Source organism: Penicillium subrubescens (genome assembly GCF_028828155.1).
Source record: "Penicillium subrubescens strain IBT 31985 chromosome Unknown utg000014l_segment0_segment0, whole genome shotgun sequence".
NCBI classification, from domain to species: Eukaryota; Fungi; Ascomycota; class Eurotiomycetes; order Eurotiales; family Aspergillaceae; genus Penicillium; species Penicillium subrubescens.
Genome location: NW_026643164.1, coordinates 1 through 61,625, shown reverse-complemented (window position 1 = coordinate 61,625; position 61,625 = coordinate 1). Strand labels below are relative to the sequence as shown.

At 47.4% G+C, this 61,625-nt stretch overlaps 15 protein-coding genes across 15 annotated transcripts; 9 read left to right on the top strand and 6 right to left on the bottom strand.

Moving 5' to 3' along the window:
* Positions 1-10,817: 10,817 nt before the first annotated feature.
* N7473_013263 (uncharacterized protein) lies at positions 10,818-11,646 on the top strand (the record flags this gene model as incomplete). Its single annotated transcript, XM_057159202.1, has 3 exons — positions 10,818-11,143; positions 11,201-11,389; positions 11,445-11,646. 3 exons carry the CDS (start codon positions 10,818-10,820, stop codon positions 11,644-11,646), a joined length of 717 nt encoding a protein of 238 aa, XP_057001938.1.
* A 1,465-nt stretch (positions 11,647-13,111) lies between these two features.
* On the top strand, positions 13,112-13,871 carry N7473_013262 (uncharacterized protein; the record flags this gene model as incomplete). The annotated part of the gene is given in 4 exon segments (XM_057159201.1): positions 13,112-13,214; positions 13,229-13,316; positions 13,472-13,622; positions 13,647-13,871. The coding sequence occupies 4 exon segments, from the start codon at positions 13,112-13,114 to the stop codon at positions 13,869-13,871; spliced, it is 567 nt and encodes a 188-aa protein (XP_057001937.1).
* Positions 13,872-17,662: 3,791 nt separating this feature from the next.
* N7473_013261 (fungal specific transcription factor domain-containing protein) lies at positions 17,663-18,352 on the bottom strand (the record flags this gene model as incomplete). Its single annotated transcript, XM_057159200.1, has 1 exon — positions 17,663-18,352. The coding sequence occupies one exon, from the start codon at positions 18,350-18,352 to the stop codon at positions 17,663-17,665; it is 690 nt and encodes a 229-aa protein (XP_057001936.1).
* A 3,766-nt stretch (positions 18,353-22,118) lies between these two features.
* On the top strand, positions 22,119-24,254 carry N7473_013260 (uncharacterized protein; the record flags this gene model as incomplete). Its single annotated transcript, XM_057159199.1, has 1 exon — positions 22,119-24,254. The coding sequence occupies one exon, from the start codon at positions 22,119-22,121 to the stop codon at positions 24,252-24,254; it is 2,136 nt and encodes a 711-aa protein (XP_057001935.1).
* Positions 24,255-25,338: 1,084 nt separating this feature from the next.
* On the bottom strand, positions 25,339-25,883 carry N7473_013259 (uncharacterized protein; the record flags this gene model as incomplete). Its single annotated transcript, XM_057159198.1, is given in 4 exon segments — positions 25,339-25,446; positions 25,471-25,532; positions 25,561-25,829; positions 25,849-25,883. The coding sequence occupies 4 exon segments, from the start codon at positions 25,881-25,883 to the stop codon at positions 25,339-25,341; spliced, it is 474 nt and encodes a 157-aa protein (XP_057001934.1).
* A 2,592-nt stretch (positions 25,884-28,475) lies between these two features.
* Positions 28,476-31,368, bottom strand: N7473_013258 (uncharacterized protein; the record flags this gene model as incomplete). Its single annotated transcript, XM_057159197.1, has 11 exons — positions 28,476-29,262; positions 29,315-29,553; positions 29,609-29,906; positions 29,958-30,173; positions 30,234-30,302; positions 30,356-30,534; positions 30,591-30,698; positions 30,757-30,833; positions 30,884-30,991; positions 31,048-31,140; positions 31,200-31,368. 11 exons carry the CDS (start codon positions 31,366-31,368, stop codon positions 28,476-28,478), a joined length of 2,343 nt encoding a protein of 780 aa, XP_057001933.1.
* A 1,284-nt stretch (positions 31,369-32,652) lies between these two features.
* N7473_013257 (uncharacterized protein) lies at positions 32,653-34,386 on the top strand (the record flags this gene model as incomplete). The annotated part of the gene is made up of 2 exons (XM_057159196.1): positions 32,653-33,007; positions 33,083-34,386. The coding sequence occupies 2 exons, from the start codon at positions 32,653-32,655 to the stop codon at positions 34,384-34,386; spliced, it is 1,659 nt and encodes a 552-aa protein (XP_057001932.1).
* Positions 34,387-35,762: 1,376 nt separating this feature from the next.
* Positions 35,763-36,483, bottom strand: N7473_013256 (zinc finger BED domain-containing protein; the record flags this gene model as incomplete). Its single annotated transcript, XM_057159195.1, is given in 4 exon segments — positions 35,763-35,897; positions 36,003-36,167; positions 36,227-36,320; positions 36,335-36,483. The coding sequence occupies 4 exon segments, from the start codon at positions 36,481-36,483 to the stop codon at positions 35,763-35,765; spliced, it is 543 nt and encodes a 180-aa protein (XP_057001931.1).
* Positions 36,484-37,930: 1,447 nt separating this feature from the next.
* N7473_013255 (fumarylacetoacetate hydrolase family protein) lies at positions 37,931-39,067 on the top strand (the record flags this gene model as incomplete). The annotated part of the gene is made up of 4 exons (XM_057159194.1): positions 37,931-38,242; positions 38,296-38,409; positions 38,476-38,803; positions 38,892-39,067. The coding sequence occupies 4 exons, from the start codon at positions 37,931-37,933 to the stop codon at positions 39,065-39,067; spliced, it is 930 nt and encodes a 309-aa protein (XP_057001930.1).
* Positions 39,068-41,091: 2,024 nt separating this feature from the next.
* Positions 41,092-41,679, top strand: N7473_013254 (1-acyl dihydroxyacetone phosphate reductase; the record flags this gene model as incomplete). The annotated part of the gene is made up of 3 exons (XM_057159193.1): positions 41,092-41,155; positions 41,227-41,576; positions 41,632-41,679. The coding sequence occupies 3 exons, from the start codon at positions 41,092-41,094 to the stop codon at positions 41,677-41,679; spliced, it is 462 nt and encodes a 153-aa protein (XP_057001929.1).
* A 2,376-nt stretch (positions 41,680-44,055) lies between these two features.
* Positions 44,056-46,224, top strand: N7473_013253 (fungal specific transcription factor domain-containing protein; the record flags this gene model as incomplete). Its single annotated transcript, XM_057159192.1, has 5 exons — positions 44,056-44,142; positions 44,212-44,225; positions 44,285-44,383; positions 44,726-45,945; positions 46,013-46,224. 5 exons carry the CDS (start codon positions 44,056-44,058, stop codon positions 46,222-46,224), a joined length of 1,632 nt encoding a protein of 543 aa, XP_057001928.1.
* Positions 46,225-46,698: 474 nt separating this feature from the next.
* On the top strand, positions 46,699-47,205 carry N7473_013252 (uncharacterized protein; the record flags this gene model as incomplete). Its single annotated transcript, XM_057159191.1, has 1 exon — positions 46,699-47,205. The coding sequence occupies one exon, from the start codon at positions 46,699-46,701 to the stop codon at positions 47,203-47,205; it is 507 nt and encodes a 168-aa protein (XP_057001927.1).
* A 1,304-nt stretch (positions 47,206-48,509) lies between these two features.
* N7473_013251 (putative monooxygenase) lies at positions 48,510-50,446 on the top strand (the record flags this gene model as incomplete). The annotated part of the gene is made up of 3 exons (XM_057159190.1): positions 48,510-48,642; positions 48,713-48,838; positions 48,924-50,446. The coding sequence occupies 3 exons, from the start codon at positions 48,510-48,512 to the stop codon at positions 50,444-50,446; spliced, it is 1,782 nt and encodes a 593-aa protein (XP_057001926.1).
* Positions 50,447-54,191: 3,745 nt separating this feature from the next.
* Positions 54,192-55,222, bottom strand: N7473_013250 (SDR family oxidoreductase; the record flags this gene model as incomplete). The annotated part of the gene is made up of 3 exons (XM_057159189.1): positions 54,192-54,320; positions 54,385-54,672; positions 54,722-55,222. 3 exons carry the CDS (start codon positions 55,220-55,222, stop codon positions 54,192-54,194), a joined length of 918 nt encoding a protein of 305 aa, XP_057001925.1.
* A 3,165-nt stretch (positions 55,223-58,387) lies between these two features.
* N7473_013249 (uncharacterized protein) lies at positions 58,388-58,594 on the bottom strand (the record flags this gene model as incomplete). Its single annotated transcript, XM_057159188.1, has 1 exon — positions 58,388-58,594. The coding sequence occupies one exon, from the start codon at positions 58,592-58,594 to the stop codon at positions 58,388-58,390; it is 207 nt and encodes a 68-aa protein (XP_057001924.1).
* Between the last annotated feature and the right edge of the window lie 3,031 nt (positions 58,595-61,625).

Here is a 61,625-nt window from a genome sequence, read left to right as displayed (position 1 = left end):
CGAAACAGCTGCGAGTTGAATAGATTAAATCAGCCGAAATACTAGCTGATAGACTTACTGTCGGATTTACGGGGTCAGCATAAATCCTTCGGCGTGCACAAGCAAGCGAGTGTGCACGATTGGTCAAATCAGTATACGATTGGCGAAGAATCGTATAGGTCAGGTCAGGTCGTACGATTCGGCTCAGAATCGGAAGTTAACTTATGATAGAAGAATGCTCCAACTTCATCACAATCATTAAACTTGATTCAACTAGCTATGGAAAACAGGCAATATTTATAACTTCATGAAATCAAGGCAATACGTCAGACTAGAATCTCATAGAAATCAGAAGAAATAGAGTGTTGAAGCTCTTTCGTCATGTGTGCAATCTGTTGATGTCAATCGTTGAAGATCGTCGTCACGTGGACGTTCCGTCGCATTCTGTCAAGTTCGATAGCTCTCATGGGCTTATGCACCCACTTATGTCGACACACCCCCTCAGCTCTCAATGTGAGGTCAAAGTGAGAGCTGAATGAGAGATATCAGAAGGAAGGGGATTTCTCTGCAGGTAAGATCTCCATGCCTAGCTGTTGAACAAAGGCAGCATGTTTTTCTGCAGATAAGCGCTTCGTGAGGCCGTCGGCTATCATTTCGGCCGATTTGACCCATTCAATTCGCAATCGTCTAGCTTGGACTTCCTGGCGAATCCAAAGCTGGTGGATATCAACATGACGAAGTTTGGTCTGAAATGTTGATTTCTCGCGCGTGAGCAAATCAACTGTCTGCTGATTATCGCATTCGATTACATCCAATTGGTCAGTTTCGAATTGGATGAAGGAAAAGAGGCGTTTGATCCAGTATAGCTGCTTAGCCGCGTGGCTAATAGCTAGCAATTCGGCTTCTGTGGTCGATGTGGTGATAGTCTTCTGCTTGCGCGATTTCCATTCAATTGGGCCACCAAATAAGCAGAAGATAAATCCTTCAGAGCTCTTTCGGTCAGGATTGTCAGCAAAGCTTGCATCTGAGGCGGCAGTGAAGATAGAAGCTCTCATTTCGCTGTCAAAGCAGAGCGAAAGGTATCTCGTCGCATAGAGATACAATATCAGATAGTCGACAGCTGCTAAATGCTTCTCATTGCAGCGAGTAAGCGATTTAGCTAGCAATTGGTTGGCGAATGCAGTATCTGGTCGGGTCCAAACAGCAGGGAAAAGGGTAGATCCACACTTTTGTTGATATAGCTTGACAATTTTCGGGTCAATTGGTTCTGTCAGAATTGGATCAAGCTTTTGTGTGGCTGGAAGTGGTAGTATCGGGGCTTTCTGGCTGTTTAGCAGGTTGAATCTAGCAGTTATCTTTTCAATGTAGGCTGCTTGATTTAGCCAGGTCTTTCGTTTTGATCGATCACGTACGATTCGAATACCAATAAACTGTGTCAGTTCGCCGCAATCCTTCATTTCGAATCGTTCTGAGAGTAGTCTTTTGATTTGCTGAGCGTGCGAACTCTCACTTTTGTGATAGGCAGCAAGGAAATCGTCGACGAATACCATAATAATCATACGATTATCGGTATAAAGGGCAGGGTCATCAGGGCAAGGTTTGAATCCAAGTGAGAGCAGCATCTCTTTAATATCATCTTCCCATCGCTTACCAGCGATTCGTAGGCCATATACTGCTTTATGCAAGCGTAAAACCATCGATTTCCTGCCTAATCCTGGGGGATATCGGCAGTAAACTTCTTCCTTTAGCGAGCTGTTTAGGAAGGCGTTGACAGCATCCATCTGAAAGGTCTCAAGGTCAAATCGTGTGATAATCGCGATAAGCGTGCGAAACGTTCTAGCCGCGAGTGTGCTAGTGCGAGCGTCTTGGTCGTCAGGAACTTGTGTGTCTCCACGCACACATAAACGGGCTTTGAAGCGTGTGAGATAGCCTGATTCGTCTGATTTATAAGCGAATACCCATCGCATTGGAATAAACTGGTGGCGGGGGCAGTCTGATTGGTCAATTCCTTTGCAATTCGTCTGATGTGCGTGGGTGACTAGATGTGCGCTTATTGGTTCAAATGCACGCATATCTATAAGCTTGTTGAATTCAATCTGCATAGCTTGACGAAATTGGCTCTCAAAAGGGTGGCTAGTTAGCTGATTGTAGCCGGATGGTGCAGGTGGAATGGAGGATATCAGAATTTTTGGCTGCTTTTGTATGCTTTGGTCTAGCAGGAAGGCCTGCATAAACGCTGTGAGGTTGATATGAGGGCGCTTAGCTTCACCATGGTCTTGGCTAGCATCTGAATCAGAACGTGGGCGTTTAGTCGATATCAGTGGTTCGTAACCGGAAGGGTCGAAATTGGTGTTATCAATAAGCACGAAAGGCTGCATCTGGCTAGATTGGCCAGTATCTTCAGTATTAGAAGGGTCTGATTGGTCAGATTGGTCAAATTCGTCTGCTTTTGGATCCAGTGGAGGGGTAGGCGGTTGGTCTCTAAGGATTTCGTTATGATCGTCAGGATCAGAAGTGAGCTGAAAGTGAGGCGAAAATGAAGTTTCGGAAGGCTGAGAGGGTGCAGCAGGATCTAAATTAGCCGTTGTACTAGGGCTTCCACCCCCTAGATCATACTGCATCGTCTGTTGGGAGGCAATTGGTATATCGATATCGTCAAGGATCTTGAGCGTTTCTTCATCATCAAGAGTGGTAATCGGCTGCGATAGATTGCTATCTTCATAGATGCGAATCTTCTGATTAGGCAATAAGGAATCGTAGAATTCGTCTTCGTTGAATTGCACGTCCCGTGCACGAATCACTCGGCGATTAGAGGGTATCCAAATTCGCCAAATATTGTGTGCTTCATAGCCTACTAGGTAGCCGATAGCCGCGCGTGGCGCTAGCTTAGCTAGTCTAGGAAGCTTGTTGATGCGCACGTACGCTTTGCATCCGAAGATTCGTATATTCGAAAGGTCAGGTTTGGCTTGTAGCCAATGTGGTGCATTATCGCCTAGATAGGCTGCGAGTGCTTCATGTGGCGATTGCCAGTTGATTGATCGGTGTGGTATGCGATTTTGAATATAAACAGCTGTCTTAGCTGCTTCAGGCCATAGATAGCTTGGTAGATTTGCATCAATCGTTATCTGCCTAGCCATCTTTGATATCAATGCACTATATCGTTCGGCGTAGCCATTTTGGTCAGGCTGATAGGGCGGAGTAGTCTCTAGCTTGATTCCGCGAGCGGTTGCTTGCTGGTTGAAGAAGTCGGATAGTGTCTTTTCGTCATCTGAATGCACTGTAAGGACGCTTAGGTTGAATTGGTTTCGTACGAAGTCGATTTGGTCAGACAGCGATTGTGTTGAATCGGTTTTCGAAGGAAGGTCTTGCGCTAGCTGATATTTAGTCACTGGATCGACCGAATGTGATAGGTAGGAAGTTTTCGTGAGCGATTGCTCGAAGTGAATAAGGTCCCAGTGCAGCGATTCGAACGGTCGATTATATCGCATCGGTAATCGAGAGATTTGACGTGGTGAATTAGCCAGTTTGCATGCTTCGCAATGGCTGATAGGCGAGGATATATCTTTGACAGTGATATTTGATGAGTGCTCTGGTAGTCGTGCTATAACGTCGTGGCTGATATGGCCTAATCGTCGGTGCTATTGGTCGATGGTTCCATCCAGCGGCTTCTTCGTGTGTGAAGATAGGGCAATCTTGTCGAATTGGCTAGCAATATCATCATCAAGTGAATCGGAAGTGAGAGATAGCTGAGAGATAGGTGAAGGAAGGGAAACGTGATTGGCAGAGTGTCCGGTAGTAGACATTTCGTCCCATTTGATCAAATAAATGCCTGATTTCGCATTCAATCGGCATATTGGCGTGCCATCCTTCTCCTCTAGCGTGTAGTCTTTGCCATTCAGATAGATTCCAGCGCTTGCAGCTCTTTCTGCAGAGATTAGGTTGATATGGAATCCAGGGCAATATGCGACGTGCTTCAAGGGAAAACTGGTTCCATCAAGAGATTGTGTTGGCTTCAAGATAAGCTCTCCATATCCGAGGATAGTGGTCTCAGTATTTCCTACCATGACGGAGGAAACGACTGGCCTATAGTTTGATAGTAGATCTCTGTTGTTCGTGACATGGATAGATGCTCCAGTATCATAGCACCAGGTGTCATTTTTCTTAGCTGGGATCCAAATCGTGCTCATGGCTTTCCCATCATCGGCTCGGAAGAGGTCTTCAGCTTGCTGTTTCGGGATATAGGCAGAGAAAGCATCCCTAGTCGTCGTTTCTTCATCTGGTGGAGCTTGCTCTAGCTCGCGCTTGTGTGTATGCTTCTGGTTGCCCGATTTAGCTGGCTTTTGGTGTCTTTTGACCGCAAGGTCGTACGCAGTCTTAAATGCAGGTGATGATTCGCAAATCCTTTGGAAGGTCTGTTGAATTTCTTCGTCTGGCTGCCAGCCCTTAGGCCTAGCGCGTGGATTGATGTATGGGCATCTGTTGAAATCGTGGTTGCCGTCATTAGGTGGACCCTGGCAAGGGCAGGTGCCCTTTCGGCGTGGTTTCGGTGGCTTTTCGTTACTATCATCGTCGTCATCAGGATTTCGGCCCTGATAGGTCGTGTGAGCAATCTGCCGTTTGCTTCCGCTAGTAGACGGCGGGGCTGATCGATATTGGTCGATAAATTGATTGACTAGCTCTGTCAAAGTAGGCTGCTTTATCCCCTGAAGGATAGTGTTATGCCAGAACGTGTAGAAGCTTTGATCGCAAGGTTGAATAGCCTCTAGGAAGTCATAAATTGGTGATAAGGGATCTTGGAACTGGGCAATATTGGCCTGTTCGCCGTCGGCTTGGCAAATCACCCATTTCTGGCACCATGTGGCTAGGTTGGAAGGCTTGGTAGGCGGCGTTTGGCGCTTCAATGCATCCCAATCGCGTAGGATTTGGCGGTTCTTCGATTGGCTTGATAGAGCGAACGTAGCACGAAGCTTTATGATGGCTTCACGTGGGGATAGGCCGTTGACGATTTGCCTTCCCTCAGGCGTAAGTGATGAGCGAATGCCTTGCTTTAGCAATTCGATTGCGCGCATATAGCGAAGGTAGTCTGATTTCGACGACTCATACTCGCTTAGCAGAATCTTGTAGATTGATAGCTGATCAGGTGTAAGATCAATCAGGCGCGTAGGTTGTTCGTCTGAAGTGAACGTATTCGATGGTCGTTTAACCACATCAGATATCTGTGGCTTTATCGGCTCCTGCGGAGGTGTAGCAGGCTGTTCGTCAGGATTGGTGTATTTCCACACACCATTCGATAGTGCATAGTCTTGCACAGCAGTATACCAAGGGATCCAGTGCGCGTGGCACTTCAAAGGGTAGTTAAGCCAGGTGGCTTGAATATTGGTCGAATCCATCACTTATAAAGCGAAAGTGATAGACAGGTGAGACGAAAGTAAGAGATAGATAAGGCGAAAGTAGTCGAAAGATCAGAGAAGAGTGAATCCGAAAGCTTTAGCAACAGGCTGCAGCGATCGGGCTCATAACTGTCGGATTTACGGGGTCAGCATAAATCCTTCGGCGTGCACAAGCAAGCGAGTGTGCACGATTGGTCAAATCAGTATACGATTGGCGAAGAATCGTATAGGTCAGGTCAGGTCGTACGATTCGGCTCAGAATCGGAAGTTAACTTATGATAGAAGAATGCTCCAACTTCATCACAATCATTAAACTTGATTCAACTAGCTATGGAAAACAGGCAATATTTATAACTTCATGAAATCAAGGCAATACGTCAGACTAGAATCTCATAGAAATCAGAAGAAATAGAGTGTTGAAGCTCTTTCGTCATGTGTGCAATCTGTTGATGTCAATCGTTGAAGATCGTCGTCACGTGGACGTTCCGTCGCATTCTGTCAAGTTCGATAGCTCTCATGGGCTTATGCACCCACTTATGTCGACACTTACTAAGCGCTTTCCCGCCGAAAAATATACCGTTTTCGTTTAATAGCTAGGTATAGAAATCCTCCCTTTTCACTAGAAGGATCCCTTTATCCCTTCTTTCTCTGTTCTATCTCATTCAGCTCTCACTTTGACTTTATTCTGCCCTTATATCGAGAGCTAAGGGGGTGTGTCAATATATATGTGTGTGCGTATCCCGCAATAAGCGAGCGTATGCATACATACGCGCGCTAATACAATCGGATACATAAATCTGTATCCCTATACACCGCTTTATAATATACAATACTAATTATCAACTACTGTATCAAATAGAAAAAGCAACGAGTTTCCTAACACTCTTGTATACCCCTATATTATTTCGGATTTTCATGACTCTTTTCCTGTGACATTCTGCTATATACCCAAAGTTATAAATACTGCCTGTTTCCCTAGTTAAATTGAATAAGTTTGACACCATTTCCACTCACGATTAGAGCTTAAGGCAATTCTGATTAAACTGTGTTGACCTTCCACTGTTCAACCTGTTCGCTGCCGACCTACCTCTATTGCACTCTCGTCTCTCTTCCATAATCGTGGTATTCGATCGACTGTGCGCCTACAAGCACACTACACCAGGGTTTATACACACGGCCTAAATCTGACACAAGATATTATTAGCCCTTGACAATTTTAAAAATGGCCGCATCAAATCTATTCGTGCAGCAGCAAAGCTATACGAAATTCCACGCAGTACCCTACAAACGCGTGTATGTGGTGTAGTCTCTATCGCAGAGAGACGTAACCCTAACCATAAATTGACTCAATTAGAAGAGGATTCGCTTGTTGAATAGATTATCTCTATAGATTCGCGTAGAGCAGCGCCTAGGCTAGCTACTGTAGCTGAAATAGCTAATATTCTACTCGCTGCGCGTGGTAGCTACCCTCCGCCTATAGTTAGGAAGAATTAGCTATCAACCTTTATAAATCGGCGCGAAGAGATTCAAACACGTTTCTCTCGGCGATATGACTACCAGCGCGCTCTTAACGAGGATCTAAAGGATATAAAAGAGTGGTTTTTGATGGTGTAACGCGCGATTGATAAGAACGGTATCCAACTAGAGGATATCTACAACTGCTATAAGACTGGCTTTGTAATAGGGCTTATTTTATCGCAAAAGGTGGTTACACGAGCAGAATACTACGGTCGGCGATCAATTCTACAGCCGGGTAATCGCGAATAGGTCACTGCGATCGAAACGATATACGCTAACGGCTATTCGCTGCCGCCCTGTATTATATTCAAAGGCTAAGTTTATATTGCTGGTTGGTTTGAATTAAAGCTCTCGAGGGATTAGCGAATCGAAGTATCGAGTAATAGCTAGACTACCGATAATATCGGCCTTCGCTGGCTATAAAAGATCTTTATTCTATACACTACTTCGTACGTACGAGGGCGATTTCGTCTATTAATCCTCGACGGGTATAGTTGCTACCTTATACCTTAATTCGGTCGAATATACGCTGAAAACGATATTACACCACTCTGTATACCTTTACATTTATCGTATCTACTACAACCGCTTAATATTAGGTGCTTTGCTATACTAAAGCGTACGTATAGTCGCTTCGTGAGCGATTTAACCCGAACGGGCTATAATTATATCGATAAGCTTAATTTTCTAGCAGACTATCCTTACGTACGGCTAGAAGCTTTTTAACCGAATATTATTCAAAGCAGCTTTGCAGCTACTAGTATCGTACTAGTTAATGCTGATAGAGTGCTTTCTAAGCTAAATATTTCTCTCCGAACGCCTTTACCACTATTAAGCCGACTAAGCAGCAGATCTAGCCAATTCACACCAAAAACGCCTCGAACAGTAAAGCAGCTAGAAAAGCAGGCTAAAATGATAAAGGATCTAATAGATCAGCGGTCAAAAAGCCCTCTAAGCCCGTTAAAATTAGTGGTTGATCAGATTCTTAAGGGCTACTATAAAGCATTACACAACACTGCTTTATTAGTGAAGGAGAACGCTGATCTACGCGGAGCGAATGAAAAGAAACGCCAAAAGTGCACTCGATCGACTAGACGGATTACACACGAAGGGGGCCTATCAATCGAAGAGGGTCTATAGCTAGCTCAGCAGCTAATTCAGCTAGTAGAAGCTCATGAGGTAGTATCGCTTAAGGAGGTCGATCTGCCTAATCAGCCGATTCAACCGGTCAGGAGGGCTCCGCCTACCTGCAGTGGATGTGGCCGAATTGGCCATAGGATTACTTCATGTAAAAATCGTATTATCTAGTTAAAATAATGGGTGTTAGTTGAGATAGTCAATTTTGAAATTTTCTAATGGGGTTAGGTGGCCATGGTGACCGGGAATTACGTTACTCAAAAAGCCATATGACCCATGACCCTCACAACCGAAGGCTCTTTAGTTGTTTAAGTTTATCCACATGATGATCATTCATGTAACGGGTAATACACGTAGTTACTCACAATGAAGATTTTAGAAAATATGTTAGGTTAAGAGAATTCTTATTATTCACGTAGCCAGTTATATTTCTAGCTTCATTAAGTTTAGTAGCTGTACATTTCATGAACGGAGAGCCGGGATTCTCTAGCTTCTTACCGTCAGTGCGCTAACGTTCCTGTGCCCACCGGGTTCATAGACCAGATCGAGATTATCCCGACAAGGATGTGTGAAAAGAGGAAAATAATGAAATTTGCAGGACAAAGGTCTCCTAAATAGCTAAGCGTAGAAGGCATGAGTATATATAGAATGCGAGTTTAGTATACGGCTAGAGAGGTCTGACTGTGTGGTATTAGGATACTGCCTGTCAGGTTCGCTGTATGAGACAAGAGTTCTAACAGCGCCCACGGCACTGCTGGCACAGGAAGCGAAGAGAGAGAGGGAGACTGAGTCAATTGGTCTATCTAGGAACAGGAAAACGAGCCTGCTTCATGCAGGGCCAAAGAGGACGACAAACCCTGCAAACCCTATCGAGGTCAAAGGGATCGAGTCATCAAGTTCCTTATTTTTATTGAGCAAATCCAAGGTTTTAGTCCACAATCTTACTTCCAATTCCGGACTGTACGCCCATGCTGTAAAGATATACTCTATAAGTCAGGATAGAGGCCTGTCAATCAGGTAGGAGAAAGGAACCAAGTCAATTGTTCAGAAAGGTCAAAGACTGTTTCTTGCGGAGCGTGAAGCCTCCTCATGGAGAGTTGATTTATATACAGGCTCGTCGTCCAAAACAGGAAGGAGATTCATCATAGAACATGGGGGGAAGCGGGGCAGAACGTGTGGCCTCTACAGGGAGCTCCCCTGCATGAGATCACTGGGTACTGATACCGAGGCGCCAGCGGATAGCTGCCGGAAGGCCGCCGATCTGTTAGCTATGAGCCTGAGGCACCCAAGTGTGAATAACCTCATGTCAGGTGTATCATAACATGAACTGTATTAGGTAGCCAGGATAGTTAGCAGGCTAACTAAGCCCTATCCTATGGGGGTGATTGGGATTTAGCGTATCCTAATCATTTTGTATAGCTAGTAATAATAACTAGTCACATAGCTAGCCGTAATGGCTATTTGTGATATTTATTCGTGGTGACCACTGGAGATAGCCCTGTTACTGAAGATCACCGAGCTGATAGCGATTATTCTTAATCGTTACTTGTGATGATGTTATCCGTAATGGTCTAGCCATAGGTGTAGGTACCAATATGTGAATGTTACGATACATGCCTGGGTCACATGATCATACACTTAGGCCAAAAAGACCACTATATCCGCGATCAGCGGATATGACCCAGGAGCCAATATATATAGTAGCGCACTGTAATATTGGTATTGTGTAACAGTGAAGCTTTGCCTACCCGTGTCTGTAATTATTCTGCAACAGCAGTGGCTACCTATACTTCTTGTAGAGAGATACACCCTGTAGTCAATGCATATGGTCAGGAAATGAGGGAAAAGGATCTTGAGAGACTAGGTGCATAATAATACCTTACCGGTATCATAAGGCGGTCTTCTATTTTATTATTAGGCGGGTACCCGCGGGAGTCAGTTCCATGGTTAGTACTTTGCAGGTAAATTGTGAGCACTGTGCAGTTATTCCTCATGTCTCTCCCATCACACGAGCTTGCCTATCATAGCCATAACTGGCACCTATCACTAAAAGACAAATATTTAGTTCATCAAACGGCCCGACTCGAGGTTGTCGAGGGTGTCGAGGATTAAACCCGTGCCAGGCTAACGTCCCCCAGCATGAAGCAGGCCTAAATATACGAGCAAAGGTCCTAGAGCATATTGCGTTGTCTCTTTGCGAAAGAAGATCCTGGCGCAATCATTTTTAGATTCAGACATGTCGGGTAAATTGATGGAGCATCTTTTTGGCCGAGGATGTCACCTCACTAATGGGAGTCTTCAGAGTGTCTCAGCAGCGCGGTACAGCTGGTGGACAATGGCCGGCTGACTCTCAAAAAACGAGCATGTGTTACTACTAATCTACTAATTCCCGGGCTGTCCAATCTGCGTCATCATAACCCCAGTTTTCACCAAGACTTAATTAAAGCCATATTTACCCCACGGGGTTACCTCGTCGGGAAAATACCCTGCTTGGCTATTACACGTGGTATTTGTGGACTCAGGCTATCAAGGAATGCAGATCATACCCAAGATTATCGGTAAAGCCCCATCCATCTACGGGTCGTTTGAGAGTTGCAGATACGTAGTTGATGGCTGCAAAACAACCAATAGGATCATTTACATCCCGATCATACTCATGTATTCCAGCTTCCCATGCTTTGCTCCTCTTGACCTGACCCTGAAAAGCATAAATATCGACCTTGGGACTTGCTTCATTGTCCAGTTTTACTGCCTTCCAGCCCTGCAATTTGCCAAAGGTGACGTTGATCCGCAATGGGTTGGTTTCACCGTTTCATCTCTACCTCTCTTATCCTCCTGAGTGGGCTTGGCCGCTCTGTCCATGGCGCCACCTCCAGCACTTACTACTTCAAGCACTTCAGTACTTCTGGTAGTATCAACCCATGGTACAACAACGACAACTCGTGGGGGGTGTCTGCCCCAGGCGGCACCGGATTTGTCGTGATGGTTACTGGGGAGGACTGGGGCACTTGGTCGCCAGTTCACACTCTGCCTAAGAAGATCAATGATCTCAACCCGGGACATAAAACCTGGTTTAGCCAGACTTCTGCTCCTGCAGCGGGCCACGGATATGACGCTTGGTAAGCTATTGTTTTCTTGGAAATTAGTTCGAGGACTTATTCAATTGATCGAAATAGTTACGATATCTTCATTGACCCAAGTTATGCGCCAACTAACCGCAATGGGAAATATGAGATCATGATTTGGGTAGCCTATCAGCTCCCTAATACTCCTCTATCCGATCACTATGATTCTAAGGGTGTTGCGGTTCCGTGGGCACAAAATGTGAACCTTGGAGGCAAGGCATGGGATGTTTACTTATACCAGTGCGTTATGCTACATTCATATCAGCCTTTGACACTACTGATACATAGTTGATAGTTGGCCTACCGGCGATCTGACTATGAGTTACGTCGATCCTACTAACTCCGGTTGGTTCTCGGGCAGTTTATCGCCATTCTTCGAGCATGGCATTAGCAATGGATGGTATAGCGGGGAAGACTACTTGACTAGCGTTATGGCAGGTTGGGAATTCCAGCAGGGTGAATACTCGGCTAGTTCGTGGGGAGCGGTTGGATTCTGATGTGGGACGATGGATAGGAAGTAGTTGGCTGCGAATATGTAGTTTGTTAAGTTGTCTTTCCCTGTGAATGTTTTGGAAACCGCTTGTCTTAAACGTGATTGCGGTTACGAAGAATTGACTAAAACTCATATTCCAACTTTCAAGTGCTGCCAGTCACCAAAGGCTATGGGGCATTTGCTTTTGTAGCGACTCCCCATCCAACGGTAAATCTACAACTTCAGGGTCTAGTAGCCCTTATATTCGTACTGGAAGATATTCAATTCAGATATCAAACGCTAAGCCCAGGACTAGGTGAATTTACTCGCACTGAATATAATAATAAAGGCTCCGGTTGCCTGATTTCGACCGTTGGCCCCTTTTCCCGGGGGCCGTATTATAATAGGTCTCGAATCGTTAGGCGTTTTTAAATCATTTTGAATTACTTGAAGCATTGTAAATATTTGAGATCGTCTTGTATATTTGAGTGAACCTGTTTTACTTGGTACCTTCATATACATACTTCCAATCTGAAAGTGTTACATTAGCCTCGGATTATTGTGAGAGGTGTGAGACCGCAAGCAGAGTTTGGAGACCTCCTAAGCCTCTTCGAAAGAGCTTTCTGTTTCAAATATCCGTCCTGTGCCATGGCGTTGGACAGTCGGCAGCCAAGGACTATCTACCAACCCGGTTGCCAGAATGCAAAAATTAGACATAATCTATTCACCCAGGGCAACAAGGCAAAGTTTTCTCTACTCTCAACGACCATTTCCGAGCACATATTATACAATAGATATTTCGAGTCAACCTAAGGCCTTTCCCATCTCCAGACAACAGTGAAGTGACTTGACCTAGAATGAGAAGTGAGATTATTAAGCTTTGCCAAAGTTGAAATACTCGAGTTCGTTCGAATAATGCGAATACTCTGCTTGGTCCGCACCTACGGAGGGCTGTCTGCTTTGAGTAGAGATGAGCGGGCGGCTTCCGGGAGTTTATGGATGGTCCGCCTTGGAACCACGGACTGACGTGGTTCAATACGTTGAGAGATGAAGTGTTCGAATGCTGCATTAAGGCGTCCATGGATTGGGCCAAGTTAGACGTAACCAGGATGTACACATGTACACCCCACTAACCTGGCTTGTGGTAAGACCATCTCAAACGAGTGTAATTAAGGAATAGACCTTCAATCAATTAATTAGCCCCAGATACTTAGTTCCACCTGTTCTCCGCGCCTCGTGTTTACCAGAACTCAGAGATCGGATATTCACTGTGGATATCATCCGAGAGTCTTAGCCGTGCACCACAAAGCTATAAATGTGAGCAACCCTTCGATTTTCTGTGCCGTTCTGCTTGCAAGCCGAGCAATTTATTCCCAACACGTGCAGTGTCTGAAATTCACTCCCAAGCACCATGCGCATTTTTCAATATGTCCTAGCCTCGCAACTTACCCCTTCGCCTGTGCAGCTTCTGCATTATCTGAGAGGGAGTGATGTCTGAGAGGGAGTCATGCGGGCTATGGGATACAATTCAGGCAGACCCTATACCATTTACCAAAACCTGTGGGGTACTAAAGCCGCTACATCTGGATGGCAGTGATCTGGCTTAGATTATCTGTCCGGAGACCTCGTTTCATGGAACACTGTGTGGGACTGGCAGGGAGGTCTAGTCATCATCAAGTCTTACGCCAATGTTGAGTTGAAATTCAGCGCAAGACAATTGGGTTCAATTTCAAGCATCCCCACAACCTGGCGATGAGGGTAAGAATGTCCACTTCCCCCCGTTCTTTTTATTTGTCCTAATTTTTTTTTTGCAACTTTCGTGTCTCACGTACTTACTATTATTTTGACAGTTATACCCGCTCAAATATCGTTGCCGACGTGGCATATAATATCTTTACCAGCAACTCCCCCGATGGCCCAGGGGCATATGAGATCATGATCTGGGTTGCTGCCCTCGGTGGCGCAGGCCCAATCAGCAGCACAGGCAAGCCTGTTGCCACAGTCCAGATTGCTAGAACCACCTAGGACCTCTCCAAGGGGCCGAATTCCCCCTGGAAAGATTTCCGTTTTGTGGCTCAAACCGAGCAGACTTCTTTTAATTCTGATCTTCTCGACTCCTTTGAATATTTGATCCACAACCAGGGAATGCCTTCGACATGGTATTTGAGCCAGATCGCTGCTGGTACTGAGCCGTTCTCGGGTTCCAACGCCCAGTTGACGACCTCAGACTACGTTCTCAGTATTCACTGAGCCAGTATGGATGTTTTGACTGCGGGGGCTGTTCATATGGCCCAACCTTGCTTTGGTTATACTACTCCATTTTCAACTATCTTTCTCCTCCTGTATCCCTCTTTTGTCAGGCAGAATAATATCACGTCTTAGTGGCGATTCTTTGCCCGGCAGGCAGCTATGCTCGGTGAATTATCGCCTCCAGTTGCACCTCAATTCTACGGAACAATAGTGTAGATTCCCCAGGATATTGCAAGGAGCACAAGGGAGCTCCGTCCTCGTCTGTACTTGCTGCTCTTGGTTCCGAGCTTCTACGCTCAAGGCTACTGTGGCAGCCCTGGAGAGAGGGCTTGTGTATTACGGGGCTTCATGGCATACCCACCCGGAGAAGCTACGCAAAGCGGGCCAGAGTAAGAGACAGGGCACGACTGTGGCTAGACTGTGGTGATGTGAAAGGCTGAATGTACAAATTCAAGGAGCAAGGAAACCAAACGCAAGGAGGCAAAAATAGTTGTTGCTCGGTTCGCCAGTTTGGGGATTTATTTAACACGTTTCGACGGACTTCAAGTGCGGCAGGGAATAGTTAGCGGCCAGGCCGGCACATGCTGAGTAAGCCGATAAAGTACCATACGATATATTTACCGCCTTGCTTTCCACTTTATACCTCATAGGCAAGGTAAGGCTTGAATTTCCCCCAAAGCCTACCAGGCCTACTGGTGATGCACGCCTTAAGCCTCATCCACCTCAGAACCGAAAGCATATACCTCCAGCAGGGGTCGCAAGACTGGCGATTTGAACACGGAAGCATGGGTTGGAGCAGGAGGATTAATCGCAAGGAGCACGCCGGGCCGATCGCGAGGAGTTGGAGAGGAACGCTTGTAGAATATCGGGTTGTGCTGTAGAATATGATCAATATCAGTTGCTCGGTTTGAAGGGGGTTGGCCACAATATTAAGCTCGTTAATCGACCAATCAGAGTGCTTCAATCAAGAAGGAATCATCAGATATCATTGGATGAATATCAGGAGGGGATGGTCTACGCTGGCTACGCTGCGATCGATTGTCAAAAGGTCGAAGTCTACATAGAGACGGTGGCCAGAATTCTACTTACTCAGCATGTGACGGCCTGGCCGCTATTCCGTGCCGCACTTCAAGGACCTATTATAGCTTAGACTGGAGAAAATAAAGATGGAGTTATGGGGCTAAAACGGCTAAAATCAATGGGGTAAAGAGAAGTGTGGACCTGGAGGTACAGATGACAAGCAACGCCTATTACCCCAGATCTTCGTTCGTCCGACTCCGGTGGAGAAGGTATTGAGGAAAGGCTCCTATGCCCGGACATGCAACATGTTCCAATCGGTGTGGGAGGACCGAGTTGTATAATAGGCAATAGTTGGTATAGTGTATTGTGGAGAAAGCGAACAATCTCGGGCATTAGCCGAGCTGCTCTGACGACTACGATTTAGAGTTGTCAATTATCAATGTAGCGCTCGTGTTGCGGGTTTGAAGAGATCTAAATGGACTGAGTACTCGGCCTCGAGGCCGCTGAATTACTTCCATTGGCTGGACAGTCCCGCTTTACATCCACATCTACGGAGATTGAACCCCGCTCCGCATTTAATCGTCCTCATACTCCCCGCAATTCAACGGGTAAATAAAGGATAAAGTCGTCGGCCCCGTTCTAGGTATGGAACTATATCGTTCTGTATAAGTCGATGTGGCTCCTTGGAAACTTAGCAAGATTACGTGCAACAATCTTTGCTTATTCTGGCGGGAGGAGATGTCCCGACAGTATGGTATGGAACTTGGAAGGAACATTATTTAAAGGGTAACCCTGTTAGCACAACCTCAAAACCCTGGCGGCACGACCTTTTGCCTGATTTCTGCCTGACTTTTGCCAAGCCTTACATACCATACGATTACTAATTTAACCACCCTCTTTCGTCTTATACACACACACATCCTTTCTTTCTTCTCTTCTATCTTCTCCTACTAGGCCTATCACATGACCTCCTACTACTATAATCATATGACCTTAAATATATTCAGGCAATGCACCGGGGGGATACACGATTTTTTTCGCACCCCCCTAAGTACCCGAAATCTTGATATTTTTCGGTCGGATCTTTTACATCTTTTAATCTGATAGCTGGTTCTACCTAAATGTCATATAATATCCTAGAATTATCACGTGGAAGACCCTTAACCTATAGGGTTAGGTTAAGCCTGGATTTTTTTGATGGGGGATGCCAAGGCTAAGGCCTGCGGGTAGGCTAAAGGATATGTGTGTGTAAGAAGAAAGAGGGTGGTTGAATTGGTATTGTAAGGCATGAAAGGCTTGGCAAAAGTCAGGCAGAAATCAGGCAGAAATCAGGCAAAAAGGTCGTGCCGCCAGGGATTTGAGGTCGTGCCAACAGAGTTACCCTATTTTATTAGTTAACTCTTCTTTTAAAAGTATACTAAAATTATAATACTAACTGTTTTCTGTGCGTTTTTAGGTATATTTATCGAATTCTTAAAGCCATTTAAATATAATATCTGTCAGCATATAAAGAATGAGAAATACATCGGACCCTGAACAGCGCGAACATATATATCTAAGAAAGCTGAATATGCCGCCTATAGTGCACTGTTGGCCTATTAGATATATCATGTGACCGTTCCGTCCTTCGATCAACTATCCTAGTCCGACAATATCTGAATTAATATAGCTAGATATGAGATAGTGGACACTTGGCGAACCAATCAGCTGCGGGGGCGTAAATAACTGGACAATTTTCCTCGACAGTATTTGTACTCTAGATATTTGGATTGTTGGCTAATATGGGATGCGTGTAGGCGGAGATCTAGCGGGTTTGGAAGGCGCTCATTGGAGTTGATCGGACAATGATCAGCATTTTACCATCTTCTCCCAACTCCTGAAAAGCAGCTAAGTATCTGAAAACCACCTTAGCTGAATTGAGCGGCATTACCCTTCGCAGATTGGACAGTGGCCTGCTGCACAGTGCGGGGTGGTGGTAATTGGGCGGCTTTGGCATTCTCTCATTGGAGTGGATCGGATGAAGAATGGTGGCATTTACTATCGTCTTGTGTACTGTACTTCTGCGGACATCAAGTATCCGAAACTAATTTAGCTGGTCTCTCCATCCATCAAGTTCTACAGCTCCTCATTTTCGGGATTTGCTGAGCACGGTTGCAGAAAGTACTGTTGACACTTTCGAATCCTGGTGGGGTTTTCTCGTTTTCCTGACTTGGCCTGTCCTCATTTCCGGTCCGAAGAGCGAGTCAACTGATCCACTCCCGGATTCCAGGACCACCTGTCTACTTGGAAGTAAGATTCAATTATCACATCCAATTCGTGAAATAGTAGCTCTCCGTAGAGGAATACGGTATACAATTGGGGAACCGTAGGTCCAGTAAAAAATGCCGCTATACAACCGCTGAACCGGGCTATCAAGGCCAGCGGTGCTGATCCCTGAGGGACCTGATTCTTCAATTAAAACGCGACGAATGGGCGAATCACGCTCTGATCTAGATTGACTCAGACTTAGTATATAAGATGAGCCGTGTTTGATCCATGAACTGAAGCTCTAAAGCCTATGCGAGCTAGTGGCACAGTATGGATTAAGTATGGTTTACGTTACTAAAGCGCACTTGTAGTGGTCGTAAGGTAGAACAAGGCTGTTCAGAATTATAGCCCTGCTTTGTATAGTCGTGTTCACTTCACTTTGTAGATTTCGTTTTCTGGTTGTTATCTCGAAATATGTAAAGAGCGATAGTATGGGCGAGAATCGCAGCCCAAATTCAGACTAATCAACAAAGAAAATCTCGAAAATCCCTATTCTCCACTCTCGAAGAGTTGGGGTTAGTGGCCTCCGAAAGCTTGTCGTCACCGGGATGGGCGAACTCGGACAGGAATCGAAGCATCCATTGATCCAACCGGAACGTGGTGTCCATTGAGACCCGGCAGGCCTGGTGGAATGCCCGAAGCCGAAGGAGACACAAGTCTAACGTGGGCCAGAAGGTTCGAAGATGCTGTAAGATCTCGAAATTGCGCTCCAGCCGTATCCGCGCAATCTTAACATCCTCACCGTCAACACCGAAGAGCAGAATATACAGTTGGACAGTGGACGAGACCACCAGAATGTGGCCAACCATACTGTACAGCACCTCACAGTTCGGATTGGTCTTGGCAGTATAGAGAAGCTCACAAAGATTGGCGGCATATGTCTTACACTTGTTCGCATAAAAATGAGTGTTCGGCACTGACTCATGACGGTCCTGTTGGAGAAACCGATAGAAGAGAAGCTGCCCGTAATGGTAGTATCCGATATGCAGAGCGACAAACGTTCGGCCTAGCCCTTCGGAAGCGTACCGGGCCATATTCCCTGGTGTATCCCGCATGTACTCGGGCAGAGCAGCGTGCCACTCATCCAAATGATAAGATGCGTTCCTAACGGCAGTTTCTAGCGCGGCGCCATCGGCTTGTCCAATCACGGCCATTTTATTGATCCCGTAGACTTCGGCCAATATTTGATTCAATTTAATCATTTGCGCAATTAAAGATGCCTCGGGACGATGCGAGATCTTGACCGAATTTGTGCCTTCTCGTTTCAATTGAAGGAATACTCTTTCATCCATCGGCAAAGCGACATCATCCCGATGTACTGTAAGTCGAGGAAGACCCAGGCCGGTCGATGACCAAACGTCAGTTAAGCAAAGTGTCCACCAGACTGTGTTCATGCTTTAGTATCTTATATCGTCGCTTTGAGAGAGGCGGAAACGGGAACAGACCTCGAAGGTCGATTTCCTTATCAAGAGGAGTAACTTCGGTTCGATTAGGTAGGTCGAGGAGCTGCGCGATCCGACAGGCGGCCGCGTAGTAGACTGACTCTACCGCGGAATCCCCTTCGGCCACAGCCGCTGCGCCGAGCAAAATGCATGCTTGGACTGTGGTCAAAGAGACACTGTCGAGGTCTAAAAACTGTCTGCACTTAGTGATATATACCCGACCCCTTTCACGGGCGTCGGAGCCCCGAAAGAAGAGGTTGCTTGAAAACCTGAATCGGATCAGCATGTTCATAAGGTCTCCAAGCTAAATCAATGCCAGACCTTGCAGATAGGGCCATCATCCCGTAGAGCAGGACGACCGGCGCTCGATTGTCCAGCACATCCTGAATCATACTCGGTTTGTGGAACAAAGAATGGAATTGGTCATGAATAATGTCGAAGTACAGCCGAGTAAGCTCCTCGCAGATGGTCTTTGGTGGAAGCCTGCCTACACTCTCTTCCACGGTCGCGTCTCCCCCGTTTGGCGCCGGAGAATGAGCTCGTACACTGCGTTTGGACTCGGGCGCTGCGGGCAAGGGCGGGTTTTTGCGAGAGCACTTTACCCCCCTGACTGTGCAGGATGTACAACCCTCGCCGTTCACCGTGATCTCGCATTTTCGCCTCCGCAGACTAGAAACCGTCAGCTCACAGTCCAGGTGATGGTGGGAAGGAAAGTGCTTCCACCGGCAGGCATAGCACGCTTTCGCGGGTCTCATATTGCTTCAGTCAACAATATGTTCTGTCTTCACTGCTTGTTAAATTGAACCTATTTCCAACGGTTGCACCTTAATGTGGCGTAACAACAACTAGGCCTATAGACACGAGGACGCGGGAAACACTCCGTTTTATATAGAGTGACACAGCAAAATTTTTGGAATACCTCGGGACCAATTCACTTACCGCCTACCTCGATACGCGTAGTAAGGAAACACGCTAAACTGCAAACAACGCGTTGGTTGCAAGATGATTTAGAACTTGTTTTCCAATATACTCGATCATATCTTGCTGGCCTACTAAATCGCTGATATATGCATACAATTCAACTGCTGACCTTATGGCTCGTTCAAAAGAGCTTACGCCAACGCGTCGGGAGCGTATACGCAAGCTGCCTGGTATTAGCTGGGGATATAGGCGTATTCATCGTCGATATCCCTGGATTTCACTCTCAGCTCTCAACTATCGCAAATAGTATTAAGAAAGAGCCTGGGAGGAAATTAGGCGTCTCGAAACCTCGCTCTGGCCGTCCGAAGAAGCCTACAGAGGATGACAAAGCCCGAATTCTGTAAGTTGTTACTGAACAACCACATGTGACTTACCAGGATCTTCTTTCTGAGGGTTCGCATAAGGTGAAAAATGATTCGATTCGCCGGCTATTAAATTCCGAGAATATGCGAAAGCGGCGATGCTCCTGGAGGCCTTATCTCGATGAGGAACACCGTCACTACTAGCATAACCGGAGTAGAGCTACTAGGAATCCCCGAGGCTAGTAGGACTACGAGCATATAGAAACGTCTCTTTGTAGTTATTTAATTTGACTTAAAGTACGACCTAGCTATCCGATATAATGATTAATAGATAATTTGACTTCTCACTAAAGAAGCTCCTGAACTACGCACGAAGGTTCGGCACGTCGATATCCACCGCCACTAGCTCTGCTAGGAGGTCTAGGTAGGCAAGCTTCTTATTAAGTAGACAGGATCGAAAGATATAATGTAGTTCACGCCCGAGCGGATCACCCCAAAACACCATACTTAACGCCGTCTTCTGATTCATCCATATTTCGAACACCAGAGGTTTGATTCGATTAAGAATTTTGATGATGCATTTACCCTGCGGCAGGAAAAGCATCTATATATTGTAATCTACATGTGAAGATTCTTTAGATGCGTTACCATAAACTACGCTGTATTTTCGTCAGTCAAGGATTGGATATATATATTCGTCCGTACTTTGCTTAGTTGTCATGAAATGTAGCAGTAAGCTAGAGATAGTATTAAGTCTGTGACCCCTCAAATTCAATAATAATTTTATCTGGCTGTCAAGATATAAAGTTGTAATTTATCGCATTTAGTATTGTGTTTTGGGGTAATCCTCTCGGGCGTGAATTACGTTAGCTACAGATAGGCTCACTAAGTTACTATCGCGGTAGAAGCACGCAGAATTCGTCTAATTAATAGACATAGAGGATATTGGAAATCTGCTAGATTAACAGGAGACATTGTTGGGAATTGTGCGAACGCTGAGGGGGTGGGTTAAACTAAAGGAGTGGTCAAATACTACTAAGACCTTTTTGGGATAGGATGTTCCTCATCCACCCGATTCCCCTAACTAGTAACTATTCGTAAGTGTCACGGAAAGTGGAGAGATTTATTACATTGACGTGGGATTGGTCCAAATGCAACCCACATTTCCTATGTGTTTGTATGTAATATGCAGGTAACACCTCGACATCGGCATTGTCACCCGAATACTTGGTTACACCGCGATGGGACAGCTCAACCTGCCCCTTTTCCATTCGTTCTAGTTTCCTTCCAATCAATCAATCAATCAATCAATCACTCTTTTACTCGATGGTTCCAGTAGTTCTTATTCGTCCATATGCATACTAGTCTATACCGATTCAGCTCGCTTTGACAGTATGGATTCGGGTTAGAGTCGGAGTATGGTGCTGTAACACGCCACAACGGGATGATACCTACTCTCACGTGTTCAATCAGTCAGATCTTTAATCAATCAAGCATCTGATTTTATTGGACATCTTCAGTGCTCGCCAGTTTATCAATTCCTCATCCTGACAGTTTATAAGCTCCACGAGTGCTGCAGGATCGGTGACGCATAAATAACTCTTCACGTCGGTTAACCTAAGCTTATCTTCGGAGACACATGTAGAAAATCATTTTTAGAATAAGCCAGCACTTGCAAGCTATTGTTCACGCTACAAAATTAAAGCACGCTGAAGATAAAGTTAAATCATTCTCTCGATGTCGATACATGGCGAATTAAAAAATCGCATTCAATATGGTGTTTTAGGGTGATCCGCTTAACCGCGTGACACGGTACCATGAATTACGTTGGTTGGGCGGTGGCTGCTGATGACAAGAATATCTAGCGGCCTGGAGCGCGGTCCCATGGTCTGCCCCACGCCTGATTCCTTACCGCCAAGTGAGACTGCAACCCCTCTGTACATCACCTGCAAATGAAGAGTGTAAATACTAAACGATTCTTCATTTGACCCGATCCAATGAGAGAATGCCAAACCCGTCTTTTCATCCGTTGCCCCGTAGTGCATCGGTCTGCAGTCCAATATGCGGAGCCCAAAGCCGCTCCCAGAATATGCACCTACCTTTGTAACTACCGTGGATCCATCGCGCAGCAGGAGTGGCCTATATAACCCATTTTGGTACGTTTGGTCGGCCCATCACTCAGTGTTTTCGCAAAAATGTCTGAATCGAAACGCATTATTTGGCAGACTGGCACTCTCACTATCCATCTCGTCGTTGGAAGCGACGAAATTGTTCGCATTGTGGGCATTCTGCCTCATGATTCGTGCCAAGCGGAACAAAATGCCTTGTACTCCAAGCTGGGCACTGTTCCTCTGCTTGGGGTTCGGCTGAATGGCGAGGGGAATCCGTCGCACAAGTCATCCAAGACGCTCATAGGCAGTTATGTCTCTAGCAGACTGAAGTACCAAAGCCACCATGAGCACAGCGACAGCCAGTCAAAGTCTCTCGATATCATCACGTACGACGAGGTATCCCAGATTTCAGTTATCGCTCGCCTATCGGTATATCTGGGTATCCCGGTGATCCGTTCGACAGCGACCATTCGCAACGACTCTCAGGAAGACATTGTTGTCGATCAACTGTCGCCGCTCATTGTCGGCGCTTTATGTGAAAAATCGATTAGCTGTTGGCTCGACTACACCTTGTCCACTCCAACCAACTCTTGGTTCAGGGAAGCGCAGTGGCGGGATGAGTCTCTTCCCAGCGTCGGGTTGGACGATATCGGCCTTTCCGAGCTGCCCGGTCCTCACGAAGCGTCAATGGCACACCACGCCATTTCAAATCGTGGAACCTTCTCAACAGGAACCTATCTGCCAATGGGATTGCTGAAAAAGAACGATTCCAGCGAGACCTGGCTGTGGCAGATTGAGAGCAGCGGGTCATGGCGCTGGGAGCTCGGGGATTTTCAAGAGAATGTTTATCTGGCGTTAGGTGGCCCGACAAACAAGGATCACGGGTGGAAACACCGACTAGCTCCTGGTCAGTCATTCGCCAGTGTACCGGTGGCTCTCTGCCACGTTCTGGCCCATCCAGACAATGCCTTCGCAGCCTTGACTGAGTACCGTCGACGTATCAGAAGGCCTCACAAGGACAACGAAGAGCTCGGCCTGATATTCAATGATTATATGAATTGTCTTATGGGTGATCCCACTGAAGAGAAAGTCATGGCCCTCGTCGATCCTGCAGTGAAGCTAGGTGCACAATTCTTTGTCATTGACTGCGGCTGGTATGCGGATGACTGCGGCTGGTGGGACGACGTTGGCCTTTGGGAACCGTCGACTAAACGATTTCCGAAGGGTCTGAGGTCCCTATTTGATTATATTCGGGCCAAAGGGCTCACACCTGGACTGTGGGTGGAGCCGGAGGTGGTCGGTGTTCGAAGCGTGGTTGCGGACATGCTGCCAGCGGACGCGTTCTTCCAAGAGAATGGCCGACGCATCGTGGAGAAGGGCCGGTATCAACTGGATTATCGGCACCCTGAGGTCATCAAACGCATGAACAAAGTGGTTGAGAACCTCATCCTTAAATACGGGGTTGGATATTTCAAATTTGACTACAATATCGAAGTAGTCCAAGGCACAGATACAAACACTTTCAGTCCCGCTGATGGACAGCTCGGGCATAACCGAGCCTATCTCGAATGGGTTGGCAAACTTTACGATCGTTTCCCGGACCTGGTCATTGAGAGCTGTTCTAGTGGAGGTCAACGCATGGACTACGCTCTTCTAGCTGTTCACTCACTGCAGTCGACGAGCGATCAGCAAGATCCAGTCCGATATGCTGCCATTGCAGCTTCCGCACCGACAGCGGTCGCACCGGAACAGAGCGCCAGCTGGGCGTATCCACAGCCTGATTGGGATGACGAGAAGAACGTGATGACAGTTGTCAACAGTCTGCTGGGCCGTGTCCATCTCAGCGGCAGGATTGACATGCTGAGTTCGCACCAATTGGACCTCATCGCGAGGGGTATGCTCGTCTATAAGCTGTTTCGTTCTGACCTAACAACCGGGCTCCCGTTCTGGCCGTTAGGCCTTCCTAAATGGCACGACAATTGGTTGGCACTGGGTATTGCGGCAACTAGCGGGGTCCGGTATCTTGCTGTGTGGCGTCGATCTAGCTCAACTAATCTCTCCCTACCCATTCCCGCACTGAAAAGCCGGGACGTTGAAGTCAAACTTTTGTATCCGGAGATGTTTGAGGGAAATGCGCAATGGGATTCAGACAAAGGCACTTTATTGGTTTGTTTGCCCTCTGTTCCATGTGCGCGCCTTTTCCGACTCTCGCCAATCTGAGCGATAATAAGACGGTTTTATAGGCCTCATTAGCAATTAGGCATGGTTTTACGGGTATTAGCTTCCATTGACTATCTAAATACTCGAGGGAAACAAAACATTTCTCTCCAGGCTTGATGTCTTCGTTCAATGATACAGCGCGCTCCAAGTTTGTTCCTAACTGGGACACACTATGCCAAAAAAACATGGGGGTATACCACAAGTGTCAAGAGGTTGGCTGGTCCCAGAAGAGATGATATTTCGGATTTAGATAATGTAGTCTGACTGTATGCTATTTGTGTTGCCAATGTCTCCTTCGTTTTACTTTCCACCGGTTTACGAAGCTTTTATGGCATCAACTCGTACGATCTATGGGATCACGCTCAACCTTAGGGGAGAGTTATTCCATGCGCAATATTGCAATGAACTATAGAAAGATAACACCGTTTCATCAGTGGAGGCCTTGATCTGGCTTTCCTTATGGAATATCTAAGGTAAGATCCACTCGGCGCTAGTTATCTTTTGTTCTCCATGTTGAAGATCCCTAGAGCTTATGGTAGCGTCGTGGGATGTGGCTGCATTAGGTACTAACAATTCAAGGGAACATAGCAACAGGTGCAGCAAACAGCTATATTCTGCCTGTTGCAGCTGAGGTAAGGACTTAGGATGAAGGACGAAGCAAGAGCATTATCGGACAACGATGTCTGCTTTGGGAAGTTTTGGGAGGTTTGCACTTAGCAGCATACTGCCAATTTCCTCCCACTACCCTCTCATCCCTCGGCTTCGTTTATCTTCCTGAAATGATACAGCAGGATATACCATCTTGGCTCCCGATCGCAACACTGCCAAGGTTTAAGCTTCGTGCATTGTTCGGAATGAGCTTAAAGAACCAGACCCAAAGACCCACTTGCTAAGCGAATATTCTTAGACAACCTCCGATACTACCACCACTTCCACCATATGATAGGTGTTTCGTAACTGTAGGCTTCGACCTGACAATCTCCTCATCACGACCACAATTAGTCATATCTCCATAATGGACGCAAAATGCCTCCACATTGTGCAGTTTCTGACCTGCCAATCGGGAACCACTTTTATTCCTGTGTTATTGGTCTGCAGCCGTAGTTGTGAACCCGACAAATTTCCCATGTTTCCTAGTCTGGCGACCCTGGCGCTTATAAGTGTTCGGATTCAGGCTTCGCACAAAACTCGTCTAGTATCCCATGACAACAGGCACAATGGGGGCGTTTATTGTATAGTAAGAGCTTGCGGCCCAGCCCGCTTGTCCCGGACCAAAGACTGCGCTAGTCTCAAAGGTATGGGTTACCCCGTAGCCAGAATATGATTCCAGGATCGAGCACGTTGTACCGGTAACTCCACGCCTTAGCAACGCCAACAAAGCGGGATACGGCGCTGGCTATGGCGTTAGCAGGGCAGGCAAAGGTGGTATCACCGTACGCGGCCGAAGCACTGGGGAAGTATGCTGCGTGGCCAGGAAGGGGAGCTATATTCGCGTATTTATGATTGATCTTTTCTAGTTGCGTTTTTTTGAGATGTGGGTAGTTGGCACGAAGGAAAGACGAGACCTCCGCGGCGCTAGAGGTATTGTTGGCACCAGGAACCCTCGTTGGTAACGTGGCCCACGAGCATGGGTATATGGGCGAACTGGCTAGTCGCGAAGAGGGTATGGATTTGGTCGGGGATCAACTCGCTATCGATGACGGGTAGCTAGTAAAAAAGGGGTAGGGGATCGCTAAGTGCGGCTTCAGGGCTCGCTGCCTGGAGAGCAGAAATGTTTATCTTTCGTAGACAGTCCACGGACGAGCAGCCAGTCGACCCTAGCAGCCGCTGATATTGAAACTCTATTTCTGAGATAGTTCGAAGTGTGGGCCAAAAAGGACTCTTAAGGATTGCTTCGACGAAAAAGGTCTCTTTATCGTGGCCTCTGTAGGCCGTAAGATGATGTGATACTGATCCACCTCTAGCTGACGAGCCTTGTATGACAATATGGCTCGGGTCTCCGCCGAACTAAATAAGAAATAATTGTTAGTGTCTGTAGTTCTGGCAGAACTCCCCGAACGCACCTTGCTGATATGCCTCTGGACCCAGAGAAATAGCCGGCGTTGGTTGAGAAGGCCGATATTTACGTCTGTATTATGCCCTAAACTGTTACTGGAGAGGAACCTAAGGACGCCAACGCGGTAGTTGAACGTAACTACTACTATGTTAGCACCAGAAGACAGAATGAGCTCTGTGCCGTTGTAGTTTGCATTTTCCATCGCTGCGTATCCGCCACCTTGAATATATATCAATACCGGTAGGTTAGACTCTGGAGTAGTATCTGAAGGTTTGAATACGTCGACGAAAAGATAGTCCTTATCTAGACCAATACCAGGCTGCTGTCCTGTACCCGGGCAAAGACCGCCGAACTATAATGGAGGAGGTGGGCTTAGTCAAGGTTTCGATATTGCTAGCGACAACATTCTTTATCACATGACCTACCTGTGATGCGTCTTTTTCTTTGTAGCTGTTCTCTGGCTCTCGAGGCGCTCTAAACCTGAGTTCACCGATTGGGGTCCGCGCATATCACATCCCCAGGAACTGATCCACTCCCCCTGGAAGTCTGACACTATGGTACTTCGAATATCCAAGGTCGACACTTGGAGAACCTGGTTCATTATGTCTGGGGGAAAGTGTCACAGCCAAGCCATTTGCTTTTGTAGCGAGACAGATGCCTGCGAGAAGCTTAAGTCGGGCCATGTTGTTTTTGTTTACCCGCGAAGCCCCATGTCGCGAGATGAATTGCGCAATCGATTGTTGCACTCTCAGCCAATTGATTGGTTGTAAGTCATAATTAAGCTTCTGGGCACTTCTGGGCACCTTTGTACTGTAGATACATGGAAAAAGGTTCGAAGCAGAGGAGCGAATGTGTTGTTGATTACCACTTTTCGGATAAAAAGGATGCTGCTGCTGAGCTACCGGGAACGTATTCCAAAATCCCAAACAGCCACCGGGTGTTATAGATAAATTCATGCGGTGATACATTCACCCGGGCGGGCCAGAATACGAGCGGCTGTTAATGTTTACCAGAGTGAAACATGAGTAAAATTTCCTCACAGGAGCGATACTGTGACTAATAAGTGGCGGTTTGTGGTTGCAAAAGGCGACAATAATTACGTTCGCTGTTGTCCAATCGGCCCATTCTTCTCCATCGTCGGCACCGGGATTCAGCAAGCCTGGTTGGTTGATCTTATTCTTTTCCGCAGTTTACCCCGTGGGGTTGAGGAGCGGAAAGCGGAAGCGGTCGACCTGCCGTTATTAGTGGAGCTATCCTTGTGTAGACTATTCCATGTTCGGAATAGGTAGATTTATTCCGCATAAAGAGTACTTGCAAAGCCCACATTGGACCTGTGATTATATAGACAAAATTCCAATCTGTGGCATAGCTAGCTTAGTTTCACTCCACCTGCGCTGTACGTAAAGCAGACCAACTTTGCGATTTCATATCAATGAGCTAGCCAGAACAGGATAGGCTAACAATCCTCCTCGGACAAAAGGGCAGAAGAAAGCGGCTAAGCAGTAAATCCTATTTCATGAATAAGAATGATTGATTCAAGAAAGAACCAATATCATACGATAGGTTGGAACATCTTATAGATTATTTCCCCCGTAGATGGCTTGTCACCCCGCAATGACAATGATACCTGAACCTTAACAAGGTATACTTTCAACTAGCGCGATACAAAACAACGGAGCCTTTGTCACAGAACGAATCGCAGCACCCGCTTGCTTAATTATCACTTTTTTGAAACCTGGCCTCGGGTTGTCTTCCTGACCCGAATGTTATCACCTCGGTGCTATTGTGGATGCTGCCAGGGCGTGCTAAGATGTCTTACCTGGCGGATCCCGGTGAGATTAATCGAACATGGCAATAGTTTCAAGTCCACCGAAATTACCTATTTAGGAGTATATTTGCCTGAAGGCTATCAACAAGTAAGCGGCCCCAAGGACGGTCTGGTCCAATCATATGGGATTATTAAGGGTGTGCTGGTCTCGCCCCAGTTTCCCGCTTTAACCAGCTCTTTGTTCTTTGTTTCCTCAAACAATTAGTCAAATTATCTATCTAACTACAATACCTTAATCTGTCACTCTATTTCTAGGTCCTCGCACGCATGTAACTCATGCCCTGCAGCGAGCAAAAATTGGCAATCCGACCTAGAAGATCAGTAGCATACACAATAACTACTGCACTTGGAAGGTGGCATTTCCTCGAATGTCGGCAGAGCTACGCCCCACCAGCACCTGGAACGATCCCTTCTCAACCACATACTTCATCCGGCTATTCCACAAGCCGAGGTCCTCAACTTTCAGTTGGATCTTCACAGTTTTCGTCTCGCCAGCATGAATAAAGACCTTTTCGAATCCCTTAAGCGACCGATTCGGCACTGCCACGGATGATATTTCATCCACCACATAAACCTGCACGACTTCTGCTCCATCCTGCCCTTGTGTATTTTTCACATCCACACTTACCGTCACTGTATCCTTTCTTGAGACAGTTTGCCTGTCTAAGGTGACTTGTCCATACTCGAAGTCAGAGTACGACAGTCCGTACCCAAATGGATACCACGGCACAGGAGTCCCTAGGACGTACTGGTGGCCGAAGACAAGCTCGCCGTTTTCCCCGATAGAACCAGAGTCCCTCCCCCACTCGGTCGGTGATCGGCCAGAGTTCAAAAAGTCATAGTAAACGGGGAGGTCACCGACAGAGTGAGGGAAGGAAACTGATAGCCTGCCTGAGGGGTTGTAGTCTCCAAAAAGAACATCTGCAAGGGCGTTACCACCTTCCTCTGACGGGTAGAATTGTTGTACGAGCGCGGAAGCACTCTTAGAGAGCCAGGGCTCACTGATCGGTTTGCCACTAGAGAGGACGACGATAGTAGGGATACCAGTGGAGACGATGGCTCGGACAAGTGCACTTTGCGCTCCGACCAGGGAAAGGTCATCGACGTCCACGTGCTCGCCGGTGCTACATTCCTCGTTAGATATTTACTAGAATATCGGTGGGATGGAAGACTCACGTTGCGTTCAGGCCTTGCCAGAGTTCGTTTTGGTCGCGCGACCAAGTTCCCACGACAACGATGGCAACATCGGATTTCTTGGCCGCGTCAATAGCTTCCGCAAAACCAGACTGATCATTGCTCCATCTTTCGCATCCCTTGGCGTAGTGGACGTGGGCACTTGCGTTGACAGCAGCTTTAATTCCGTCCAACGGTGTGACACCGCGGTATTGGCTTCGATATGGGACGTAGTCACCATACTGTTCATTTGTTAATTTTGCGGAGTTTTAAAAATTGGGATGTAGGGGACATTACATTCATGAACCCATGCGCCATTGGGCCGATGACGGCGATATCTCCTGACTTCTTCAGGGGCAGAACATTGCCGTGGTTTTCCAGTAGAACAATAGACTCCTTGTCGAGCTGTCTGGCAATGCCAACTGCCTCCGGGGTGTGAATAAGATTTTTCCACTCCTCCGGTGGGGCACCTGGGGACGGATTCTCAAACAGACCCATAGCAAATTTAGCACGGAGCACTCTGGAGACTGCAGTGTCGACAGTCTTCATGTCAAGTTTGCCCGACTTAACCAGGTCCGGAATTTTTTGGAAGTTGCTGCCAGTACGTCAGTGCCGCATTTTCCCTTTCTCAACGATCATGTCTTACTATGAGCCACCACCCATCTCCACATCATTGCCAGCAGGAAGGGCCATAAGCGTCACTGCGTCCATGTCAAGTGGAGAGCTTTGGCAGAGATGGAAGGCATTGCACAGGCGATCTGTTGCTCCAGCATCGCTAATCACGAAGTACTCATAGCCCCATTCCTTGCGAAGGATGTCCGTAAGAAGATGCTCATCTGCAACGGCCGGGATACCATCGTACCTAGCAAATAGAATCAGCCACCAGGTCCAGGTACTTCAAGGGGGATAACGAAAAACTCACGAGTGGTATGCGCTCATGATACTCCAAACACCGCCATCGACGATCGCCCGTTTAAAAGACGGGAGCCAACTAGATCATAGGTCAATAAAAACCCCCATCGCACGAGGGAAGAATTCACGCACGTAGTCCTCAAGTGCCGCTCACCCCCTTGAACAGGGCCAGTATTGAGGCCCTGCTCTGGCATGCTGAATCCCGCAAAGTGTTTAACCATTGCAGAGACATTGAGGCTTTGGACCCCAGTGACGTACTGGTATCCAATCTCGCCGGCCAGGTAAGGATCTTCCGAAAATGTTTCCTCGACCTGTATCCAAGTTAGTTCTATTTCCAGCAATAGGACCAATGTGGTTGAACTCATACCCGGCCATAGCGTAGCTCGCGAGCAAGGTCAACAACTGGAGCGAACACCTGTGTGACACCCAGGGCACGAGCCTCCTGGGCAATAACCTTTCCCATCTTGTGGATCAACTAGATCAACCGTCAATGTCGCATTCTAAAAGCCCAAGCGGCCGCCGCGCAATCTTACGTCTCGGTTGAAGGAGCATCCGTATGCAATAGGGGAGTTGAAGATGGTCGCATTTGGGACCAAGAAGCCGTGAATACCTATAATGTCGTTAGTCTGGATCAGAGAATACAAGATGAGGAGCACATACCCTCAGTTTGAACAATGGCAGGAATACCGAGGGTGGTATTTTCCTTGATGTAATCTTGCGCCTTTTTGATGTTGGTTGCAAGCCAGTCCCATGGAACTGGGTATCCAACTAGCAAAAGACGGTTAATGACGCCGTAGTTTTAATGACAGCCGTTAAGGACATACCATAGAACATGCCACCCTTTGTCTTGATGCTTTGTTCCAGGCCTGTGTAATTAAACTGCCCGGTGTTTGTATCCATCCAATCGGACATACCGCCTGCAAATTTGTTAGCCGTCCTGGACAGAAGCTGTCGGTGGAGAATTCTATCCCCGTACCCTGCAATAACTGCGCCGCTTTCTCCTCAATGGTCATTCGCCCCAAAAGGTCAGAAACACGATGGTTGATGTCCGCCTTTGGATCTTTGTAGAGGGGTGGTGCACCATTTGCAACGGCAAGGCCCGCATAGAGGAGCAGTAGCCCCTTTGAGGCGAAATCAGAGAACATGTGGAGTGTTGGTGACTGGAGGCTCTGGAAAATTAACAATTGAATCTCAGGAGAAGACTTAGTAGATATTGAACAGATTGCCACCTTTGCGGTTTGTTTTATATCTAATTGACGGGGCACCGGAAACCGCTGCGGAGCAATGGAGCTTTCTTGGTGCGAATGGACATGGAGCTTGAAACCCTAGAATTAGGCAAAAATAAAGCGAATCAAATGTACGATGGTTATACGGGGAGCAAACGGTTTAGCCTCAGCCTAGGCAGTGATGGTAAAGTAAGATAAATTGCGCTGGCCTGGAGACATGATTATGGAATAGTGGAGTGCCAAGAGCCCCGGGTGCCACCGTAAAAAATGCCATTTAAGGGACAAATCCCGAGGGAATTGTATATCAACATAGAGCGGCTGACCAAGTTTGCCAGACCTCAAAAGAGATTACTTAGCTACGGAGGCCGTCGCAGGATCGGTGGATATCTTATCTTCCGCTCCGCAATCGCAGATGTGGAGGTAATACCTAATCCGTAAATTTTCAGCTTTGCTGTAGGATCCACAATGCACTCGCGGAAAATTTGCGGAGAATAAAGTTCCAAACTAACGGAAATCATACTTAGCAGGCGATGAAGAAAGGTACTCTGGGGAGTCTCTGCCTTTTGTGGCGCCACTGTACAAATACGAGCCCAGGCACCCAAGGACATGGTAAATTTAGCTCGAAGGAGTGAATCAGTATTCTCCGCACTGTCCAATCAATTTCGTTGATGTCCGCCGGTAAGTACGGCTTTGAGCAAGTCTAATTGGTTGAACCTTAACGTTTTCTACACGCTATTGTGTGCTGATTTTACCCGAGCTTTCATACCCCTACCCCGCATACTCCAGATATACGAGCTTTTCCGACTCCATTCAATCGGAACGTACGAATTGCTAGTCCATGTTCGAAAACCAGGGTCTCTGGCTCCCAATCTGGCTCGCAATCGCACCTGAACAAGCTCTGTGATCTGCTGTGCTTATTAGCCTAAATACGAGTCGAGGCAGCTCCATGGCTGGTTCCCTAGCTCTCTCCGCAACTCACCCTATCCTCCGCCATGCATGCGCATCCGATTTAGACGAGAAGATGCCGCTCGGTCCACCGGAACTCCATTATATGAAATGGGCTGGGGTTCCCTAGCAATCGAGGCATTTCTGCTAGGAGACATCGAGACTGATTTCAACTCCAACCTTACAAAGTTCTCGATCGACAAAATTCTGTGCCGGGTACGTTGAAGCTGTCCACTGCCTTGATCATCAGCCCTCAATATGGCGACGGACATGAACCGAACCGAGATCACTTTGGAGAAGTCGGCTGCCCATCATCTGGAGGATACGCTGGGCGTTGGTGCGGTCCTGGAGGCGAAGCAGGCCACCGATGAAGAGCATGAGCAAACCCTCTGGCAGGCCCTGAGAGCTAATCGCAAGGCTGTCACATGGTCCGTCCTAATTTCCATGTCGATTATTATGGAGGGATACGACACCATCCTGATGGGTAACTTCTTTGCGTATCCAACATTCAATCAAAAGTATGGCCACTACTATGGCGAAGAAATTGGCTGGCAGGTGTCGGCCCCTTGGCAGACCGGGCTGAACATGGGTAGCACAATCGGTGCCATTTTTGGTGAGTTGTGGGATCTTTACCGAACCTGTGGTTGTGATAGTCGCCTCTTCGTGCTAACCTGGCCCTTTTCCCTAGGTGGCCTCCTGAATGGTTACTTTGCCAGTAAGTACGGGTATCGCATGGTGATGATAGTTGCGTTATTCTTCATGACCGCGTTCATCTTTATCGTCTTTTTTTCCAACACCACCGCCGTCCTCCTCGTGGGTCAGATCCTCTGCGGTCTGTCTTGGGGTGTATTCGCCACAGTCGGACCTGCGTATGCGTCAGAGGTCTGCCCTACTAAGCTGCGTGGTTACCTGACCGTCTATGTCAACATGTGCTGGGCCATCGGCCAGATGATCGCATCTGGCGTGCTTTATGGTCTATTACAAAGGTCAGATCAATGGTCCTACCGTATCCCTTTTGCCCTCCAGTGGGTATGGCCTGTACCGTTGATGGTTATTTGCTGGCTGGCCCCAGAGAGTCCGTGGTACCTGGTCCGCAACAATCGTCTCGAGGAAGCCAAGAACAGTATCCGTCGCCTGGGAGGAGATAAGACGGAAGATCAAATCCATGGCCAGTTAGCTATGATGGTCCACACGGCTAAGCTTGAGTCTGAGATCGAAGGTGGCACTACCTACACGGAGTGTTTCAAAGGTGTCGATTTGCGCCGCACCGAAGTCTGTTGTATGGCCTTTGCCGGCCAGATTCTATCCGGCAGCTCATTCGCCTACTCCCCTGTGTACTTTTTCAAACAGGCCGGCATGAATGTCAACCGAGCATTCCAACTAGGCGTGGGTTGTACCGGAGTGGCCTTGGTCGGGGTTATCCTGTCCTGGTGGTTGATCACTTTCATTGGCCGACGGACCCTATACGTTTGGGGCCAAGGTACTCTCTCTATGCTCTTATTCCTCATTGGAATCGTCAGCGCGACCTCACATACTCCCGGTGCCCTGTGGGCGCAGGCGTCGTTCTGCTTCCTCTGGCTATTCGTCTTCGCGCTGACCGTCGGCCCTATCACCTATGCTATTGTATCAGAGATTTCCTCGGTGCGGCTGCGACCCTTGACTGTTTCCCTCGCGCGTACAGCCTACCAGATAGTCAATGTTGTTTCACAGGTGTTGCAGCCTTATTTCATGAACCCCACTGCTTGGAATGCGTCTGGCAAGACCGGATTCTTCTGGGGCACCACAGCCCTGCTTATGTTCATCTGGGCATTCTTCCGTCTACCTGAGCCCAAAGGCCGCACCTATGCTGAGCTTGATATTCTCTTCGCGACCAAAACTCCGGCACGCAAATTTGCTTCTACGCACGTCGATCCTTACGCTGTCGGCGCGTCGCCATCCCAGGAGGGTCTTGTTCGCCCTGAGGCAGCCGTCACACAAGAGAGGAAAGAGTGAAACGATTGGCCAGTTAGGATATCTTGTATTGCAAAAATATTGACCTTCTCATCCAGAGATCACTTTTGCACTGCTTTTAGTGGACTTCGTTGTAGGGGTGATTGACGAGTTAGCGAACTCAGCTTGTCTAATGTGAATCCTTCTGACATGGTTTCTTGTCTTTACTCTCTATTGATATTCAGAGGTTTACCAGTCTAATACTCGTTTTGAAACTTATGGGAGCCTTTGCGCCTTCGGCTTTACTGTCAATAATGTGTTCGAAGCCGTAGCTCCAGTAGTAAATATCAGCTAGTGCGGATGCGGCAAAACAGTACTGTAGCATGCACTCCAGCTAACAACCTCCTCCGTCCCTCAGTCGGGTACTGGCTGATGGTGCGAATCTGTTGGTTAGATGTAAACAGCCTTGATGTGAGTGTATTTATGTCTCTGCATGAATCTCACAACAGTGTGCCGAATCTTGTGAGATACTAACACAATAATTTCATGTCCCTCGGCCATTAAGGTATTCCGGCCCTGTAGAGGGGTACCCGATTTTAGAGTTTAAATCTTGCACCCCCTTAAGTACCCGAAATCTTGATATTTTTGAATCGGATCTTTTAGATCTTTTCATCCGATAGCGAGTTCTATCTAAATGTCATATAACATTCTAGGACTGTCACGTGGAAGGGCCTCACCCTAAGGGGGGGGGGGGGGGGTTATAGCTTATCTTTATATTATTATCCTGATTAGTTCAACGAACTCGTCGAACGATCCTTTTTGGAATGTTTCCGGAATATTTAGTTAGATAATAGCTATTCCAGATTCTTCCCTATTAATCCCCCTTTCCAGAATTTGGGTTTTATGCACGAAGGGTGCTCTAATTAGCAAATTCTTGTCTTGCACTTTATTATGTTTTCCGAACTATTTGCCTACCTTTTGAACACGTCTTGCGCAACATTTGCTTACTTCGGATTTTCCTACTTTTAATGTCAGTCAGGTATGGAATAAGGCAACAGTAGATTAGGTCCAAAACCGTTTCTTGAAAGATCCTGAAGAAACTTCTTATTCACAAGCTATTTAACATACATTCTCCCAGAGGGCTTTCTAGCCAACTGGATACACAGGACAGACCAATTCAGCTCAGACGGGTCCTCGTGTAACATAAGGGGAGGGGAAACACAAGTGGTATATTCTCCCCGTAAGTCCCCTATTGAAAGGTCGCCAATCCCTAGTCGACCCGTCGTTGTCAAGGGAAGTATAAGGGAATCGTGTAACGCGTATATAGCGCTTCCTTTCAGCCACACCACTAAACGGGCCTCGACCCGCTGCCGAAAGACTGCTGCCTTAACAGAATCTAGTCAGGCCTTACGGCCTGAGTCATAGACCTGGGTATGGCCTCAAAAGATTTCGTAACAGAACTCTGGATGCTCAATAAGACGAAATGGAAGATGAGCAACTGTAATGAAGTTAAAGAGCTCTCTTTCCCAATTCTCTTGGCTAAACTCTGGGTTCTTCGTCATAGGGGCTTTATACTAGCTCTAAGTTAGAAGGATCTATGATAGTAGGGATAGAAAGTTCGTGATATCTGCGCGTTGTATGGCCTGTTTTGAAGATCGGATACATGAAGCTGTTTTAACATGCCTTATCATCGTAGATGTTCCATGTCGACCTGAACCCTGGGCGCGTAGCATATAAGGATGCTCAAGAATCTGACTGCAGCGCTGACACATTAGCTTCGGAGAGCCATCAGTAACACTCGCAACCAGATAGTAGTGCTCCCAGATACCTGCAGTGCAGCATATCTTGAGTCCTATTTGATCTTGCCCGTGTTTCCGTATTCAGTCTCTAACCATCAATTTACCCATTCAGTATGAACCATAGAATCGTAGAGGACATAGGCTTTCGAGCGGCCAGGGCCAACGCGTGGAAGGGAGATGGAACGGTCGGACGAGGGGCTGGTCGAAGAAACTCGGAGTCAATAGAATCAACTGTTTGCTGACTGCTAGTAGCGAAGTCGGGTGTAAGGGATTGAATATTATCAGGTGTGAAGCAGGAAAGATCGTCTACACCATCCTCATATGTCGAGGAGATCGCGTCATAAAAAAGACTTTGAGACATAACTTTATACCTTTAGGGGGCTAGAAAAAGATAGGAGATAGCCAAGGAAGAACGTACTTGGAAATCAGGACCTTAGGACTTATGAGAAACTGATCAAGCGGTCTAATAACAAAAAGTAATCATACGTTAGATGCGTATGATTGGCCTAGCCCTAGTGAATTAGTGGGCCAGGTCAAAAACGTCCATCAAAAGCACATAGAAGGCCCATGAATAGCCCATATCCCCTCATTCGACGCTTAAGAAACAGGGTACCCGTGGCACTGACCACCCAACCCCTACCGGGATTGGGTGGTCAGTGCCACGGGTACTCGAATTTTTGAGAGTTTTGATACTCTTTTCTAACGTAATAATAGCTCTATTACTGTTAAAAAAAACATTAAAAAATCTTAATAAATCGCAGAGATCTGTTACGCTCAGGTACGAGAGGAAGGAGATCAACCAATGTAGTAGCATATGACGAAATAACTAAGCATGAGGAAGGAAAGAAGGAGAGAGAGCGAGATAGCGAGAGGCGATATAAATACATTATGGATACCTGCGGTTCAGGCATCAAACACATGCATCACAAGATTAACATGATACCACAAGTAGGGCCAAATTGAGAGAAATATAAGGTTAATCAAAACAAGGCTTACATTTCTAGATATTACGTATATTTCGCTCTACATTTAAAATATATTCCTGCAGAAAACAACAAATATTTTAATCACTACGCTATTATCCAACAACATAACTGCCGTATATCCCCTAGCTCTGGTATAAACCCCAAAACACATGCAGTTTCATCTATATACAAACTTATTTTATAAAATGTCGGTCGTCTAACGAAGAATCGCGATGATCATAGTCATGATCAGCGTGACAGGCACAAGAAACAGTAACTTAGTTAACTAACATAACTTATTTTAAGATGAATCAGCCGCTTTATGAACGCCAAGACTCGATTTTTATGCAGGGATGGGCTTTTGGGCCTTTTGGGCTAAATAGGGGGCACACGATGGGCCGATGGATGGTTGGGCTTTGCCGCAGTCTCACCGGCCCCTTAACAAAAATTACCATTTTTCCCGGGCCCTCGCGTACGGAGACAGGGGCCGGTTATGCACAGTTGAGTGTGTCGGTAGGGCGTCTGGTGGGTCTCGGCATAATCTACGATTGGACGATCAGCGACCAGTTTGGTAGATTGCATCTCCTACCGTACCAGGGTGAATTCTCCGCGGAGTAACCTTTAGTATAACCGGAGTGATTCTGCGGAACGTGGCGAGAACGCCATCAGATAGGAGCCACGAATTCGGAGTCGGCGCTTTCACCCGCCATGATCTTGTCTGCCAAACATCTTTAAAGAAGACTTTCGTCATCTTTATCATCTTCTACAAAGAAAGGCCACAATCGGTCCCCAGTCAGCATACCCCAGCACAACCAAGGAAAGAGAAAAGTCTCCAACAAAACAATGCTCGAATTCAGGTATCTAGTTCACTTTGAAAACGACAACGGGGACCAGTTCTTCGCCAACGGTGATTCCCCAGACCCTGTCATAGGAGGACAAATAGCAGCGTATCGATCGTTTGACGACCTGCGGGAGGGTAAAGGGGCAGTCAATACCGCAATCGCCAAGGTACTTAAAACTACTTCACTCCTGAATGCCTACCTATTGTGTGATACCTACTCACAACAACATACAGCTTCTCCCCCTCTGCCTGCTCAAGGGTTACCGATCTATTGCGTAGGACTTAATTACAAGAGTCATGCGAAAGAAGCGAATGTAAGTGGGTTTGTGTCATCAACCACTTGGGTAGAACCTCACATCCAATTTAGCTTAAGGTGCCAGCCAATCCGCCAGTATGGACGAAGCCCGCCGCTGCGCTGGCGAGCCCAAACGAGGAAATCGTTATGAACCGGTTTTGTGCATCTAATTTGCCGGACTGGGAGGTATGAGTCATTATCTATTTTTGCCTTCACGGCTTTCATCCAACATATGAGCTTACTATGTTGAAGGGGGAGCTTTGCTTTGTCACTTCGCGGGAGTGTCGCGATCTATCTCCCGACGAAGCATCATCATGTATCCTGGGCTACGTAATTGGGAACGACCTTTCTTGTCGCTTCTTCCAGCTACCTGAGCAGTCTGGTGGTCAGTTCTTCTACGCTAAAGCTTTTGACAAGTTCGCACCCCTGGGGCCTGTGCTAGTCCATCCCTCTCTCTGGCATGAGGTGAAGAAAATAGCCCGGCTAGTCACCCGTATCAATGGGAAAGTAAAGCAGAATTGCCACCTAGACACGGACATGATCTGTGAGCCTGCAAGAGTCCTTAGTTGGATGTCACAAGGTATGAACCCTTCTATATTGAAGATCGGAGATACGCATAGATTGTGAAGTGCTGAACTAACGAAGGGGCAAATCCGCAATTCTTATAGGCACTACTATCCCCGCATATACTGCTGTGATGACAGGCACTCCTGCCGGCGTGGGTGCATTTCAGAGTCCGCGAGAGTTCCTCAAAGACAACGACGTTGTGGAAGTGGAAGTTACCGGCCTCGGAACGCTGAGAAATGTAATCAGGTTCGGAGAGGGCCAGGATTCAATGCGGTGAGAAGATCTCCCTCAGGGGTTGTGAGAATGTCAACCAACCTAGCCTCGTCGCTTAGGGACATCAGAGACGTTGTACTGATGAAATTACCATATGATATACCAATAGAGCCGTTCTATGGAGATTATTGAAGTCGAAGATTTGGTATATGTTCAGTTTGTGGTTGATCTGACAGGACGAGCAGAGATATCAACCTGCCAATCATACTATGCGTGTAGCTTTGGCTTTTATAAGTAAAATATACATTCAATCATCTTCTTGTCTCAAGGTCTGTCTTGAAACATCCGACGTATACAGGACCTGTGAATTGGTTGGGGGCGTCGCAAACTTTAGAATATTTAGGTCTCTGGATGAGGGCACCATTTACACTCTTATGTCTAGTCAGGGAAAGTTTGTTGAGATGAGGAGATAGGACAGGAGGAGCGATGGCGTATGTGCCAGCAATTGAGTAATATTGAAGATACTGTTTGAGATAACCCCCTGGGCGGCAGTGTGCTATACACACTTCTGGAGGCCCACTATACCGTGTAAGGCTAGTGCGTCTCAGGGAGAAACTATTATCTAACAAGGCCTCAGTGTCATTGAAGACTGCTGATACCTCAACAAAGTTTGCTGCGTAATTATTTGGGTCACGCTAGGAAGTGCACTGAGAGTATAGAGACTATGTATGAAAAGCAAAGGAATGGCAACATCGCCAACAAATTCGGAGATCCTAGAGCAATTAGAAAAGGAAGATGTAGCCTGGTTGGTCTCAGTAGTCCATAAGAACCTCCATGTCAAGTGTAGAAAAGGTAGATAAGAATGTGATAATGAATAATTCCGTACTGCGTGCATGACCTGGAAAGCGGCGGTAAAGATTTTCCGAGAGTTATATCCTTAGCACAAGCCATAGCTGGCAAGAAGGTCTTCGGAGACCGTACAGTGGTGGACTAAGCGGGCTAGACTCCCTTCGAGGTCCAGCGGTGTGCGAGATCAATTCTCTGGGTTCTGCTACTCTACGTGCCATGGAACTGAAACTACTAAATCCTCTCCTCGTTTTTTTACCGCGTTTTGCACCAGTGCAGTGGTCCCGATTTCGGGGCAAATAACTAACTAGGGTTCACAATAGCGTACGCGCCATACTCTCTTAGCTCTCTAGTAAAGTATTGATGACATTCGTGGTACAACTTGGCTTGATCTTGTTGGCGCGGGTCCGTGCGGGAGCTACACGCCAGGTATTTAGATATGTACTGACTGTTCTCTACATCCGATATCTCCAAGTGCTGCTCGCTATCCGAAGGAGAAGACAGCTTATGTGTATATGCATAGATTGTGTAAGTGCGTTTCACAGAATAGATTTCTTTACCTGGTCGGGATCTCGGGATTTGGATCGGACCGGACGTATGGCCATTTTCCGAGCCGAGATGTATGGTCATTCTACTCCACAAGAAGCCGTTGTCAGTCTGGAGAGAATTTAGTTTGAGTACCGTTTACACGACTCTCTTTCATGATGTCTGACAACGATACGCAGAGGAAGCAGGGAAGAAGAGCTAAAACATTTGATTCGGGCAACTAAGGAAACGAGAACCCTCACAGCAAAGGGCGTAAATAGGCCTGAAGACGGAGAGAAAGCAAACACGCTGGGCTTGGCAAACAACACAAGCGGAGAAATCCGCTAAAAGGAGGAGTTTTTCTCAATATCCTGTCCGCCGAGTTGGGATCCTCTCTAATGGCTACCGACGTATATCCTATTGCTTCATATTTCACCAATTCTGTCCTCTTTCGATGAATACAATTGCTTACAAACAGCCTCGTGATTTTTAGTGACTAGTCAAGAGTATGTACGGACGACACGTAAATATTCATTTGAGCCTTACTAACGGTGCCACTGTCCTACGCTGTCATAAATAGCTCATGGTGTAGAATCCGATCATGGCGGCCCCTACTGCTATGAGCGGACACACCTCATCGTATGCTTACCTCATCTATGGTGGATACTGAGAGTACAAACGATTGAACAATGTGAATATTGCTACATCCTTTGAACAATGGTTTTTGGTGTGACGATCATTGCCAAAGAATGCGTTATTAACATCCTTGACCGGCCCGTTAGTACGCGAGGGTCCGGGGAAAATGGTAATTTTGTAAGGGGCTGGTTAGTTAGCCTCGGTAACAACCTTTAGAACAGACTGCTCTCCAGGAACTTACGCCTTTCAATAGAGAGATTATTGAAATTGTGACCGGTTTTTTCCGCAGCAACATTCTTCACCACGGGCTCGTTGTTCCCGAGGGCTCTCTATACCTTCCAATCAAAGAGATTGTTGAAACTATAAAGTATCAAGGTAACAAGAATGGCATGGGGACGGGGGCATATGCTAGGTCTGTGGTGGAGAAATTGATGAGCAAGCAAACTCCGAAATTTGGGAGGGCAATAGGGCATGGACTATACGCTTCCTGGTGGGATTTCTACCTTCGTGCCTCCTCGACGCCACAAGGCCACAGCGATGTTGGCTATTTCGCCAGAAGACGGCAAGTGCGTCCCAAATCATGACGTTCCAGTCTCCTAGCCCATTAATTTGATCGAGCAGAGGGATGTAGAGAACCTCACTCGCATCGCTACTCAGCAATCCCCTTGACAGTTGACTCTAGGCCACCGTCTGATCTCTCTTGCGGAGCATTGTTCATCCTCGGATCAACTTGCGAAAATGGCTCGTGGCGGCCATGAAAGATGTTGGGCGCCGTCGTCATCGTGACCAGAACATGGGGATTATGTTTAGGATCATGTTAATGGCACGACAAACTAAACCCCTTTTGGGTTAGCTCCCACCCACTAACAAAAGGGTACCTTCGACTTCTGCATGAACACAGCTGAGGCCTCGGGTATACATCCATATCTCTCTATGTAAGCCTAAATATTAGTTTTACCTTAAGGATGTGACTACTTAACTATCAGTAATTACAAAATTTCTGCTACTCTTATAAATGGTGCTCTGTTGTAACGTGGCATTAATGGCTGAGAAGTGTTTTTGTAGGGGTCGAGGGTACAATTGGTGGTAGGTGGGAGCTAACCGAAAGGGGCTTAGTACGTCGTGTCATGAACGCTCTTGTCGTGCCATTAATATCATCCTATGTTTATGCAGCTTAACATATATAGATCCGGCGTCGCACTCCGATTTCAAGATACCGTGTCGTCGATTCTGAGTGCGCCACTACGTGTGCTTCATGGGGCCCATTCTCCTCGTCGAAGGACCTTTAAGGTTGTCAACGGGCATGTCAGGAGCGGAGAATTGCTTTTGGTTCTTGGCCGACCTTTGACTGTCGGCCAGACCCTGGAGTTTGCTGCTGCGACACGTACACCAAGTCATCGCTTTGAAGGCATATCACCGTCCGAGTTCGCGAGGCATAGCGCAAATTGTAATATCTGTTTTTGGGCTTAACCATACATACAACACCCGTGTATGTGACGATTTTATTCGCGGTGTCTCTAGTTGTCGGCATATGTCCTCCTGTCAGAACAAACCATCAGTGACTTACTGCCAGCGACTGATGGATAACATCCCTTGCTTGGCGCACGCATTCTTGCGTACCGCAGGGGGCCGGTGTGTAGGATCCAGGGGTGTTTTTCTAACCAGACTAAGAAGACACATCTATCATCTATGAATCAATTGACTTTTGCTTTGAAAGCACAAACACTGTCCACTTAACTGTGTATACAGAACCTGGCTGGTGATACCAACACTAGTAGCGAACGAAAGCGTGTTAACTAGTATCGCGGAGATATCTCTGGCTAGGTCTCCACTAGTAGCGTAGGATAACTCGACCCGGTGATTAGATTCTGCTACTATGGTAAAATTTGTGGAATCTCCACAGCTACTGTCTTGTCTTACCAGTTCAGCCCATATAGTGGCGGCCTACTAAGCCAGTCAAAGTATTTATAACGTGTTCGACTTGAGTGGACAGGTTAATTGACAAGAGGGGTGTGCGACTCGTTTTGGGACTAAAGATGGTTCTGTGGGGGAGAACGGTGCATCCCTCTTCCAGCAAGGAAGTATAATCCAAACTCTGAGAATCGTAGCCGGGGATCCGTATCAGGCTTGAATGGGCTGTTGCTCTTCTTTTCCATTGTTTCTAGGCACAACTGAGGCTACCAAGTTGGAATTTGCGGTAGTAGATCCAGCGCTATGAAATGAGAGGTAATGAGTCTGATGTCTTCAAGAAGCGAAGAGGTACTGACCAGAAGCCACGAAGTTTAAAATAAATGGGAGGGTAAACAAGCTGTGAACCGTCGGCTTGTTATGAGGAGTATAAGGAATGCTGGAAAAATTGAGAAATATACCCTATGTGACGATTCACATGTGCAACGTATGCCTTGTGTGACATTGACGCCTTGTGCGACGTGTTGCAGGCATCTACATGTATTTAGATCTCCTCTCGCCATCTCTCTTTCTTCCTTCCTCGTGCTTAGTTGTTTCGTCAAATGCTACGACATTGGTTGTTTATCTTCCTCTCGTACCTGAGCGTAACGCCCTACGGGCAGGGAAATTGAGAAAGAACACGTGAAATTCAGCGGTTTGGCAGCGCTGCCAGGTAGAATTAAAAATGCGACAGTCGCATGATTATAATGGTAAAAAGCCCAAGGGTGCAAGATTTTTTATCAAGGCAGCAGAGAGGCCCAGGCAAGTACGCAGTAAACAGTTTATCAAACGGCTTGCCACCGCACTGTGCCGAATCGAGACGAGTTCCTCCGCGGGAGAACTGGAGCCCCAGAGACTTCCAGTCTGGTCCACTCATAGACATTACTTCAACCCAGTCCGACGGTTCGGACCCACCCTTGGCACTTCACGAGACATTTTAACTTCTCTCTTCGACATGGATCATTCATGATGTAATCAAGTCACATGAGGTTGAGCTCCCTACTCTACCGCCTAAACCTTTTCGCCTAAATCCTCGTGTGGGCACCCTGGACAAGCGGACACCTATTGCTATTCGCATGCAGACTAGTCAACTGAGAAATGGATATGTCTGAGGTGGACAGCCGCTCTGACTCGACTGTGGTTCAGGAGCAAGCTGCGCCGACTTCTTCGTCGGCCAACCTGCGGGTATGTGATAAGTGCATTTCGTAAGTTTGCAACCCGAATCATCTCATGCGTTGCTAAAGTCTCCTCTAGGCGGAAAGTCAAATGTGAGCGAGCCGGTTCCAAGTCTTACTACAAGAGTGACAGAGGCTCACAGTGACCGAAGGCGACCAAAGGCGACCGGTTTGCTCCCGTTGTCACGAAGGAGGTTATTCCTGCATTTATTCCTCCGCAAAGAAGAAACCAGGGCCCACGAGAGGAACACGTAAGACAGGAAGACGGCCAGGCAAACCTATTGGGAAGGCGGCTCAGCCACCTGTCGGCTTTGACTTAGGTAGCGTCGAGCAGGGGTCTTTTTCCCTTGCTGATACTTACATAAACTCCCTTGTGACGGAGCCCCCTGTAGCCGCCGGTACTATCAGTCCCCGCAGTGATATGGCCGCTCGATCGATGGGAATCGCTTCTGAAATAGCTCCAATCGTCCCTGCAGTCGGTACATCGAGATATCTGGAATTGCGGGTCTCTCCGGAGGTGCAGGCAAAGCTGCAAGTACCTCTGTCCCTCCAGGTTGTCTAGACGTTCCGGCCGAGCTGCTAACTTCAAGTAGAGTCGAGGATTTCTTCAACCTCATCCATCACTCTATCCCACTCTTTCGGAAAGACCGCTTCGTCGAGCAGTATAGGAACGGGACCATCAACCCTTGTGTACTAGTGACTGTTCTAGTTGTGACGGCAAAACTGCTCGGCCCAGCAGAAATCGCGCAGGCACCTGATATTGAGAGCTGCCTCCAAGTATTGTTGAGGGATGATCCGTTCGAAGGAGTAAGCCAACCAAACATAATTCTGGATGCTTTCCGTCAGAGTTGTCTGCTTGCCTACTATCGATTTCATCAGTTTCACGGCGAAGATGCGTGGGACTATGTCGGTCAGCTAGCACGCAAAGCTCTCCGGCTTGGATTACATCAGCTGGATTCCTTCGACGGATATAATTTATTTGGAGATGGTGGAGATGATCTGGCCGGTGTAGCTGACCTCGAAGAATGGAGATACGTTTGGTGGTGTATATACTGCCTGGACTCGTACTCGAACATCACGGCGGCAACACCTTTTGTCTTGGAAATGGATGGCATACGCACCGCATTGGTGTCTACATCTCTTGAAGATCAAGGCCAGGATCCCGCAGAGCCACGTGTGATGGACTTTCTACCGACGAATACCAAAGACCTGTGGCATATGTCGGCGGTGATGGGGATCATGCGCACCCCCGCCTCGTACTTCAATATGCACATCGTCACTACAACTATCTTGAGACAGGCGGCGACCATTAGGAGGCTAAGGAGGCAGAACCTATGCGAAATACTCCAGGAGCGGCATCGTCAGTTCGAGGACCACCTATCGGCTGTACTGCTTTCCTTGCCTCCCGCCTTTCTCAGCGAAACCCGTAATGTGCTCGCTAACGAGCCCAGCCTGAGCCATCATGCCCGACTTGTCTGTCTCCTCCATCTATACTCTGCACGGCTCTTGAATGTCATCACGGTACATACCTTGGATGATGCGGCGTGGGCGAGTTCCTGGCAGAGATCGCTTGTCTACTCTGAAGATATTGTCGCCGTCGTTCGGCATTGGGATAGCAGATACTGCTCGACCGTTGACCCAGCCATATGCCTGATTGTATTTTCTGTCTTAGTTCTCTTATATATGCACGAGATCCATGAGGCGACTGCCGCGCTGTTCACTCTACGCCATCGGCTTGAGGCCGAAAGGAATTTGCTTATCCTCTTCCTGCAACAATTCTCTCAAACCTGGGCACTTCCCCGATTACTCAGAGGTGGGTACAATCAGTTCCATGGCTCAAATCCTCCGGCATTAGGATTAAAGATGATAACTTGGTTTAGAATCATTCGACAATTTCACCAATATGGTGAAGGGCCCTCTTACGTCTCACGACATTGGCCTACTCTTTACGCAAGTACCAGGTCCGTTCCAACCCTGGAGGGGCCTATTCGGACTTGCCCCCAGCCCGCCGGACCCGCTACGCATCCCACACAGCCCCATGATCGAGATTGCTGGGCTTCGTTTCTCTTCCGATTTCTTTTCGTTTTTGTAGTAGTCCTCATGACTCACGTGCCAAATTGATTCTGGTTGGTCTGTTCCTGGCCAGGCTTAGCATGGGTTGCATGTGGCTTTCTAGGGATTGTACGTACCTCTACTCGCCCACGCGAAATAGGACAGCCTATTCGAGCAGTGCTTTCTAACGACGCACTCGAGTGGGCTCACACTGTATAGTATAAGGGCAACGCAATGAGCGGATCATTTGCTGTTGACCGCCCAAGGCCGGGCGTCCATCACGGATATGCCTCCTATCTGTCAGGGGCCGATGAACTGATGTACGGGCAAATTCATTCTTATAACATTATGTCAGGTATTCAATGAACAGAATGAACAGCTAATGCCACCGAATCACTTCAAAATCCACTGCCTCGTTCCTAGACGAAAGGACACGACAAACAAAATCGCAAGGAGTGAATAACACATTGGTCATTGGAGCGCTGACCAGCCACGAACCAATTCACCTTCATGTATGCTACGGGCCAGTCGAAACGAGTATGCCCCATTGCGCCGGATTCCCGCAAGCAGCATCAAGCATGCCTCATTTGGCCTTATTACTGCCAAAGTCCTTTGGCACTTCAGGACCCCAGACAGACAATGGCCCCACATGTTCTCTCCTTGTTGGATTTTCTTGGTTCACGACGTCCCCGTCTGCATAGTGCTCAATTTTAAAGCCACTGCTGTCGTACCAGTAGTCAAAAATCTGGCTACCCAGGATATGACGCCCCACCCCCCAGACGGCCTTCCACCCCTTCTTTGCAAGGTACTGATGACCCATCAGCTGCTCATCAAAATTGGCAACCTCGAACGAGCTGTGGTGAAGGTACGTCTTGCGGACGTTTGGGGGTGCCCGCTGGAGGAACAGGCTATGATGGTCGGAGAATTCAGGCCCAAGGTCGAGGTGCATGAAGGTCAGAACGTCGACGTGTGGGAATTGTGGGAGATTGAGGATGTCCGAATGTACGAAGTTGAAGTTTAATGTGTAGAAGTCCAGTTCCGTGTCGAACTCGCGACACACGTAACCATAATGCCCGAGTTTGTGGACCAGCGCGGGACCATCTTGGTACCGCTGGAACTGTCCGAGCCGTTTTTTTTCGAAGGGGGTGTTGTATGGTTCTTGGGAGACGTGCGTGGCCGACGGTAGCTCTTTTGCATCGGTGTTCACCCTGCGCTCCTCCTGCCCGAACACGACATGAAAGAACGTCCCATTCGGTCGGGAGAAGGTAATCATCTTGCCCCCTCCAGGAGCTTCGTCAAGCTCCTTAAAGATAGCGCCGGGTAAGGCTAACGTCTTCTTAAAATTAGCCTCGTCCTTAGCTATCCAGGCGCCACCCATAAACCTGGATTGACCCGTCGCGCTCTGCGAGGCCACATAGACATATGGGTCCTTCCCGTACCCGCGGTAGTAGATACTGTTGCCCTTTCGCTCGGCCTTCACGAAACCGAAATCCTGTGCGAATCTGTCGAACTTGGCGAGATCTTTATGTTCGAAGTAGATGTGTCCGATGCGAGAGAGCTGTACTTTGGATGGGTTGTTGACCACAATCGGGATTGAGGCAGGTGGGAGTATCCAGTCCTGCCAGGACTTGGGTAGGCAGGCAATAATGTCCAGAATGAATAGGGACATTGCTCGCGTGGTATTACTTTTGTCCGTCTTCGTGCCTCGCGCGGGGCTAATCCCTGCTCTTCTGTGATTGTTGGGTGGCTGCTAAAGACTGTTAATGCCAATAAAGGAACGAGATCTTTCCTTTTTCTTTTCTTGTCTTTTTCTTGGCCTGTCTGTTTTCGTGGGTTGGGATGCGATCATTCAGATGCCACAGCAACGATTTTATATTTCTCGCTGTCTAGGTTGGCCCGTCCTTGTCATCATATGTGGTAACTATGTTAGTCGGACTGAGTTCCTCCGAGGTGAAAAAGAAGCAAGACTCCGCGGCACAACATCAGCAGTCGGCCGACAACTCAGTTACTCAGGTTACTCTGTCCACCTTCCGACTCAGCACCTGGGAAGCGAATGCTCGCGCTCATAACAGAGCCGAATTCCGATAGATCTGTGGTCAGCTTCCGTCCGGATTTCACTTATTCTCAATCAGACCTACGTGGACCACAACGCCCAATTGCCCCCGTCTTCGATATTTCTATGCCTCCAGTCAATATCGATGTGGCCATTGTAGGCGGTGGACCATCTGGTCTAGCCCTCGGTCTTTCTTTGGCACAATACGAAATTAAAGTATCAGCATCCTGAACCGCGTTCGGGTGGCAGAGATACAATATACTGATTACATCATGTTCCAGTCCGTCATTCTCGAAAAGGAAGATGCCATCACGCAGGACCCTAGGGGCGTAGTTCTTACCGGAGACGCTCTCAGGAGCCTTTATGCTCTTGGGTTGGGAAAGTACATCTCCTCGATCGGTCAGGGTAAGGGCGATGCCGTATGTCAACGGGAAGTAGTTTAGTACGTACAGGCTGACCGATTCATCATCTGCAGAACTTCACTCTCTCAATTTTCACACAACCTCCCCTCAGAATAAGCCCTTCTTTGTGGTCAACCTGGAGTCGGATATGATGCAGCATGCTTTGCCGAGTACTATCTTGCAAAGTCAACCAAAGCTGGGTGAGAGGCAACTCCATAACTTACCAAGAAAGAGACACTTAACTCGCGCGGGTTCGGGCCAGACCAGTGCTGATTCAGTCCACAGAATATTTCCTTAGAGAACTGGTGTCATCTTCGGATTATTGCTCTCTTCTCTCTGCCTGTGAGGTAGTTGGCCGTGATGAACACGCGGAAGGGGTGACTGTTCACTATCTCAATCGCGACCAGAAATCTTGCCAGATCCAGGCCGGATGGCTCGTCGGTGCGGATGGGAAAAGGGGCATCGTTCGCAAGCACTTTCTCGAACCCTCAGCAGGTATCCGCCAGGAAGTTGGGATCTTTGAGTACGACGGAACCTGGATAGCTGCGAACCTCAAAATCACACTCCCAACACCAGAGAGTCACCCTGATCTTGCGCTTTGGGCTGCCGGATACGACCAAGAGTCCGTATTTGACCTTTTCTGGCCCCAAAATTGGCATTTCTGCCGTCCCCCGGGGAGACCCGTGGCCTGTGGCCGGTTCGGTCCGCTTGAGGATCGGCTCTGGCGCCATGAGTTTGCTGTTCCGGAGTGGGACGATTCGATGGATGCTCTTTCGATGTTTTGGGATCATCTATCTCCGATCATTACCAGGAACATTGAGCCGTCTTATGGCGCAAGGCCGGTGGAGGTGACATTTCCCTCTGACTGCATCCAGGTCCTCCGCTGCCGGCCGTTCCAATTTAGCCACCGGGTAGTCAATGCGTGGTTTGCCAACCGCACTGTGCTGATTGGGGATGCGGCACACGTCTTTCCGCCCTTCGGTGGACAGGGCGTGGCAGGTGGTGTTCAGGATGCTGTTGGGCTGGCCTGGCGGCTAGCAATCCTTACTAAGATGGGCACTCTATCGTCCTCGATTACCTGCCGTAATTCTCTTCTACAGGCATGGGCAGCTGAACGGCGGATGGGCATCGACAATTCGGCACGTTTGACCCGTCAGAACGGCGAGTTGTGTAATAAAGAGGCTTCTTTCAAGGGACACCTACAGCTGGCTTGCGTGAAGATTGCTCAGGCTTTCCTGAACGGGCTTGGTATGCGACTTCCGCTAGTTGAGGCAGACAGCCGGGGCTACAGTGGCTGTGGCAGAGGCACTTTCCTTGCCGAATTTGGCGGGGGAATTAAACTGGGCCAGATCTACGTGCAGGTCCGCGTCCCAAATCTTCCGACGCTCAGGATTGAACTCTCGGATCAGACACTGCGGCGCGCCCCCACAGTGCTGACGCTTCTCGTTATTCAGCACACTCGGTGTCATGAGGGACAGAGCTTGGTTGATTTACGACAACTCCTTTCTCGGTCTGGGGTTAACTCTTCGATATTGTCGGATAAGTCAATCGTGCAGTTTGATCCTGAGGGGTCGTCGAATATCGAAACGGGCACGGGCCGTTGGCCCGTCTGCCGTGCAGCCCCTACCGATCTTCTTGCCGGATATCCCCTGCGCCTGGGATATAACCCTGATCAGTTCCTGCACCGCCTTGGAGATTCGCGTGCACGATACGTAATCGTCCGACCAGACCATATTATCTTCGCGACAAGCAAGGACCTTAACGGTCTAAGAAAGTGCTTAGAGGAGGTGAAATCCAGCATCCCTTAAAGAAACACCATTCGTGAATTGCGCTAATATTTGGCATACATTCTAACACTTATTGGTTGGCAGTGGTCATCTTGTGGTCCTGGCTGAACCTTGTGTACAATCTTTGGTCTAATTATATATATCTGCAAATAAACCACACCAAACCAGCTTGCAACGCTCTTTTAAGTAAATGCATTGTGCATAAGGGCTTCAAGAACCAAGGAAACGGAACGTCAGCGACTGAGAGCGAGATTTCCAAATTGCTAGCCTCTACGATGGCACCATGCCATTTCCCCGAAGGCTAGATTGCTCCTTCGTCGTATCTAGAATCCCTTGCAGGCTCACAGGTCAGATACGTGGCCAAGTGGGACCTTGCTTGGTCCAGCACTAACACAGGTTACTAGCTGGGTTGCGTTCTTTGCCTCATGCCAAAGAGACGGGTTGATAAGCACAGGCCATAGCAGAGTAAAACTCTGTCAAAAGCGTTCGTAGTGTATCTGGTCAAATTGTCGTGAGACCCGTCGAGAATTCAATTCTGTATGTGATTATACATCGAAATTCCTTTCTTGGGAGGAACGAGTGTTGGAGGAAATGCGATGGTGTCATCCGGGGACTATGGGATACGCAACAGATGGATATTGCATGCGTCTAGAGATGAGCTTTAGGGAAGATATGAACTGAATGGGAAATCTGCTTTGTATTTGGAACCTGAGTCAGAACATCAATTCCAACTGTGCCGCTTATGCTCTAGTGTAAGTTGATATTATTCTAGCGCCTCTCAAGAAAGTCAACATTACGCACAGCCCGTAGCTATACTAAGCAAGTTGCACTAGTAGCTAGTGTGAATATCTCGGCTTACGAAATCGCGAAGAACTAAATATATAATATAAAATAAGTGTCCTTATATATCCAGTCCTTCGTGGTTGTAGTCTACAGTTAGGAATAGTGGATAGTATACTAGACTAGTTATTCCTATAGTCCGTATAGTATACCCAACTGTATACCTTAAGGTCACGTATATCAGCGGCTAGTTCCTGCGTCGCTCTAAATGTCCCGTTATGTAAGTAGGTATTGGTTGTGATAGTTAGCCGCAGGCCGTTTCTAGCTCCCGCCCCGAGTATACGCCTTAGAGCCCCTCTAGGTATGCCTAAGTATACCGAAACGTACGTGATGACACTAATCCTTAGCGTCCGTAGAATAATTGGCTCACGGTTGCCCCTTAAATAGCTGCGGCCCCCGTGCCTCTTTGAGGTCCGTAACATTATATTAGAACTAATAGCTGTCGGATTTACGCCGTGTGCATAAACCCTGAGGCGTGTGCTTGTAGGCGCACACAGGTCGATCGAATACCACGATTATGGAAGAGTGACGAAAGTGCAATAGAGGTGGGTCGGCAGCGAAAAGGTTGAACAGTGGAGGGTCAACGCAGTTTAATCAGAATTGCCTTGAGCTCTATTCGTGAGTGAAAATGGTGTCAAACTTATGACATTATCGTCAAACTTATTCAATTTAACTAGGGAAACAGGCAGTATTTATAACTTTGGGTACATAGCAGAATGTCACAGGAAAAGACTGATGAGAATCCGAAATAACATGGGGGCATACGAGAGTGTTAGGAAACTCGTTGCTCTTTCCATTTGATGCAGTAGTTGATAATCAGCATCGTATATCATGAAGCGGTGTATAGGGATGCAGATTTATGCATCCGATTGCCTTAACGCGCATACGCATGCATGCGCTCGCTTAATGCAGGGATATACACACACACATATGTTGACAATAGCTACTTATTGTAAGGATATACTCTATAAGTCAGGATAGAGGCCTGTCAATCAGGTAGGAGAAACGGGGCCAAGTCAATAGTGTGAGATAGTCAAAGACTGTTTATTGAGGATCGTAAAACCTCTTCAACATAGGTCAATTTATATACAGTCTCATCGCTCAAACAGGAAGGAGATATATCCTTAGTAGGGAAATAGGAGCGGGGTGAAACACGAGGCTTATATAACCTCTATTAAGGGTGTTCCCTGCAGGAGTTCGTTCACATACTGATAACGAAGCCCTAGCGAACCTCCACAGAAAGCCTGCCGGCTTATCAGGTCCGGGAAGCCTAAGGCACTAACACTTAGGAATAACCTTATACTAGGGTATATCATAGCAATTATCCTCCCTCTAAGGATCGCTTGCCCTTAAGCGAGGTAAACAGACGCGTAAACAATTATAAAAAGTAGCAGTTAAATAAGGAAGGAGCGTATAGGCTGAAAAAAGGGAAGGTCAATACTAGGGGGGTTGCCTGGTAAAGGGGCAAACAAAAAAACGCGTTTCTTTGTTGATATCGCTAATATTACCCTCTTCCTTTCCTTCTTCCTCTCTTATCCTCTTCTATCCCCTTTTCTATATACCTTATTAAGACGCACCCTTTCGCTATCGTTTCCCTATCTATTCGCTCTCGAAAACCTTATAATACCTCCTAGAACCTGCACTACTACTTGTCCTCTTCTAGACAATCTAGTTTTTATAATAATTCTCTAGTGTATATACTATTTACGTACTACGATCGCTAAGTAGGACGTAACTCTAGGCTTACCTTTCGCTATTAAGTGTATTCGCGATATTAAGGCTTTAGTTTCGTGTAAATAGTGTTCCGGCTACCCTTCAATAAGAAAGGTAGGCCCTCCCGGTCGCACCCTATCAAAAAATATTTAGAGTTTAGGCAATTTACGATTAAGTCGTACGGCTGCTATAAGGAACTGTAATAGCTAAAATTTAAACTAGGTGTTGATTAAAGATAAACTTAGAACTCCTAAAATTTTCAAGTAAATCGTACGAGGGAAATCCAGGGTATTCAGGGTAGGAAAACCGAGAGCATTGAGGGTGGTAGGTCCGAATTCTGCCCATACATAAGGCCTCCACACCGCCAAGCATTGACCCTCAATGCCCTAGGTCCCTTGGGATAGGGTGCCCCCGCTACTACACTGCCCCCGGTAGGAGGGTGCCCCCCTAGTAGGGCCCCCTGTAAGGATTATATAGACTCCCTACCTAGTTTACTTTACTAAGGATATAATACTAAATCCTTCGATTGCTCAGGAACTACTAAACGTAATAGGCCACTAATAGTATCAATATGATGCCCGAAGCGAGGGCTATCTAGCTATAATAATCTTGATTTAGTCAGCAGTCAAAAAATCCTAAACCTATTCAACCTCATTTTCACTAAGGCCCGTGGGCAGTCACGTGACGGGGATAGCCTAATATACTAGAAGGGCCCTTCACCTACCTAGTATTTATTCCCCGGGTAGAATCGCATAGCTAGATAGCTAGATATCGCTAAGTAGGCTGGCCAGCAACTGGCGAATCAAGACCACTACGGACTGATTGCTAAGGCCACGGATCTAGGCTTGGCAACCCTAGCAATCTAGCTAGCCGAATCGGGTATAGCCTACCCGCCGGCCCTAGCCTTGGCATCCCCTATCAAAAAAATACTAGCCAAAAGGCCCCCCTTAGGGTAAGGCCCTTCTACGTGATAATCCTGGAATATTATTTGACATTTAGATAGATCTAACGATTCAATTAAAAGATTCCAACAACCCGATCAGGAGGTGGCAGTATTTCGGGTGGTTAGGGGGGGTATCGTATAACTCCAATACCCCCCTTGCCCCACTTTCTTAACTATGAGTCCCCCCCCGGTGTTGGGTCGGAATACCTTTACATGGTTCCGTTGGGGGGGGGACAGTGTAACCTTCCTCCAGCCTCCAGTAAGCAAACATCATCCAAATCCTGAGAATTTTGCCCGGGAATCCGGGTCTGGCGTTGAATGGGCTGTTGCACTTCCTTTTCGTTGTTTTTGGGCACAACGTAGACGGCCAAGTTGGAATTTGCGGTAGTAGAGCCAATTCTATGACAGGTAATGAGTCTGGTGTCTTCAAAAGAATTGAAAAGATCATTGAAGAGCTACTGACCAGAAGCCATAAAGGTAGAAATCCAACGAGGAAGCGGATAGTCCATGCCATATTGCCCTCCCAAATTTCGGAGTGAGTTCGTTTGCTCATCAATTTTTCCACCACAGACCTAGCATATGTCCCCGTCTCCATGCCATTCTTGTTACCTTGATACTTCATAGTTTCAATAATCTCTTTGATTGGAAGGTAGAAAGAGCCCTCGGGAGCAACGAGCCCATGGTGAAGAATGTTGCTGCGGACAAACCCAGTCACAATTTCAATAACATCTATATTGAAAGGCGCAAGTTCCTGGAGATATCAGAATCCACCATTAATTCGATTTGAGCATGAGCCTTACAAGTCGCAGAGTTTTGGTGTACTGGCTGAGAGCAGCTTTGGAAGCATTGTACGCACACTGCCACACGACCGGTACGTCCCGGGTCACACTACCAATTTGCACTATACGCCCCCGATGCGAGCGGCGAAGAAGTGGTATAAATAGCTGGCACAGACGCATAACAGAGAATACGTTGACCTGAAACACCTTTACTGCCTCTTCCAACTCCAGGTCCATTGCTGTTGCTGCATAATGAGTGCCCGCATTGTTCACTAGGAAATCAAGATGACCGCCCGTCCGTATAGCCACAGCATCTCGGAGCCTCTCAATGCTACCAGCGTCACCCAGCTCCAATGGAAATGCCTCAATGTTCTTGTATTGGCTTGTCAACTCCTGAAGGTGGTCCACACATCTTGCTGTGGCCAGAACTGTCACTCCTCGGGCCGCAAAGCATATTGCGAGTTGTGTTCCAATGCCACTTCTGCAGCCTGTGATGAGAGCGAAGCTAGTTTGCTGTACCATAATGGAGAATGATGACGAGCAGCAAGAAAATCTAGGAAGAAAGAAGTAAGTAAGAAAGAAAAGGGCCAGTAAAAAGAGAAAGTCTCCTGCTCCCAGTGGCTTTCACCTTGTTAAATAGCGGAGAGGATCTACAAAACTGGTAGAGCCGAGGCATTCGCTCAGGCAAGGAAAGATAGAACTCGGCCTGCCAATCAACACTTGGTAATTATTCCTCCGAACCGGTATGAGAAAGCTTTTTGAGCAGTCTCGTGAACTCAGACTCTCGCACGAGGTGCAGTGCCCAGAAGCTGAAGAGGAAATGGAGGCCGTCGAGTCTATCGGAAAGATTCCTCTGAAAGGTTCTTCCGAAGATCCCTCCGAAGAAATTCTTCGGAAGGCTCCTTTGATCCGTCCACCTGAAAACGACACACCTCCGACTTGGGTCCCGAGGCAACATCGAGATTCAGATAGATGCCTCCGAGCGTGCTGTGTGATCTCCGTTCATATTGTGAAGAACCGGGATTCCGGTCATTGTTGCTTCGATCTTCAAATTGTGGTGGCTGCTCTCGCGATCTTCCTGATTTCGAGAGTGACATCGTCTTTTTAGCCCTATTAATCCGTGCGGAGGTATACGCGCCACATATACATATTATCTGACGCAGATGAATCTAGCGGGCCTCTTCGGCCCACATCAGTTTTGAATGCACTCTAACCAAGCCGTGCTCGTGAAATTTTTATGAGCCAAAAGTGGATAGGTAAACGATACTTTGTCCTGCCGCTGTGTTTCATGGCCCCGGGGTGACCAAGGGATTTCAACGAGAGGCTGTCCACAAAGGATCGACGAGATTTGTATAATTGGATTTTTTTTTTCAATTCTGCTATACTTTGACCGAATTCGGTATTTGCAGGTAGACAGGTAGACGGAAGCGAAAGTAGTGCTCCCATTGGGCGCAGACAGGCGCTTCTCAATATCATGTTCGTCCGCGGAACAACTCGTGAGCTCAGTTCTGTCATGCCCAGCCAATAGATTCCTACTGCACCCCATTGGCTGGGGAAAGTCCCGAACTTGTCAAAGATTGTGAATGAACACGGCGTTGGCGTGATGGTGCACTCTGCTTCAAACGGCATGCGCAAAAAATGCTGTTTCAAAGTTGCGTCCCCCTCGGTGGGATGTAAGAACTGAAAGTGAAACACACAGACCTGAGAGATTATCTATCTCTTTAAAAACACCATGCTCACTCAAGGCAGAAGCATAGGGAAAAAGAATGACGATCGAAGGCCCAAGAAAGCTGTTTCGGAAGGATCTGTGAAGCGACGAGCAGCGGGAGCGTGCATCACTTGCCGCGCTCGTAGAGTCCGATGCGATGTACAAGAAACAGGCCCATCATGTTCACGCTGCATTCACCATCGATTAGAATGTGTCTTCAGTGAGCCAAAAGGCAAGAGGTCTGCCACCCTGCTGTCTGCCAACCTGCTTTTCTTCCCTTGTCACCGTCTTCCCAAATCTGCTTCACATTACAAACCTGGCATAGGGATGCTGACTGGAAGATTTCTTTAGTAGACGCAAGATTGGCCGTGCGTCCGGAGAACCGCATACCCTTTCGGGGTATACCATTTCCGAGGAAACCAATTCTCCCAATAGGGGAGACGAATCCCAACCCTCGGAACTACCACCTCCGCGTCTCAGCCTCAGTGACGGCTATATAGAGAATCAATCTTACGCAGAACCAGGTTTGTCAAATCTTACTAGCAGTTCGGCGCGAATAACGTTCTCATTGAGGTTTCAGGCATAAATACGTATGTGAGTGATGATTGCAAGGCAAATACGGACAAAAAGTCTACAAACTCGTTCCCTAGTCCGCCAACTAAGAGTACCGAAGCGATAGAATACTTACATTTCCGGGAGAGCGATGTCGAACACCATTCTCTGCCGAGCTATATCCGCAATCCTCCGGACCATCTTGCGAATGTTGATATGAGTTACCTTGACAGGAAGGATGCTCTGACCTAACTATCAGATATCTGGCTACTTAGTGACAGCCAGATAGCTCTGCCGTAGTCAGATATCTGGCAGGTTTCTGTCCCCCAGACATCTGCCAGATATCCAACCGCTCTCTACCACGAGTATCACCACTAGCCACTCACCTTAAGCCGAAAACTGTTTGAAACTTTCAAAAAATTGCTAGATATGTGAGCCTGTCAGTTACCTGATAGATATCTGATAGATATTTGATGAAATTCGATGATTTGGGGATAAAACCTACCGTGGGTCAATAGCAAGGGGGGGTGGGAGAGATGTGGAGGACGGAAAGTTACAAGTGGCGTTGTATGCCAAGGTATTCAGTGTGGGGTCGCCAAAACTGCCTGATTACCAGATTAGGCTTAGTGAATACAAGATCTCGACAGTGGATCCCCAAGGTCTCGGCCTGAGCTGAACACTGCATAGGTTCAATATCATCCAAGTTTCCTGCTACTGCTTCACATTAAGAGATGTTACCGATAACCAGTGGGTTGCCCAGGAGATTGACGAGGAGATTTACTAGGGGGTTGAGCAGAAGGGTGCATCTCGACGAGGTATATCAAGCAGCTCGATAATCTCGCTTCCAAGGACTCGAAAGCGGTACCAATTGAATACCGAGGATCATGAACGTATGCAGGCGTCTGGGCCAACCCTGCAGTCCTGGTCGCGATCGCAGAATTGAGGGGTAGAGGGATAGGAGGATCGGTGGATGGGGAGGGGTAGTTCCATATTAGAGTGCTGTTATAATTGATTTTGATTGAGAAGCTCTCATTGGCCAGTTAATTTACATCGTGTCGTGGAAAAGTGGAGAGATACATTACAGTGACATGGGATTGGTCCAAATCTAACCCACATTTCCTATGGGTCTGTCTGTATGTAATATGCGGGTAACACCTCGAGATCGGTATTGTCACTCGAATTATTTACACCGCCATGGGACAGCTCAACCTACTCCTATTCCATTCGTTCTAGTTTCCTTCTTCAATCAATATCTTTACCTGATGGTTCCGGTAGCTCTCATTGGTCCATATGCATACTAGTCTATACCGATTCAGCTCGATTTCTAGCATTAAATTGCACTTACAGAAGGTTGAATAGGAAGATGCGTATGGTATGGGGAATCAGAATGGTAGATTAGGTGTCAAAGCGAGCTGACCGAGTTAACCCTATAATCTGCCGTAGACGGCATGCCATATCGAGCGAGGAGCTGCAGACGAGCATCGGCCGGGGAGCCGTCGGGTCTTGGAAAAGCACTTGCCAGTTCCTGAAACGAACTTGGTGGTCTCGTTGACGGGTTGTAAGGCCTTTGCGAAGAGGTAATGGCACGTGGTGCTTACTGTGCAGGTTGGGTTACCCGCGAACCGCGTGGGCATATTGCACAGCGGCATCACTGGCAAAGGATGAGATTCTGCGACTGCTCCCAAATGAGGCCACATGCTTCAAACACGTCGTCGATAGACTTCGGACTTGCCATCGCTGGCGACTGGGGTTGGGGACTGAAGTACAACGCATATCCACCAGGCGCGGCCAGGGGTAAACGCACACAGGGTACAGGAGCATCAATATCCTACACTCGCAAGGATGGCACACGGTGTATTTACTATCCCGGCTAGCGGCGCTGGTGTAGAGCACCCCTTTAACTCTGCTCGTGACGCCTACCACTATCGAACGGTTCGTCTCAATGAGACCGCTGTACAAGACCTAATGATGTATCGCTGTATCTCCAAGTCTGAAGTTGATACAACAAATCTTGCAGCTGGATCCGGTGAGGGGGAAGAGCTACCGACGAAGAGAGACAGCAAGCAGCGCTACGAAGAGAAGAAAGACCAGGTCAACCTACCCGGTTCCTATTAGCGATAATGAAGAGGATAATGATAGAGACGGAGATGAAGGTGACGGTGAAGGTGAGAGTCTAGATAAGATATGTGAGGTAAACTACGCACCTCTCGATATCTATGTACCGCCCGCTGCTTACCAACCTAGCCAGCGAGCTCTAGGATAGAGGCGAAAGAGTGTGGGTTCTTCTGGGGAAGAAGAAGATGAGACTGAACCTTAACTACCCCCTCTGCTACAGGATAAGGAGGGCTACAGTCAAATGCAGACTCCTGGAAGAGCATGGAAACTTCCAAGAAACCTAGGTGACTACGATGTAGCCTACAAAGAAATTTACATTTCCCGTCTTCTATTGCGGCTCCATCGAGGATTTATAGAGCTATCTAGAGTAATATGTATGTTACAAACTTTTCGTCCATGAAGCTATTCCGACCGACAGGAATCCGGTACCTGAACGTCATGCTTTCGCTCAGGAACCAGCGTTGAGAACTTCAAAGATCGACAGCGTGATCAAGCCCCCGCCTGCATCTCAACCACACCGCACACCTCCCCATTCCTGCATACTTCCCGTCCTCATGCTTGACCCCTCGTTCTTTATTCCCAACAGTCAGGACAGAGGAGTGAAGGGATAATGGGAATCCGCAGAAGAGTCGTGTATTTAAGAGAATGTTTGGTTTTGACTTCTTGGGCGTTCCCCAAGAAACAGTCTTGCCTCAATTGACTTGTTGCCTTCTCCCTTACTTGACTTGTTGCCTTCTCCCTTACCTGACTGACAGTCCCTCTATCCTGCAAGTAGACCTTATCTTAACATGGTAAGTGTAATACTCAAAGCTACTAGGAAAAGCGCATAACTTATGCCAGTTGCAGATTTTAACTGGCACTGTTTACCCGTAGGAGTCCCACGAACATTTAAGTCCCACCCATGGCGCTAAAGGGTAGTCCCAACTCCCGCCCACGGCGGGAAGTCCCAGGTCCCACAGTCAGAGTCCCGTGGGAGATGCCAATGTCCAAAATAATCCATAGGCTATCGCACTAGAGATAGGGTCCACTATACTTTAAGGGTTGAGCGTCTGGCAAGATAAGAAAGATAATGAGCGTACAGTTTGTAGTAGAAGGGAAGAAGAGCCACCAATGCTGGTTTTCATATTACGTCAAGCGACGCGAGGCAAGCGAATAAAGTGCACCACAGATTAATATTTAAAGCTCTTCAACCTAGGGGGCACAGCATTTCCCACTTCCAAGTCTATTGGTCTTCTAAAAGCTCATGCAACATTCCTACTCTGAACAGAGATGTACCGTTATGCGAGTGCATGAAAACTGCCAGGTCAGCATAAGAGTTCCTAGTTCCTACATGTAGAATAAAAGAAATTTCAACGTAGAAAATATAATTTTTTGGGCCTAAGGAGCCAAAACCTAACATAAAGCCGCGGCTGTGAAACTTTTCTATGGTCAGGTCACAATATCAAAATTATTTGGCCTCAATCGAAAACGACTTGATGACGTTCATCCTTACCTCTCCTTCTTGAATCAACGGATATCGGAGTTCAAGAGAAGTAAGATTGGGCGTTGACAACGAAGAAAAGAATGATAATGCACTTGGTTTCAGCCGGCCCACCAGTTCCTCCCCTAATATTTCATAATCCTCACAATCGACCGCGCACGTATCTTCATCAAAATCTTTCCAGCTTTCCGGCTCAAGGTCAAGGGATATGATCATTTGTTCCAGGCGAGGGTACACCTCGTACGTTTTAAACAAATCTGGGCATATTTCACGCATGCGAAGTTTGAAAATCTTCGTATCTGGGAAATTGAACCGGATCAGATCACATCCATGTACTGGACTAAAAGAAAAACCATGCATTTTCGACCTCGTTTCGAGAGGGGCCCCAGGCATATCAATCGTAAGAGAATTGAGTTGACAAGTAGAGATTCTCTTGAGGAGGTATTCGAAAGTTGCAGCGAAGACGGTATCCCACGAATAGGCAGTCTCAGCATAGTTAGAGAAATTCAATGATTTTAGTGCCGGCAAGGAGGGGATTATATCGGCGACTTGCCGGAGCGACGAATTGAGTCTTTGGCCGAGACTGACGGATCCGCGAATTGCTTGATGATTTCCGATTTGAGGTTGCCTTTCCAGAACAATAGTGAGATCTTCCGTATTTTCGGTCATGAGGATGAACAGATTCTTGGGTAGCCTGTTGATATCGAGCACTTTCTTCGTGGAAAGTCGGACTGATCTCCATTGGCGGCTGACCAATGACAGGTACCAAAATTTGCAAACAAGTAGAGAAGACAAGGTTGAGTCAATATGACCTAGGATCATATCGACAATTTCTGCAGGAAGTGAGTTCCAACAAGCCTTTTTTGGTCGACCCTCTTCCGCCGGAATGTCACATTCGTTTCCATCAGCGGATTTTAGAAACAAGAGGAAGGAACTATTCCGTTGCATTTCTGCATCACTCGAATCTTGGCCTCGCAAAAAGCAAAGAGCTACGAGGCCAGCTAATCTTATTTATGCGATCAATAGCGGTTAGGCTTAGGGTTTAGGCTTAGGCTTAGGGTTTAGGGTTT